Genomic DNA, 71,581 nt, shown 5'->3' on the forward strand with positions numbered 1-71,581 from the left:
GCGAAAGGTCAAGCTGGGTAAAGAGATCGGCGGGCAACTCCCTTTTCACGAGGAGGTACCGCCAGATCTGTGATCGGACGCCGTTGACGCATAGCTGAGCGTCCACTTGCAGAAACCAAACTACAGGGCTGTGCGGGCGGAACGGCCACAGCTGCAGACGTGAAGGGTCGAGAAGCTCGGGTGGCTGCCACTCGTCTTGAGTCAGGTCCTTGGCGAGAGGGCAGGAATTCGAGGGTGCGGTCGTTGTTAAAGCAACCGGGCCGGAGACGCTGGACTGGGGCGGCTGAGTACTGGCCAGTGACGGTTGCGGCGTGCTGTTTCTCGAGGATGCAGCCGAAGACGAGTGCGATGCTTGTGCGGGCGCAGGCGCTGGCGGTGGCGAAAGCGAGTCCGCCTCATCATGGAGCGGCAGCGGGTAGTATGATGCGCCGTAGTAGACGAGGACGGCAGCGCGCAACTCGTCGTAGGGCCGGCATCCCGAGGCAGGGCAGGCGAGTCGGCAGAGGAGGTCAGGCGGGAGGATGTCGCAAAGGACTGCGTGTTTAAACGGCTGGATGGTAATGCCGTTCAAGTACATCGCAGCCTCCAGTTGGGCGAACCACCCGCCGACGCCTGCAGGCCGGAACGCTGGAAGCGGGGGGTTGAAATCCAGGTCTTGCCAGCCTGCCATGCTGGGACACCGCTGGGATAGAAGGCGCGGCTCTCCGGGTCACCACGATGTGGAGGCCAGTGTTGAGGTCGCCCAGGAGGCGACCACGGCCACGTTTATTTGAGGCTGCCTTAGAAGAGGTAGCGACAGAGCAGCGGCGGCAGCGTCCGGCGAGGCCGAAGTCCAGAGCGTTCTCCTGCGCGTGCCCACCGCTTCGTCGTCTTCCGCGTGCCGAAGCGGTGGCGCTACACCATAAAGCCCATTTTAAAAGAATGGAAATCATGCCGCCATAAAGAACGTTTTATCGAAGTAATTTTATGTCGTTTACGCATAGGTCACACGCACATCACCCATAACTTCTTATTAACAAAAAAAGACAAACCTGTGTGTGAAATGTGTGGTGAGGAGCTCACAGTAAATCACATTTTAATTTCTTGTTCACATTTCGAAGAACTGAGAAAAAAATTTTTACGGTATTTTACAATGAACACATTCCATTTCATCCCGCATTGCTTTTAGGCGAGCAAACACTTGTCGAATTTTCACTTGTTTGTAAGTTTCTAAAGAAAGCCAATGTTTTAAATCTATTATAATGTAACCTCTGTACACTTGACATAACATCATCTAACCTTGTGTTTGGCGCATGATAGCCCTAGTTGCTTATGCGCCATAAAACCCCATATAACTAACTAACCTTTACACGCACCCTGAGGGTGGGTACAAGTGAGACCGTCGCCCCTTAGTGAGCATAGCAAGGCTGATGTTGATAATTAAGGTAAGGCGCATAAGGCAAACAAAGCACCCCCACTTCGTGTTCATGTTTATAAAAAAAAATGAAGAAAAGGTTGGTTTATGGGGTTTAACGTCCCAAAGCGAGACGCCGTAGTGAAGGGCTCCGGAAATTTCGACCACTTGGGGTTCTTTAACGTGCACTTACATCGCACAGTACACGGGCCTCGACAATTTCTCCTTCAAAGAAATTCAACCGCCGCGGCCGGGATCGAACCCGCGTCTTTCGGGTCAGCAAAAAATGAACAAAAGGAACTCTCCCTCATGCTAAGGGTGTCGCACCAGAAAAGGCGAATGAAAACTTTAAAACAGTTACGAGCAAACACCCTAGCGTTGAGAGCTGCACCGTTTGAGAAAAAAAATACAACACCCTCAATCTAGGGGTGTCACATTTGAAACAGAAAAAAAAAAAAAAAAACTGACTAAATAAATACAAGAAAAGTAAAGAAGCTAGCTCTAAAAAGGGCCAAGGTCTGTCTTTGGCTCCACTTCCTGCTGAGGCGAACGGCTTCGCGACCTGCACAGAACGTACAGGCGCGGCCATAAGTAAACGGAGCGCGCTACTGCGTTCAAAGTACCATCACGCTTTCTCCATTGGTAATAAAGAAGCGTTGTTTGTCTACAAGAAAGCCCACCAACCTCCGCTACCAGCATGCGCGTACCACTGCTGGAAATTTCAATTAGGTGACGCGTGAAAAATATTCGAAGACAGTTGCGTGCTCCGTTTACTTTTGTCCGCGCCTGTACATACCGTATGGCTTTTGGCTGAAATCAGCATTGAAGTGAAATCATGGAGGGTTGCACAGCACAAGTGTGACCCTGTAGGCATTTTCAAACTATGTCGCACTCAACTGCGATCAAGGTTTTGAACCTATCCCAAGTATCGGCTGAAAACTGCCCTCCTCGCAGACAAAACTGACTCACTAAACTCTCATTTCAGTGTGGAACAATTTCACTTCAACTGCAGTTCTATTAGTTTTAATATGAAAACACTACTTCACATTGTTAAACCCATTCACCTTTTTGTGTGATTCTTGACCCTGAGGTTGAGATTAGGCACAGCAGAAATGAAAAAGTAAATAAATAAATAAAATATATATTGCCGCGACTGGGATTCGAACCTTTGGAGGCGGGAACAGATCAGCTTCGCTGGCCGCTGCATGAGAGCATTAGGCTTTTTTTTCCTTTCGACGTATTTATTCTATATGGTTACTTGCAGAAAGAATGTATATATATATATATATATATATATATATATATATATATATATATATATATATATATTTATATATGTATATGTGTATACACACACTCATATACATACATATATATATATATATATATATATATATATATATATGAGTGTGTGTATACACACAAAAAAAACTATTTACAGAGAACCTAGGTAGGCGCTACCCAAGCATGATAGAAAACATAACAGAACTAAAAAGCCGGTAAGGATATACAGCGCATCAGGAGAGGAAACCAATCCGTTAAAAAGTCCAATTCTTTGTAATGTCTTACCTGCAGCAACATTTGGCAAAAATGAATTCTGGGCGAAACAACAGGTTCAGCGTTGCGGTCTTGCATGCGCGTTTTCCAAAGGCTATGAAGTCCAATCAGAAGAATCATATCATAGGGGTTCGAGTCAGGTTGGGAAACAACAAGGTAGCGCACACTGTAGGAATTTAGAAGAAAATCTTTCTGTAGCGTCCTCTGCAACACATCCCAAAACATAATCGCGTCTTTGCAATCTATAAAACAATGTTCAATTGTTTCAGGCACATTGCACAAGCGACAGTTTACAGAAGACACAAAAATGTTTTTTCCTATATAGCCACGTCTTCACAGGTAGGGTTTCAGTGTGTAATTCGTAGAAAAATGTTTTTGTGCAAGGAGAAATTGGCATTTTACGCGCTCGCTTTAAAACATCATGAGCCCAAAGTAGACATAACGATACAGTTGGGGCGGGAAGACCGTCGTTGTGAAACCCCTGTACAGATTTTTGCTCGAAACCGAATATATGTACTCATTTGAAAACCGAACTGTCAAAAAGCGCACGGAGGCATAAACTTCCTGTATAAAGCCTGGTAAACGGGGGCGCTCTGTAAAATTGGAAGAAACTACTAAATAGAGTCATGAAGTTAACCTGCAAGAATTCTCTAATAATTGGATGGGAACAATCACGAAGAAAGAAGAAACGGGCAACCAACTTTCTCACATACAGGTGCTCTAGGCCCAGTCCTGCACAAACAGGCCTGAAAAGGTTATCACGCGGTATAGGCTCAAATTTAGAAGACCAAATAAACGTCGCAAATATACGATGGAAACGCTCTATCTGATCTCTAGCGCAGTGCAGGACCTGGAGTACGTAATAAATTCTTGTTGCCAGAAAGGTATTGCAAGCCTGGCCGCGACCCAAAATTGAAAATTGAAACGTCTGAGCATAACGCTCAACGGCCAGAACTCGCTCTCTCCAGTAAGGCGCACTTGATTTGCAGGCTTGAAGTGGAACACCAAGATATATAGGAGCACACAAGACCATTTTATTCCAGTGTACAGGGGCGGAGTTGTGCGGTATGAGCCAAATCATAGGCCAGAACTTTTATAGTGATTCATTTCAGCACCAGAAACGATACCAAATCGATCTATCGTGGACATCATCAATGCTGGGCTTGTCAATGCAGAAAAATGCAAGATCGTCAGCATATGCTAGCAACTTGACTTCATTACCCAAAATAGAGAACCCATGGATGTTACTGTTGCGCAAAACACTCAAACAAAGCGGTTCCAGGTAAAGAGAAAAAAGCAGAGGAGACATCGGACAGCCTTGCCTCACGGAAGAGCGGATTGACACAGGGTTCGAGAGCTCTCCATTAATGATTAATTGTGTTGAACGGTTGCTGTAGCAAAGTTGCACCCCCTTATCTACAGTGGACCCGACATTTGTTCGCTCTAGAAGTGAAAACAAATGAATGGCGAACACGGTCAAATTATTTCGCAAGGTCGATCTGAAGCAGAGCAAGCTGCTCGTGAAAGCTGGAGCAATGTTCAAGAATTGTATGCGCAGTGTCAATATTACTTTGAATGGAGCGGCCTCTCAAACCGCACGTCTGGTAAGATCCATGGAGTATTGACATTGCGAATTGCAGGCGATTTGATAAGACTTCAGCAAAAATATTGTAATCCACGTTTACCAATGTAATCGGCCTATAGCCTTCTACGGAGCGCAGTTTTTCTTCATCAGTAGTTTTCGGAATTAGCATTGTGTAGATTTTTGTAAAAGACTGAGGAAGGGCTGCTATATCAAACCCCACCGTAAAGACCCGCAGCAGGACAGGAGTGAGAATAGATTTAAAAGCCTGGTAAAATTCACCTGAAGTTCCGTCAGAACCAGGCGTTTTTGAGAGTGGTAACTGATCGATTGCATGCTATACCTCTTCCTGCGTGAAAGAGCCGCTGATAACAGAACAATCGTCTTCTGATAAAAGGCTCACTAAGCTGCTGAAATGGGCCAAAATTTCCGAATTATGAGCATCAGGAGAAGCACTGAACAATTCTCTGTAATAATCCACAAATACGGACATCACCTCATTTGTACAGTAAGCTTACCGTACAGGACCGCGTCTGTAAGCTTGACGCTGGCTCACGATTACATTTGCCATCTATGGTGGTGCGACGTCATGGGACTTTACTCCACCGGCTACGGCTTGGCGTTGCCTACACCAAACACTATCTTCACAAGATCGGCATCGAAAGTAACCCAAATTGCGCACAGTGCCACACTCCAGAGACTATTGGACACCTTCTTTTTGAGTGCCCGAACTATACTGCTGCAAGAAAAACATTGGAGGCGACCGTGAAACAACTGGACTCTCGCTCTCTCTCTGAGGAAACTCTTCTGGGCGCCAGGACGAGACGTTCTGATTGGTGGCGTGTGATAAAGGCCCTGCTCAACTTTTTGTGTGAAGCAGGCCTGGATACTCGTCTGTGACCGCCTGTGCACAACCTACATGGTTAATGACATGTGTCGGTGTTTGTGTTGCAGACACCGGTTTTATGAGTTTTATGTGCGTCTACTAACCGCGATGCGAGTGCCAGCCAGTGTGATCTGTGTGTGTGTGTGTGTGTGTGTGTGTGTGTGTGTGTGTGTGTGTGTGTGTGTGTGTGTGTGTGTGTGTGTGTGTGTGTGTGTAGACATCACCCGTGAAACTCATTGTATTATGCCATCATCAGCCTTCATTCGCACTTTCCTTTTCCTCCTCTTCCCTTTCCCCTGTGTGGAGTAGCAGGCCAGGGCCATGTTACCACCGGCCGACCTCTCCACCTTTTCCTCATTAAAATTCCTTTCTCTCTCTCCCGTACCAAAGTAGGGCTGCAATGTAATGCATACAATTCTGCTGTGCTATAAAAACATTTACCTTTCTTTTCTAAAGTCAGCTCCGTGCAGGTGCATGACAAACAAAACACCGAGATTACACACTTGTTGCCTTCTGAATCCAACAGTGTTCCTGGCTTTTGAAGGCTAAATGAGAGTTCGAACTAAGCAATGGTTAAATACAAATGCACCTCCGATTCACAAAAATGTGAAAATGCTTAGCAAAATATTACGCCTATCCTCATAAATAACTTGCAAACAAGAATCTAATTATCCCAGGTACTTTCTTGTAAGAAAATAGGACACCAAGACAGTGCCAATCCCATTATGGCGGGCTTCTCCCACAGTAAACAATCCATTAATGGCACTCCTACAATGTATACGACAAGAAGCTATGCCACCAGCAGTCATTTTGCCTATTACAGCGTAGCCTTTGCAGTTCCACTGAATGCGAGAAAATAGCAAACAAAAGTTTGTCTCAAAGTCTCACAAAGAAGCTAACCTTCTCCGTTGGGCCCCTGAAGGAATCTTGTAAACAATCATGCGCAGTCAAGAATGCTTCCCACAAAAGGACAGACCCAACCCGCTGTCCCCGTTATATGAATAGCAGTTCTCTAACTGCACCGTCTTGTTTCAACACAGTCATATCCCCATGCAATCCTGTTCAGCTTTATCAAAAGCCCTGTTACCGCGGCCAGAAACGGCCGCTAACACCGCTCCTTTGGAGCACATGATAAGCACGTCCGCTGGCTAGCACGGCCGGAAGTGGAATGCCCAGACAATCGCCGCAGTCGATCACACCTCATGTTAAACTGCAACACACACTCGTGCTGTGCACAACCCATTGTCTTCATCAACTACTATCAAACTAATATTTATTCTTTGAGCTGTGTGGCGGAATCCAGTAAAAGAAAAACCATTGGAACCAATTGGATTTCCAATGGGTTCCAATTGGATGAGTTCAGTTTCCAACTGGTTCCATTTCGAATTGTCGATGGGGAGAACGAAAGTCATTCAAGGTGATTCATGCTTCCATGTCTCGCTCTTACGCTGGTGCCTGGGAAACCAATAAAGTCCAATCAAAGTTAGCGCTTTTCCCTTGTCCTTCTCTATTTTTTTGGTAGGGTAAGGGTTCTTCTCTATTTTGCCTGTCTTTCATATGTGCTATAATGCTTCCGGAAACTGTGACCCATCTGGACCCTCTGCAAGTTCTGTTAAATCAAGAGCAGGAAAGACAAAAATATGCCTCACCAGCATCGCGCGTTGACGAACGCGCGACGTTCAAACCAGACTGCTCACCTCTTGGCTGCGTTCGGCGCACAAGTTGGCTGAACCCTGCCCGGCGATGACGAGCCAGTCCGCGCGAGTCCCTGTCCGACAACCGCTGGTCGCAGCGTATGACGAGTCTTGGGCCACGGTGCTACATTCCTCGTGCCTATCTTTGCCCCGGGTGTCCTCTTCGTGCTGCTGCTGCCGTCGACCGCCGCAAACTGCGTCGGGAAGCAGGCCTCACAAGCATCGCGCATTGACAAACACGAGCGGCGTTGAAACCAGACTGCTCACCTCTTCGCTGCGTTGGGCGCTGCAAGTTGGCTGACCGAGTCCGCGCGGCTCGCTCGTCGACAACCACTGGCCGTAGCGTATGACGAATCTTGGGCCACGGTGCTACATTCCTTGTGCCTATCTTTGCCCCGGGTGTCCTCATCGTGCTGCTGCTGCCGTCCACCGCCGCAAACTGCGTCGGGAAGCGGGCCTCACAAGCATCGCGCATTGACAAACACGAGCGACGTTCAGTCGGCATCAAAGTAGAAAGGTTATCACTGCCCTCCATGGGTTTTTAACGATGCGTCTGGTGCTTCATTATAGATAGAATTTCCTCTGGGGGGGTTTGAATCTGCACCAAAACTCAAAGGAGCTGTTCGAATGCAACGTGACACTACCGATGGTCTACAAAGGCTACGTATTTTTATAAGCCGAGCCCGAGTGTCACTGTGTAAATTTTACGTACTGAAATTTAATCAAGCAATCCTATTAATGCAAAAAACTCATAGGACAGCTATCACTGTATGTTTAGAAAAAAAGTTATTTACATATGTGGACATGCCAATATTACTGGATACATTGACTTTCACAACTAGACATGACACTAAGCATGTAAGGTGAGCCAATTAAAGATGTACTATAACTAGGAGGAATTGCTCGTGGCGATGTAAAACAGCTGGATAGCATACATATTTACAGAAAGTGAAATGGCAATAATTTGACACACCAAAAAAGACCTTAGCGCCACTTTGTCCTGTAAACAAGAACAAGGCGGTCGTTGTTCACAGAAATAAATGGGCATGACCATTGCCGGAGAAATTTCTCCTCTCCTAGTAAAATGAGTTCCTCAAACAAAAAACTCATCAGCTCCCGTCGAGGACGGCCGAGAATTGGCAACACAGCGCGGCGTCGAAAGCCACCGGCGACCGCGGCCCATCGACTGCGCCATAAATTAAAAAGGTCCCAAACAATTTATATGTGAGGAAAACAGCCGCTGGGGAAGCGGTCGCGGGAGACAAAGCACGAAATGCCCTGCCCACGGAATCCCTCATGAACAGGAGGCCAAAAGAGTCCGGGAGCGGGCTATTCGGACAGGCACTGGAGCGTAACACACCCCACCGCTCTACCCGATCAAAAGTAGGCAACGCTGCTCAGACACGTTCCAGACAAAGTCATCTAGATGATCTGGGAGGAGTGTCGAATCTAAGCGCGCCCACTGCACGTGGCGCACCGGTGAGCGGCTAGCCGCTGGCACAACAAGCAACAATGCCGAGCTCGTAATATCCACCACACGATCTGCGACGATGTCGACGTCCGTCAGGTGCTACTGCTGCTACATGCCTGAGAAAGGCACTGGCGAAGCATAGAAAGTGGTAGTCTGGTCTCAGTGGAGTCCATGGTTAACGAGGCCACGGGATCCAAAAAGCGTAATGAAGGGCCCAGAAAGTACCGCGTAAGGGTTCGCGCCGGAGACGCGTCCCGCAGCAGGATACGCAAAATACCCTTCAAAGCGAACAGTGAGGACGTGATAGTCAAATTTGGAAAGGAAAACCCACTCCCGTGGTTGTCCAAGAACAGCACGAGCTACAACCTCGGTTCCGCGGGACAAGCACCTATTATGACGGGCTGAACCAGGTAGCACCTCTCAAGCAGAGGCAGTTGAAATGTCTGCGCCCTTCGCAGACGAGCTTTAATGCCTTTGACGACCGAAGACCACACACCATTCCATATTCAAGCACAGTCGTAGGTCACGCCTAAAATGCGCATCTGCGTGCACCACTGCAAAAGTATCGCAGATCTTATACGAGTCTGGGGAGACCCCACAAAAAAGTAAAGACACTTGAGTAATTCTACGCTTATGAAACAACATTCACACCCTAGAATCGCGAAGGAAGGTTAGTCGCCTCATCTTGGTTTATCACTGCCTGCAAGGAAAAATAACAATGAAGTTGCCTAATTGCGTCAAAGCTCATTCTACGAGAAGAACCACACATACGCAGGAACATTCACTGGCACCAATTTTCACCCGCACAAACACATTTAAAAATAGTTACTTCCCTAGAACTGTATCCGAATGGAATGCTTTACCTTCTGTCCAGCAATTTTGTAGCAGAGTTGGAACGTCATCTCTTTATTTCATGAGTTTGGTTTGTTTTGTGTTGCGATGCCTGTCTATATCCAATTCTGATTGATTCTCTGACTTATTAATATTATTTTCTTTCTATGCATATGCTTGTTATTTCTTGTATTGCAAAATGTTTCAATGTGCCCCTTCTGCTAGGACCATAGACGGTCCGCAGTATTTCAAATAAATAAATAAATAAAATTAAGCGCCGCCCCAGGCAAGCAGGTGCGCTCAAGACAAACATTTAAAATTTCGAGCAGGCTGTCTTCATCACCTAAGTAGAGAGTGATGCCATCAGCTTAAGCGGTGACGCGTACCCCTTCGCTGCCTGGCAAAGCCAGACCTCTAATAAGGGAATGGCGATCCAAAGGAAAGGCTCTAATGCTAAGACAAACAAAAAAGGGGAGAGCGCACAACCTTTGCGGACGCCCGGGTCAACATCAAATGCGGTACTTTCCCGACAGTCGAAGAAGAGAGTGCTCGAAATATCTTTGTACATCTCTTCAATGAGAAGCGCAAAAGAAGGTGGGAAACCGAAAGCATGCAGCGTATCGTAAATATACTCATGCTGTAAAAACTCGAACGCCTTCTCTTGGCTAAGCGCAGCAAGAAGACCCTGTGTGTGGCGCCGTAAATATACTCCAGGATATCTCCCGTTACAGAAGATAAGCTGATGGAGCAAACCTAGTGGCCACTGCTCCTTCAGACGGTCGCAGTCACCAGGCACGGCCCCAACAACCGAAAAACGCAAGACCCGCGTGAGCCATTCTTTATAGCTGGCTTCGTGAAGGATGCGCACATCCAAACGTCATGGTCTCTGAGGAGACACTCCCAGCGCCGGAACTGCGAGTGACAGAAGAAAAGGGTGAATGTTGGATATGTAGTACAACGGCGCGGATGTCAGCGTCATTACGTTAGCAGCACACACTCTCCCCAGAAGGCTCGTCGGAACATACGCCCTGTCTAACCTACTCGATGATAACACGCGACGCCAAGTCCACACAAAGACACTGCCATAGAGGAGCTCATAATCCTCAGTAAGCATAAACTGGTTGACTAGGCGGCGCAACTCGCGTGCATTCCATCCAGCCTGGCTTACCCTTACCGGGGCCCTGCACATCAGCGACCGTATCGAGCACGCAGTTGAAATCGCCCAACATTCAATTCAATTCATTTATTTCACCACATATTTACGTGGTTGGAGCTCTTGGGCAAAAAGCTGCTCGGGGCAGCTTGACGAGGCCCAAGAGACCGTAACATCACAACATTATGATCTCCAAGAAAATACACATCTAGATCTTTAAAGAATGTGCTTACCAAATTAGCATGCGCAGGTCCATAAATGCAAAGTGCGTTAAACGTGCAGTCGAACGCCAGCACGCGTTAAAGCGCATCATGGATAACATGATGATCGCTCAAGAGTTAGCGGTTCAAAACAAGAACGCCAACTCCGTTAGAACCCGTGCTGGCGTGCGAAAAGAAGGCATCGATGCCAAACCTCAGCTTTAATTTGAACACGCCACAGAGGCGCAAAAAATGGATTTCGTGCATACTGACGATATCGCAACCCGAGAAACGAGCGAAGGCGACCACCTCTGCCTGACATTGCGGAACCTCTGCACGTTGAGAGTAATAATCTGAAGTGCATTCATTTTGGGAATGAAAAATCAAACGTGAAGAGTCGCGATCTTTAGGCAATACACAGCACGCTACGAACGGCGCCAAACCGTCTCACTTTTTGCGAAAAGTCGGACCTGAGGAGGCCCGAGTCCTCTCTGGCGGACCGGCAAAATTTTCCGAGTCCGTCGTCGACGTATGTGGACGCTTTTTAGCTGGAACTCAAAGCGACCATCTCAACATCCGACGACTGTGTGTTACAAGTGCTGGCGCTAATCCTCGGTATAGAACAGGACGGCGACCGCACAGGTTCAGCGTCAGGTAATGGTCTTGGCTCCTGTCCAAGCGATGACGAAGAAGACGGCGACCTCTGCTCCTGCTCGGGCGCGATGTCAGTGTCGTCAATGACGGGGTTGACTGAAGGTGGTGAGGACTGCAAGCTGCTCTCGTCGCCATCGACCTCGGCTATGTTAGCGTCCCTGCTCAAAATCGCAACGCTGGCCGCGGGCTGCAGCGCGAGCTCCGACAGCGGCGTGTTCTCAACAACAGAGATTTGCAGGGCCACTGTGGGCTCGGCCTCCGTAGCAGCAGGGACGCTTCGAGAGACAGAGGCTGACGCAACAGGCGCCTTTACTGTCCGCTCGCTTGGTGCAGCACTGGACGCATCGACAGCAGACACCGGTTCTTCCACACTGACGCTGAGACGCAGAAGAAGTGTGTCGTAAGCCTTCCAACCGAGCGGAGACGCATCGAGAAGCAGCGAGGTCCGTGCCAAAGCCCAGAGCGAAAGACGCCGGTCCGTTTATTGCAGCCAAATATATACAGGCAAAGACGTCACGGTTCTCACGTGACTCGAACGCAGACGCATGTCAGCACATCCCCCTTTTTGGACAACATCAGAAATCCCGTTATAACATTTGAGACATTCACTACATCACAGGCAAACGTGCGAACTTTACAACCAGGTGACAAAAGATTTGTTCAGTTCAAAAGAAAGAAACACTCCTCAGACCGAGAACGCCCCCACACACAAAAGATCACTCATCATATCCCCAGCCAACGGGAGGGCGAACTTCTCTTCCCGACCTGGTCACCGTGACTGAAGCCGAAGGCACCTGGCGTTCGGCTTTTGCCTCGGCCGGACAGCTGTTTACACTGACAGGCGCGTCCCTGACTGACTAGCCTGGCTCCTCTAGACCATGTTCATTGGGGAACTCATAACTTCCTTTTGCTTTCCCAACAATTGGCAAGCGGTTTAACATTCCTCGATTACGGCGCAACAGAGCACCTTATTCTGTGCGTACTACGAAGGACCGCGGGGTAGCTGCAGCACAAACTACAGTGGCCCTGGTTTTCAAGTCTTGAACCCACACAGGATCACCGACCTTCAACCGAACGAGATCCCTAGCACGATGACGTTTGTTCTAATAACGCGCTTGCAATTTTCGATTCGAATGATCCTTACCTGTAACATCAGTTATTCTACTCTGTGTTGGGCCCCGCAGCTGAGGTGCCATCGGAACGCGAGTCCTTAGGCGTCGACCCATCAGGATTTCTGCAGGACTGTAGCCCAGCACTCCTGGCGTCGCCCTGTATGCGAGAAGTGCGAGGTAGGGGTCTTTCGATTTAAGTATAAGACGCTTGATTGATTGCACCATTCTTTCCACTTCCCCATTAGCTTGCGGGTGCCTTGGGCCTACAGTGACGTGACTGAAACCATACTCAACTGCAAAAGTTTCAAACTCGGAGCATGAAAATTGCGGTCCATTATCTTTCACTACCGTTTCCGGAATGCCATGACGAGCAAAAATGCTCTTCATCCTTTCTATAACGGTTGGAGCTGTAGTTGAAGGCAGAAGCACTACATAGTGGCGATTATTGTAACGCACAAGTCAACACCAACACTTTCCCATGCAAAATTCATAGTAGCTCCCCGTAGGGGTGTCTGATTCATGCATGGTGAGTTGCGACACCACGGGTACCTAGCATCCGCAGGGACATCCCGCAGGGGGATGATGGTGAGCAGTGCGTCACCACGGACCCGAGCACCCGCGCTTAGCCGTGCGTGGCATCGCCGTGTCCAGGGAAAATCCTGGTGGTTGAGTCAATGCCGAGCGTTTGGACCTTTAAGGCCCCTCGGCGGAGGCAACACACCACTTTGGCCCCAGCTTCCCGTAGACGGCACCTCCGGCCTGACCCGACCGGAGGGAAATCGCCAGTCGCCTTTTCCTTTCCTCCTCTCCATCTTTCACTTTCCTTTCTTTCTTACAACTCTCCTGTCTCCACTTTACTTCTTAGATCTTCCTTTTTTCCTGGCGGCTAACCACCTTGTGTGGCCAACTAACCTGAGTTGCTTCATATTTGGTTAGAGTTGGTGTGTACAGCTGGCGTGGGCGGGGCTTGCTTGCAAGTTCCTCTCGCGTCCCCTCGTTGGGCTCCATGGTGGGTGGCTGGCACCACGGCCGAACAACACATATTTTTCATGGCTATCCTCCCTTTTTAAAACCAGATCGCCCTCACAAAACAGGGCGAAACGAAGCAACCATAGAGTATTTTCAAAAACCAAAATCATTTCCAAAGTTCCATGTTCTTCATTGTGAAGAAACAGAAAAAACCGCAAGAACCATGTCCCCTTTCTTAGTGTCAAAAAGTCTTGGGTCTTGCCTTGGGTCCCGGGTACAAACTCTCTAAAATGCCTGGTGGTGACCTGCTCCTTGAACTCAGAGACATTGCCCAATACTCGAAACTTTCAAGCCTAGTATCCATCGAGGAAATCCCTGTATCAATCACAGCACACCGATCTCTCAACACCGTCCGTGGTGTGATATCCGAATCAAATTTCATTGACCTGACCGAGAAAGAAATGCTTCATGGCCTCAGAGAACAGAATGTCATAAGTGTATATCGAATCAAAATAAGGAAAGTCAACAAAAAGATACCTACAAAGCACCTAGTACTGACGTTGGGAAAGCTTTTGAGGAGCAGAACGAAAATCATTCAAGGTGATCCATGCTGCCGTGTCTCGCTCCTATTCTGCTGCCTGGGAAACAAATAAAGTCCAATGAAAGTTAGCGCTTTTCCCCTGTCCTTCTCTATTTTGCCTGTCTTTCATATGTGCTATAATGCTTCCTGAAACTCTGAACCATCTGTACCCTCTGTAAGTTCTGTTAAACCAACAGCAGGAAAGGCAAAAATATATTCCTCACCAGCATCGCGCATTGACAAACACACGCGACGTTCAAACCAGACTGCTCACCTCTTGGCTGCGTTCGGCGCTGCAAGTTGGCTGAACCCTGCCCGGCGATGACGAGGCAGTCCACGCGGCTCGCTCCTCAACAACCGCTGGCCGCAGCGTATGACGAATCTTGGGCCACGGTGCTACATTCCTCGTGCCTATCTTTGCCCCGGGTGTCCTCTTCATGCTGCTGCTGCCGTCCACCGCCGCAAACTGCGTCGGGAAGCAGGCCTCACAAGCATCGCGCATTGACAAACACGCGGGTTCGCTCAGTCGTTATCAAAGTAGAAAGGTTAGCACTGCCCTCCATGGGTTTTTAACGATGCATCTGGTGCTTCATTATAGATGGCATTTCCTCTGGAGGCATCATGGTTGAAAAACAGCGCACAAAAGACTAGAGACAAGAGTAAAGGCAACGACAGGACAAGCGCTGAACTCACCACTATGGCTTTATTGCAAAAACCTGGGTATATAAGGAAGGCACAATACATGAAAACAAAATTAAACGAACAAAACTAGGGCAATGATAAAACTAGCGTGCGCCCGAAGCCCAAAATCTGCCAAGAAACGTGATCTCGTTATCACTTAAAGCAAACTAAGGTTTGCAAACGCAGCCCTGTTGCTCTGTTGCGATGAAGTATGCCTCCGCTACTTCCCGCGTGGTTTGGTCTCTGTTGGTATACAACACCTTTGCTTGACTTAACAAAGCAGTGCACTTTTTCTTCTTGTTTTTCATCACTGGGCACCCCTTACAATGAGTAACAAGATAAGATTGGTCATTGAATTTATCTAAATTGTTATTGTGTTCTTGCAAACGCTTGTTCAAGCAACGGTCGGTCTGTCTGATGTAGCGGGCTCCGCAGGAAAGGGGAAAGCTGTAGACGACACACGTGCGGCAGTTGCCGAACGGATCCGTGTGCGCGACACCGCAACCTTTTTTCTTTTTCGACACTTTCTTCCTTTCTATCGCAGCACACACTTGTTTAAGCTTCACAGGAGCAGACAGCAATACATCAACGTTGAACCTTTTTCCTACATTTTTCAGTCCGTGGGAGACCTGGTGCAAATATGGCACAACTAAGGTGCTTTTCTTTTCTTTTTCCGGACTATTGCGTGGTGCGTTCAGGGCCATCTGTCGCTTGAAGCACTTAAGTAATCCTGAGCAAGCCGATCGTTCACCATTGCATCTTGGTAGCCGGCATTCTTTATCCTCATGAGTTGTGATCGGAAACTGTCAGCAACACCATGGTGACAGGATTTTACCAATGCATACCTCTGGAGGGTTTGAATCTGCATTAAACTCAAAGGAGCTGTTCGAATGCTACATGACACTACCGATGGTCTACAAAGGCTACGTATTTTTATTAGCCGAGCCCTAGTGTCACTGTGTAAATTTTACGTACTCAAAATAAATCAAGCAATCCTATTAATGCAAAAACCTCATAGGACAGTTATCACTGTATGTTTAGAAAGAAAATTTATTTACATATGTAGACATGCCAGTGGTACCGGACACACTGACATTCACAACTACACATGACACTAAGCATGTAAGGCGAGCCAATTAAAGTTGTACTATAACTAGGAGGAATTGCTCGTGGCGATGTAAAATAGGATGGCATACATATTTACTGAAAGTGAAATGGCAATAATTTGACACACCAAAAAATACCTTAGCGCCACTTTGGCCTATAACCAAGAACACGACGGTCGTTGTTTACAGAAATTAATGGGCATGATTGTTGCCGGAGAAACTTCTCCTCTCCTAGTAAAATGAGTTCCTCAGACGAAAAACTCATCAGCTCCCGTCGAAGACGGCCAAAAATTGGCACACATCGCGGCGTCGAAAGCAACCGGCGACCGCGGATTATCGACTGCGCCATAAACTAAAAAAGATCCGAAACAATTTATATGTGAGCAAAACAACCGCTGGGGAAGCGGCCGCGGGAGACAAAGCACGAAATGCCCTGCCCACGGAATCCCTCATGAACAGGGGGCCAAGAGAGTTCGGGAGCGGGCTATTCGGACAGGTACTGGAGCGTAACACACCCCACCGCTCTAACTGATCAAAAGGAGGCAGCACTGCCCAGCCACGTTCCAGACAAAGTCATGTAGATGGTCTGGGAGAAGTGTCGACGCTAAGCGCGCCCACTGAATGTGGCGCACAGGTGAGCGGCTAGCCGCTGGCACAACAGGCAACAATACCAAGGTCATAATATCCACCACACGCTTTGTGACGATGTCGACGTGAGGCGCTACTGCTGCTGCATGCCTGAGAAAGGCACTGGCGAAGCATAGAGAGTGGTGGGCTGCTCTCAGTGGGGTCCATGATTAATGGGGCCACGGGATCCAAAAAGCGTAAAGAAGGGCCCAGAAAGTACCGCGTAAGGGTTCGCGGCGGAGACGCGTCCCCCAGCAGGATACGCGAAATACCTTTCAAAGCTAAGAGCGAGGACGTGATGGTCAAATTTGGAAAGGAAAACCTTCTCACTCCCGTGGTTGTCCAAGAACAGCACGAGCTACAACCTCGGTTCCGCCTGAACAAAAAAAAAAGAACTAGCCTGCATCCGGCTTATGACACGGATGCGTGGTTTAACAATGTGATAAAGGTATCAGTAGGCACCTATTATGACGGACTGAACCAGGTAGCACCTCTCATGCCGAGGCAATTCAAATGTCTGCGCCCTTCGCAGGCGAGCTGTAATGCCTTTGACGACCGAAGACCACACACCATTCCATATTCAAGCACAGTCCTAGGTCACGCCTAAAATGCGCATCTGCGTGCACCACTGCAAAGGTATCGCAGATGTAATACGAGTCTGGGGAGACCCCACAAAAAAGCAAAGACACTTAGAGTAATTAAGAGCCGCCCCAGACAAGGAGCTTTGCTCAAGACACACAATTAAAATTTCGAGCAGGCTGCGTTCATCACCTAAGTAGAGAGTGATGCCATCAGCTTAAGCGGTGACGCGTACCCCTTCGCTGCCTGGCAAAGCCAGACCTCTAATAAGGGAGTGGCGATTGACTGCCAAAGGAGAGGCTCTATTGCTAAGACAAACAAAAAAGGGGAGAGCGGACAACCTTTACGGACGCCCGGGTCAACATCAAATGCGGTACTTTCCCGACAGTCGGGGAAGAGAGTGCTCGAAATATCTTTTTACATCTCTTCAATGAGAAGCACAAAAGACGGTGGGAAACCGAAAGCATGCAGCGTATCATAAATATACTCGTGCTGTAAAAAATCGAACGCCATCTCTTGGCTAAGGGCAGCAAGAGGACCCTGTGTGTGGCGCCGTAAATATTCTTCAGGATATCTCGCGTTACGGAAGATAAACTACGCATTTCACAACTTGGGATGGAGCAAACCTAGTGGCAGGAAATGACTGACGTGAGGAAAGCCAGTAGGGGACGAACGAATCATTTTGTTAATACTTGGTAATTTGAATTTAGTAGGGTGATAGAGCGCCAGTGCGATGGACACGTCAACAAAGAAGGCTTTTGGGAGCGAGGACACTGCGGCTTCTTTTGAATGGTTCAGGAAAGGCGCGCTGAGTGAAGCAGATTTTTAACACTTCCGAGAAAGTGGGGCCTACATTATATCAGAATTGTAAATAGAACTCCAGAGGAAGGCTATCTGGCCCAGGCGCAGAGCCCCGTCCAACGCCGCGTTGATTTCACTTGTTGGCAGCGCCATAAGACCGTCACGAAGTTCAGTGGCAACCTGTGGCAAGCCTGCGAAAAATGGGTGTGCGGAAACGACATCGCGATCAACTAAAAGGACAGACTCAGCAATACCCCGGAAATGGCCTAAAAACACACTGAAATTCCTAACAACGGATTATGCCACAGCCCCGGCGGAAGATCTAAAGGCAGGGGAGCCTTGAGCGCACCACAGCTCCTGGCGCGCAAACGGAAACACCTCGGGATGAGCGGTTGGACTGCGTCGACAACGCCATGCAGCCGCTGTCAAAGAGGAGGCACGTAAAAGACGCTGTAGACGCTCCGAAAGCTCCTCTTTCCATGTGCACATAAGCGACGTTGGCAACGGGGTGCGCTGAGCTATACGCAGCTTCGCCGTCACCACACGCACCTCATCTGACACGCGAGCCCTAAGGGCTCGACCAGATGCGGCGCAATGGTGACGCCACTGCTCCTTCAGACGGTCCCAGTCACTAGGCACGGCCCCGACTACCAAAAAACGCAAGACCCGCGTGAGCCCTTCTTTAGTGCTGGCATTGTGAAGGATGCGCACATCCAACCGCCATGGTCTTTGATGAGATAATGCAGGCGCCGGAACTGCGAGTGACAGAAGAAAAGGACGATGGTCTGAAATATACCCAGTCAAAAAAAACCATTGGGATTCCAATTGGTTCCAATTGGTCTCAATGGGTTCCAATTGGAAATCTCATTCCAATTGGCCAGACCAATTGGTCAGTCCAATTGGAATGCCCTTTCCAATTGGTCAGTCCAATTGGAATGCCCTTTCCAATTGGTCAGTCCAATTGGAATGCCCTTTCCAATTGGTCATCCCAAATGGACACTGCAGTGCTCCAATTGGTTCCAATTGGAATTCAAATCCCAATTGGGCAGTCCAAGTGGACAGCCCAATTGGAATGCTCATTTTGGATGTCCCAATTGGTTTCCGTTAGAATTATCATTGCATTTGGACAGTGTTTATTAGTCATTGCTAATTTATTTGCCACATTCCAACTGTACACCCAGCAGTGCAAGCCATTTCATTTTTAAATTTCATTCAATTTCCTTTGTTTTTTTGTCAATTTTGCCAGTACAGCAATTTTTTCTTTCAGAAAATTTTTTAAAGCAAACAGTCTTGAATGAATTCGAGACAGTTGGCTATTAGCAATTCCTGTGAGGTTAAAAAGGCTAAATATTTAAAATGGATGTTACATCAAACATCATTTTCCTGATATTGATATCTGCTTTTAGTACTTAAGCCTCATATCACATGAAGCAACAATCAATTTTTTTCCAGATTAAGTGTACTTGTTGGTGATGCAAGGCACATCAGTTACAGGATTTGATTTATAAGATTGGGGAATTGGGCTTGCTTGTTCGCGATCATGTTGGTAAAAGCACAGACGTGCTTGTGTTGTGTTTGTTCTTTCGTCCTGTCTTCGAACTGTACGTTACCAACATGATTTTGATTTACCTCTTATATCAGCTAAATATTCATCCAATTTTTAAAATAAACAATAAAGCACAAGCACAGTAAGTACTCTAGAAGCATTATACATTTGTTTATTTTTCAGTTTTCACAAACCATGTAGGTGACCAAAGCATGAATTTATTAATCATGCTTGGCTCCATAAGACAGAACTGCATTTACAAAAATGATGGACATACTAGCACATTAAAGGGACTATGCAATGAATTAAAAGTCACTTGTAAATGTTTTCAATACTTAGAAATGATGCTAAGAAGCATTCACACCAAGTATGAGTCTTCGGAACTGAGCCAGCAATTTATTATGAATTTTTAAAAACTGCGCTTTCTAAAATTCGCGGGCCAATCGGTGTCTTCGTAGTGACCGATGTTAAAGCTAAAGTCGTGAAAATAGACGTCACTAGACTCGTGATGTCGGCAGGCCACCACACGTTGTCATTCGCTGGAGCCACAGCAGCCACGATGTCACGGGCACGCTTCCAACAGCCGTGAAAATCGTCTGCTCGAGCTGCCGCATAACCCCCTCGGGCAAGCGTGAGCCAGGGCATTGCCTTCACGCATATGTTTTCAATTTACCCCAACCGCCTCTTTCTGTCGGGAGTTCGGGAACCACTCGCAGTGCCTTTGTCGCAGTGACAAGCAAAGAAATCCGACGTGCGCCGCGATCCAGGAAGGCGAAGAGAGGTCGGAGAGACGCTGCCGACGCTGCTTCTGGGGTGCTGGGTGCGACAACCGGAAGTGGCAAACCGAACGTCAGCGAATGACGTATTCATGGGTGGGGCCCAGTCCCAAAGCTGTTTTCTTTATTTTTTCTTGATGCTCCACGCCTAGAGTAAAGAGGGGGAGAGGAGGAGCGTGATTTTTAATAATCTATAACTTCGTTGTTAGTGATGCTAGCTCAAAAATTCTTGCGCTAGGGTGACAAGTGGTGGGATGCCTATCTCTCGTCTGCTTTATGCAATCGCAATTAATTTATTGCATAGTCCCTTTAAAGAAAAACTGAAAAATGGTGTGCACAAAGGTGATGCAGCTCAGTTTCACATATTCATACATTTTCACAAAACAGAAAAACGACAAAGCGAAAAACATCACGAGAAAGCATAAAAAATTATGGAACAAAAACATTACTCAAGACTTTCAGAGATGCAAAACATACATACAGCATCAAGATAAAAAACATACAGCATCAAGATAAAAAACATACAGCACCCCAAAAAAGGCCCACATTGAAATAATGAAAATTACAGCTGGATTTATCAACACTGTGTCTACCGTTTTTATGAAGACATCAGGGGAAAATTAAGGAAAGGGGGGAAGGGGAAAGGGGGGGGGGGCAAGCCCCCTCCTAGAGTGAGATTGCCATGAGAGAGATACAATGGACCCCATTCTTTTTGTCAAAGTTCAAGACTCATGGCAGACGTACTACCCCCTTCCCTCCCTTTACACACATATGCTGTAAGAGTTGCTAGAGCCAGGCACAACTCGAGAACAAAGCTGCAAATGCCTTTCAGAAAAAGGCCTACCAACCGATGCCATCATGAAACCCCCTAGTGTAAAATTTTATGTGGCTGGCAGGTGTCCCAGTGTAGTGGGATGAACTGGAATATCACCAAGCAGCAGATACCATTGGGTGGACAGCCTCCATTGCCACCGCAGTGAGCTTTATAGGACTATACGAGGAGTGACAATACCCTGTGTGCTAGCCACCAAGTTACAAAGACAGCTGAGGGGTGCCAGCACTGCCCTACACCTAGCTTGGACCACAAGATTTCTACTGCCCACCAGTTTTCAGTGTTTTGCCAGCGTCTGGTCAAGTAGCAAGAATTCGGAATGTCTGCACTGATCCTGAAGAATATGAGTTCCAATCCATGATATGCTTTCTGCACACAAGGGGCAAACCACCAGTGGACATTCACAGAGGTTTGTGCGGTTTTTTGAACGAGTCAGGAGAATGCGGCAAAGTGGTGCCGTGAATTCTTGTCAAAACAGAAGTTCATGAAAAAAAAAAATGACTGTCGATGTGCGTAGTTCAGCCAAATGTGTTGTGCTGGGTTTTATGGCATATAGGCAACTGAGGACATCATGCGCCAAACTCATAGTTCAGCCAAATGCAAATTAGGTGCACTAGCAATTAGGTTTCACTTCGGTTCTGGTATTCGGCCTTTGTATGTTTACTTTCTGGACACGCCTCGTAAATCTGTCCCTGGCTATTTACTTCATAAGGAGGGCAAAGTATAGGTGAAGTGCACTGCACACAGAGGAAGGCTACAAGCAAACCACACATTCTGATGAAAGGCATAAAGTCAAAATGGTCTGAGATATGCACTTAGAACACAAACATTCGAATACAATCGCAATAATGCTTCCTTACTGGCATAAGAATTCTATCCCAAAGAAAAATATACCTGCAAGTCGTAATACAAACTCTGATATGTGCCTACTGAATATTAATCCAGTACATGGACATCCAATCACATGGAGGCCGAGTACCAAAAAGTTCATGTGCATTTCAGTTCAAATTATGCAACTCAGTCTCACTGAGATGAAAGCCAACAGTTCCTAGAGGCCAGTGACTATCTGTGTGTGATAGCAATCAAAAATATTTTCCAGAAGTTATGTAACATGCTTTTCCTTCCTGCAGTAGTGTAGTCCCTGAGGCATCCCACTGCAGTACTTAACAAGCACACTCACTTTAAATGATGGAAAAATATGCCTGAGAGGACAGAAAGTTGGTAGGAATCATTCGACAGAGCTTACAATGCGACAACACATATCTGAAACACGTAATGTGTCTTTCTTGTGAGTCTGCTAGGATTGCTATTTGTGCACATTACAGATCCCTTGCTCTGAATTAATATGAGGCAGTCATTAGGCATAGCATATCTCAAGCCCAGCATTGCTTTGGGACAATATTACTACCATATGCTGTCATGGTACACTAGCAACAGTGTTGGGTTGCAAACCCTCACATCTGCAGCAGTGCCTCAATGGCCACAGTATATGGCTGTTCAACACGAAGTCATGGACTCAAACACTAGCAGCAGTGGCACCATTTCAGTGGAGATGAAACACAAAACTGCGTGTATTGTGATACCAGCGCAAATTAAAGAATGTAAAGTGTTTGAAAACGATTCCAAAACACTTGTATCTTACAGCTCAGAGAATAGCTCTCAGCATGTAAATATCCATCAGTTAAAATATAACAGACACTTCACAATTATACCTAACCTAATCAGTGTTCAAGGTGTTACACAATACAGAATAAACTGTGATACTCTGCTAAATGGATCACATTTCAGCCTGACTTCAACTCTTGTACAATGGAACTGTATTAATCTTAGCGGTTCTCACAATGGGTTCTGCAGAACCCTCGGGCTTTCATTGCATGCCTCAAATTCCACCTTTTCGTTGCCCATTTTACTACCACCGATATTGTAATTGTCTTATGGTACACTGTTCCATTATACAGACTCTAGATCCTACAAGGCAGCATGGTGCGTAAAGCATTTTCTTCTTTAGCATTACATTTCAGGTCGTATTTTGACTGCGGTGGGCACACATAGCCCGCAATCTGTACAATGCTACAACAAAATAAAATTCCCAAATGAAAAAATTATTTAAAATCTAGGAGCCTACGCTAAGGCCTCTATCATCGCTCAGTTGCAAAATGTTAGATTCCAGCAATAAGACCCTGCCACGGTGGCTCAATGATTAAGGAGGCGAAACGCTTGGCACCAATGTGCTGTGTGATGTTAGTGCACGTTAAACAACTCCAGGGGGTTTAAATTGTCCGAAGCCCTCCAATACGGCTTTCCTCATAGACTGAGTCGCTTTGGGACATTAAACCGCAAAAATCAAACCAAACCAGCAATAAGCAATCATCTAAAGAGTGTAACAGCTAGGTATAGGTGAAAGAAACACACTTCCTACGTCCATAAAAACACAAATGTTGCTCACTGAAGAAAATGGCACAAGTTTTAGGTCCCTTGTGAATGAAAGAACTTTGAACAGGTGGTTCAATTCAACAGTGCCATACTTCACGACACTGCATTTTAGTGGGCGCACAAGAACATACGTGGGACCACAGCTAATGATGCTTACAATAACAGCAAAAGTGCCATTCAACAGCTGCACCACAGAGTTATTTGTCTTTTTGTTTCTGGCATAGCTTTCACCAGTGAATATGCGACCATTATGACATAAGCGAGCATATTCAACACTGTTTCCTACCTGTAGCTCTTCAGTTAAGGTGCTACTGCTGGCAGAGGGCACGTAAGGCCTTCCTCGGCCAAAGAAGCGCAACCCCTCAGAGATGAACACACTTTTATTGGTTTGTACTGCATCTAGTGCAGCACAGTACTGAATGGCACCTTCATGGGTAGAAAGTTTCAGGCATGTATCAACTACTCCCTCAATCTGCAGCACACGGCACAGCTGGTGAGGAATACCATTGGCAGCCTTGACAGCCTCCTTCAAGGTGCCATTCCCTGCCTCGAACGGATATGCAGAGTGAGCCCATAATGGACCCCAGTGCCGTACGCTCTTGCCAATGTGGAGAAGCTGGTGCATGTTATAAGTCATGCTTGCTTTTCCATAAAGGATTTGAGTGCGGCCATGGAAGTCCAATAGGAGACTCTCTGCATGAGCAAGGTCAGGAAGTGACACCTTGTGTTCGAGCAGGATATGCAAACTCTCCACCAGATATGCCCAGTGCTGCAGGTACTTCCTGTCCAAAATGCCATCCAGCACAGGCACACTATAGAAGAGCACCCAGTTCTCGAATTCTTTTGCCTTCCACCATCGCCTTTCTTTTGTGGGCCTTGGCGTGCGCTTGACATCTCTGGGAGGTGCGATGCTCATCAATTTTTCATCTACTGCAGCCTGACAGCGACCTAAGTAGAATGGAGAGCCTGCTGACTCAAGCCACATATTCAGAAACTGCCGCCCCACTCCCAACAGCATACAGTGCATATAGTCAGGAACGAAGCTCCACACTATATTGAACTGCTGCAAGTTGATGAGTGGGGAGAAAGATTTTACGCCATTAATAGGTCTCTCCTCTACAATTGCCCTCTCCATGTCTGACACCATCTGCTCCTCGCTCCTTTCAGCAGTGTCTGTTTCTTCTACAGGGTACTTCGTTGACCGCCCAACCCTCTCCCCTCTATGCAAGCACCAATTACAGCCGTAGTAGCCGTTAAACTGTGTCAAACCCTGCATGGGGGCCCTGGCCACAGAATCAACTGCACAACAAATGCAGAAGGCCTTGAAGTTTTGTTTTTTGCCTTTATGTTCAAGTTCAAATCCTTCCTCTGATAATTTGTTCAAAACCTCCACAAAGGCACCCTGAAAGATGCCCATGTGCGGTTTGTCTCTTCCAAACCAGAGACCTGCCAATACCAAATTTTTCATTCTTTCTGTCGGTGGCAGCTCGTTAATGATAAGTTGAATAGGCCAAATTGATGTACCACTCGACTTGAATACAGGGCTGCCATCTGCATTCAATGTGAAGCTGATTCTGTGCCCAACTTGACTTGTAGCAGCAACGAAGTTTCGGTACATGATGCCATCGTAAATATCACACAACGTGCCATTTGACTGGAGTGGCTGAGTCAGGTCGAGAAAGCTGCAATTCTGTAACACCTTGCACAGCTGTGAGGGAAGGTCTAATAGCACAAAAAAGGGTGCATCTGCCATGGCAGATGACCCACAAGGATGTCCACATACAGAGCATTCCAGGGGAATGTTTGCTACTGCCTCGCCAACATATACCATGCAGTGTGGGCAATAATAATGGAAGCTCATACTTGTCCCAGTGCTTTGCAAAAGCTTGCTCATCGCGTGCTTCGACTGGGGGAGGACAGGGTGGTTAAAAAAACCATTTATCATATCAATGAGGCTCAGCAGAGCACTATATGTTAACTTTGCCCTAAGTGCATACCTCAGAACCATTAACAGCATATCACCTGCTGTCACAGTTAGCACTGACGACAGGATGTCCTTGAAGAGAGAGACAAATGCACCAGTTGCATCTTGGCTTGTGCTCTCACTGGTGGCATGACGTTTCTGCATACATAAGGAATTCATCATCAATATTCAGGATGCACTCTTCCAGCAATACAGGTTTATATATGCTGCACTCACGGACGTTACGAGCACCACCTCTGAGCGCTAATTCTAGCTTTCACAGTCTAGACCAGAGCGGGTTGTGACATGTAGGTTATATAACGTGGTCTGAAACATGGCGGCCGATGACATCTGTGCAAACTGTATAATACACAAGAATGGCAGGTTGATGGACCTTGGAGCTCGAGTGGTGCTGTGCAGATGAAGGGCAGCGAAACCTCAATTTTAGAGATAATACTTCAGCTTGAGCGCAGCCAGATCGACATGCACATAAACCATGCAGGCACAAGCACACTGCCACCGATATAGCAAAGCAGCTGCATTAAACTTCCACTTCAAGCACACGCTCAATTGCTGTAGACAAGGATTCTCACATTTTGCATACAGGTGGGAAAAAAATAAAAAAACAAATAAAAGACATCAAAACTGCCTTTAAAAAAATTTGGCAAGATACGCATTATTAGGCTCTTTTCTTGATGGCGTTGCATAACCCTCCTCGCAGCGCCGTCCCTGCTCCTCGGCTCTAAGGGTGTGTTCGTCGTATTTTCCCATTTTGAATTGTTTACCGCATGTTTCTATTGCACTGAGCTGTGCACCTTGTTTGAATTATTCGTAGCGGCGACTTGGGTTTCCCACGTTGAACTTACACTGATACCGCGAAAATGTTACCACGTTCAGGAACTGCCGGATAAGTGTTGCATTCGGCATTCGAGGGAAAAGGCAAGAAATTAATTCATGCATTGAGCAAAGGCAGCGGGAATGAAATTAACTACATGCAGCATCATTATTCTCTCTGTAGACTTTTTGAGAGCTGGATTCATTCCTTCTAGGACAGTGGCAAGCAGTAGGTCAACTGCACACAATTTTATTTTCCTCTGGTGCAAATAATTCAAACAAGGTGCACCGATCAGTGCAATAGAAACATCCAGTAAACAACCGAAAGCGGGAAAATGCGAGGAACACACCCTTAGAGCGGAGAAGGAGGGGCGGCGCTGCGAGGAGGATTATGCAACGCCAACGAAGAGAGCCCATTATTATTATTTTTTTTTTTTCAGACCGATGCCGCTTCATGCATATGGCACGTAAAGAATATATATATGGTGTTCTCACAGCTCTATTCTGTTCATCCTCCGGACTGCGCGCTGCTCCAACCGCGGAGTGTTCACTGCCACTGGAGGAGCATGGTTGGATGTTTTCCTCCTCATTTATACTGATGCATCCCTGTGGTGATTGCGACCTAGAGTCGTGAAGGTCGACATTTGCAACGTTAGGATATGAGCCGCACAGCGTCGAAGAGCTGCCTGAAGCAGCTTGTGAACTGACAGGCTTGTTTCTTGCAGTACTGCCGCTGTCCACTGTAGAAGATTCCTGTAACAACGTTTAAAGGATCAGTGGGCAGAAGCCCGGCGGTCACAAGCACACGTGATAGACACATGTGGTATGCATTCGATACTCACGCCTTGTTTGTTTGCAAGTGCGCGGTTGTACCAGGAGCGCGTCGATTTCGGCAGCTTGAAGGTTTCGTCGGGATTTAAATACTTTTTATATTGTCCTCGCTTCTGCCTCTTTTTTTGGCGCTCCATTGCGATTCCGAACTTTCTTTATAGGAACAACGCGTGCGTCCTCTTCCAGAAAATTACCGCACACGTGCCGCAAGCCGCAGGTACGGCTACGGCTGGCCTTGACTACGGCGTCTCTCATAGCCTGAGTTGCTTTGGGACATTAAACCCCATAAACCAACCAACCAAACTAGCCATTCGAAAACATACTGAGTGCGAATTTTAGAAGCTAAATGTTTTACACGGAATAAAAATAAAGCCATGGTTTAATTCAAATTTGTGTAGCAACAACACTTTAGCAAGTTGGCCGGTTTGGCGCTTCCATTTGGAATCATCCATATCGCCATCGCCACCGTAACAGGGGCCAGCCATGGCGGTCGCTTTGTCGAAAAATGTTAGTGCAGTCTCGTGCCCATCGTTTAGGCCGGCAGAACCATGGGTACGCATGCGTACGTACGCTATGAGGACGATAAGCGTTGCGCTATTGTCCCCATTGACTACATCAGGGGATATAAGGCCAGTGACGACGGTGACTTCAGGTCAGCTTACTATCCCGTGAAATGGATTGAGGATGACGGGAGCTACGATTATTACCGTGCAAGAGTACTGTTGCTGGGAGGTAAGTTCGAACTGTCACTTTTGTCATCCACGTGGGGGGTTTCAACTGCATCTCCGCAGAGCAACAAATATAAACAGTGACTGTTTCAACGTTAAACGCGCACTATGCGAAAGCTGCTTATCTGTCGCCAATGCTACAGACCGTTATAATTCTGATAAATCAAGAAAGTACAGGGTCGTCCACTCTTAGTTAGAATGCGCTACCGCATGGCCTTGCTCTTTGGAGGGTCACTGCGTCCGAAACGGCTGCGCATCGAAGCGAAGTGGCAGATGACGCGAAGCACCACGTCCAGGTAAACCTTCTCGTCCACCACTTTGCTGCGATGAGGACTTTGTCGTACGCGGTGGCCCTCTGAAGAGTGCGGCCACGCGCTAGCGCATTCTAACTAGTGGACGACCCTGTACATCATCCAAACTTGGTATTGAAAAACCAGGACTGTAGTACGCAATCTCTGCGACAATTTCAGCTCGAATAAGCGAGCGGTTCAGCCGAGAGAAGCATTTTACGGTGCGCGTTTAAAGTTTTAGCGTTGCAACTATCTGTATTTCAATGCGCAGTGGTTGCACGATCGACCAGCTAGTCTCAGATAGCGTAGTGTGAATGAGTGAATACGTGATAATTAAAAAAATATGCACACGTCGCCACAAAACTCAACGGTGTCGACATTTGTCTGTGTTTGGCCACCGATTAAGCTGCGTGAAAAGCTATGCTGCACGTGCGGCCATGAACAAAAGTTTGCGGGATTTGTGTTCATTAGAAAAAAAATTATTTCTGTCAGGCAAAGCAGGTCAATGAAAACAGTTGAAGCCCCCATCCACTGTTATACCAATTTGCTAGCTACCGAGACAACGCAGAACTTTTGCCCTACGACTGTATGAAAACACAGGCGGCCGACCGCGAGGGCAATAACAGGCCTTAATTGTAAAATTAAGATGCCATGGCGCCGCTATTGTTGCGTGCATAAGCCGTATTTACCTGTCTGTTTGATAACCACATATGCAGTGGAAATCGGGTGAAATAACTTTGCATTTTTTTTTTCTGCTTGCTAAGGTAATACTTGAAAAATGGGTCATACTGAGGAAGGAATCCTTGTATCCACAATTTCAGCCCGAGCCTCCTAGGCTTAGATGCACCTGATGAATTAAGGGAAAAGGTTAAACCTTGGTCAAAAGTTGAATTGATTGAGTATATAGAGTTGTGAGACGAACCGTGGGTACACTTTTAAGAAGCGGTTCTTTACTGAAATTTTTTATAGTTTACTAAACATGTCCAAATCAAGGTTCACCCCTTCAGAGGTGAATATTACAGAGGAATTTTGTGTCGTTAACAATGCGATGCATAATTTGGTTTTAGTATGCGAAGCAAATAATGCATGTGTGCTCTTTCTCCAATAACTGTACTACTAGCAAGTGCATCTATCTGGTGCTGTATTTTGTAGTGTCAGTGGAGGTAGAGAACACCAGATGTCCGGGAGCTCATTCAGTCCCACAGTCCAAACGAAACTTTTTGCATTTTTACATGTTGCAGTATCTAAGAACCGTAAATATTTTTGCCTGCAATTTATTTTTGCCTCTGTGAAAACATTTCAGACTCTGAAGCTGATGTTGAAAAAAAAATAAAAAAACAGCGCGTCCGTTTTATGCGAATCGTCGATTCCAGTTCAAGTGAAGAAGAACGTGAGGTGATATGCATCCTCCTTTTTTTACAGAAACCATTGGGCTCATATTCTGGTCGGTGAGACTGAGTAATCTTTTTCTGTTTTGTCCATTTATAGCAACCTAAGAAGAGAAAACATACGAGCAAAGAGAGTGTTTTGCAGGCTATTGAAAAAAAAAAAAAAAACTTAATGAAACAAATTCAGAAACGAAAAAGCAGAGGGCACTCTCGGATGCCTTAACAACAATCGAGAGCCTGAAACAGCAGCTTGAAGAGAAAGACGCTGAAGTTCGAAAGCTGAGATGCCTGAATGAGCAACTACAAGAGAAAGTTATTTTGAAAATGGACGAGCTTGGTATGTTGTCTTGATTTTTTAGTACTAATTAGTTTCATTGGTTCTTGTTGTCTAGATGTAACTTCATTCCAATACATTTTAGAAATGAGTGGCTACAAAAGAGTTACTGTTGGGATGCTTTGGTAACATGATTGCAACAAGCGTTACCCACACAGACGAAGCTGTTCCATGGGGTTTGGCACTGCAGCTGGGGTACTGAATGCTTTACGAGCGTAAAAACAAAGGCAGACATATCTGGCACAAATTTGGAAATGGTGCATGCGGTGGCTCAGTGGTTAAGGCGCTCGTCTACTGAACCGGAGTGCCGAGGTTCGTACCCGACCGCGGCGGCCGCGTTTCGATGGAGGTGACACGAAAAGGCGCCCGTGTGCTGTGGGATGTCAGTGCACGTTGAAGATCCACAGGTGATTGAAATTATTCCGGAGACCTCCACTGTGGCATCTCTTTCATTTTAATTCCCTCCTTTATCCCTTGCCTTACAGCGTGGTGCGGGTGTCCATCTATAAGTGAGACAGTTACTGTGTCACTTCCTTTCCTAAAAAGAACCTATTTTCGATGTTGAGACTGTAATGTATGCAATGAAATCGTAATGTATGGCACAAAAGTAACTGATGCCCGACTTAGTGATTAGTATCTTTGTGCAAGCTGCCCTTTCTAGAGTTTTTATAAAAAGCGAATATAATTTTGAAGACAAAGCGAAACTTAGTCTGTTGTCCTGCAGTGAAAACATGTCCGAAAAAAGAAATTGCACAGTCTCGTCTGATTTCTGTCTGAATGTGAGGTCAAAAAATAATGCTCAAGTTTTACTCCCTGGATTCACATAATGAAGCTGAAAAGCAGTGGCCACCACTGATGTGTATACTGGGCAGCAGAAATATCTATAGATATTTTAAACCATGTGTGCAGGCCGGTTGCCGATGACAAGCAGTATTTATTGAAGATAGGAAGTGGGCATATGAAGACACAAGGGTGTGGCTTGATACCGCAGTCGTGGCCCAGTGGTCTGAGCGCCCGTCTCGGCTGCGGGAGGTGGTTGTTTCGAAACCCACCGCCGAACACCCACCGGTAAAATGGGTACAAGCATCCCCCGGCCTGGCGCTCGGCTTTCTTTAGGGGTGTGCGTTTGGGAGAAGTCATAAGCGGTGGCCTTGTGGTAGAGCATTCGCCTCGCATTCGGGAGGTGCTGGGTTCGATCCCCAGCGCCGCCGAGTACCCACCGGTTTCTTTAATGCGTACAAGATTTCCCCTGGCCTGGTGCTCGGCTCTTCTAGGGTGAGATGCTTGGGAAAAGGGTCGTAGACCAAAGTTGCTTTGGTTTAAGACCCTTTTTCCCAAGCATCTCACCCTAGAAGAGCCGAGCACCAGGCCAGGGGAAATCTTGTACCCATTAAAGAAACTGGTGGGTACCCAGCTGCGCTAGGGATTGAACCGAGCACCTCCCGAATGCGACGCGAATGCTCTAAGTCACTGGCAGTGTGACATCAGAGCTGTTTCACTGTGCTACAAAGCTTACATTTGCTACTTCATGCATGTGATATATTCATATGTGTGCACTATAGTGACTAATGTGTATCCCTGTGCTTGTTTCAATACTTTTCTATAATATCCCAGCCCTGAAAAATCCAACTCCGGCTCCTGAGAGGAAGATCGCAGCAGTCTCAGCAGCAGTCGCCACTCCAGCTACAGAGACTGCTGCCATCTACAATACAGAGGATTCTCCTCTGTTTGAAACCCAAGATGACATGGTATACCTGGATGCTTTCTCAAAAGCCTGAAATAATGGATTAATGAATAATAATAGCTGGGCAAAGTTTAATGCAGTTGTCAACTTGGAAAATAGGCATGAATAGCTGTATCTCATTGCTTGAAGGTGGTGCTGTGTGTGCTGAAATAATGCACTTTTCATTTGCTTCTGTAAAGCAACTGCAAACTACTGACATCTTTGTTCATTTCTGAAAATAACTGGCATAATTTATTTTGCATTTAAGACTGCCAAAAGTTAACATAAATACTCCTTTTCAAGCACTTTGCATGATAGAGTATAATGAATGTTGTGCATACAATGCATACAGATCTGCTGTTTTATACCTGCAGGTTGACATCGGGGAGGGGATCCGCATCGCGAAAAACGCTTGGACGCGAATCAAACAGTTGGAAAAAGACAGCATGTTTGTGAAGGAGCTCCTGGTGGCAATTTGGGGCACAGCAGCACTGAGGGGTCGTTCGCTTCAAGGTAATAACACAGCACTGTCGCTATTTGACTATCAGAAAGGTGATGCTTTTAAGAAGCCCTTTCGTGTTTATATATATATATATATATATAATATATAAATATATATATATATATATACACACACTGCAGTATGTCATTTTCACAGGCAAACATAGCCCCAAGTACCCGGACCGTGAGAGGAAGTGCCCGTTAACGCCACTAAAAGTGACAGTAATGCGCGGTGAGTACTTACAGCTGTCTAGGGCAGTTTTAATCTGTTCTCTTTTTTCTTGCTGCACTGCTTGCGCTTGCTATGAGCGGTACGTGAGAATCCTTTGAACATTGTCTTCCTCAAAGTTTGTGTTTTTCTGCTTATTATGGCAGCAATTGAAGCACACTGAAGCAGATTTTTCAGTTAGCCAGATTCGATATTTCAAAATGCAAAATGAGGCCAGCATTGTTACTGCACTTAAATTGAAAAGGTGGTTGAAAGAATTGGATAGAATAAGTGCTTGTATTGTTGGAAATATCAATGTGAGGTTATGTACAAAGGATAAGCACAAGTGTATGGCCAATATGCAATCAAACTGCTTATTCAAAAATGTACAGTGCATTCTACTATGACAGTTTGGAAGTTTACATACAGCGCTGTAGAAGCAAGGCAGCATACTTGCATGGCCAAACCTTTGAGTCTCCTTTTGCTTGTATTGTTCATAATGTGCAGTTTCTCTTTATGGAAACAGAATGCTACAGGGAGCGCCTGGCCAAAAAGGGAATACCAGCACATATGCTTTTCCTGGCTACGAAGCAGATGAACCATTATGTCGTCGAAAAACTTGCCGACATTGAGAAGGTGGCCAAGAAGTGCGTATAATCCATGTTGTACTTTGCATGCCTTTGTACCTAGACGTCCAGTTTTGCCATTAATGGTGCTAGCATGCTTTTCATAAGTCTATCACAACAGTCTGCCCACCTGGAGGGTGACTGTAAGTGAAGTAAAGGGCTTATAATTAAGTCTGTGTAATTTTCTATTATGAATATTGGTCAGGTTTGGTGCTCTCGCTTTTGTGCCAAGTGAAACTGGTGCTTTAATAATGTTTTGCTTTTTCTTACCGTAATCTTGTTTTGGTTTCATTTTGCAGGCAGGAACTTAGAGGAGAGCAGTGAAGGCATCAGGGCTTTTTTTTTTTTCTGCCATGAAGATTGCTTCGCACTCATCATCATCAGCCTGACTGCGGCCACTGCTGGGCAGAGGCATCTCCCATGTCTCTCCAATTAACCCTGTCCTTAGCCAGTTGTAGCCACCGTATCCCCGCAAACTTCTTAATCTCATCCGCCCACCTAACTTTCTGCCGCCCCCTGCTATGTTTGCCTTCTCTTGGAATCCATTCCGTTACCCTTGAGGACCAGCGGTTATCTTGCCTTCGCATTACATGCCCTGCCCAATCCCATTTCTTCCTCTTGATTTCAACTAGGATGTCATTAACTCGCGTTTGTTTCCTCACGTACTCCTCCTCCACTGCTTTTGTATATTTATTTATTTATTTATTCAAATACCCTAAAGGCCCGAGTGGGCATTACATAGGGGGGAACAACAGTAAAAACAAAGCAAGAAAAATTTTCTATAAGTACAAATATCGTTGGCCGGGAACACATTGTTGAAAAGCATCAAACACTCAAAATATAAAGGCACATGACAAAGAACACTCAGGTTTCCTTCAAACGCAAGTGGTTCAACAAGAATGCGAAAAATATGAAGGTTACAGCTCGAAGTGACGTTTTAGAGCGGTTACAAACGCTTCGTAATCATTGGCAGACGCAATGGTGCCAGGGAGTAGATTCCATTGACGGATGGCGAGGAGGAGAGGCCAATGAAAGAAGAGATTAGTTCTAGCAAAGATGGGTTCTACTTTCAGTTGGTGATCAGTGCGTGAGAATATCCAATGAGCGGGCTTGATATGGTACGAAGCAAAGGAAGAATGACTGTGATATAGTTTGTAGAAAAATGACAGTATGCAAACCATTCTCCGTTTTTCGAGAAGAGGTAAATTTAGAGCTTTCTTTATTTCAGTTACACTCGCTGATGGCGAATAGTTCTTCGATATGAACCGGGCGGCTTTATTTTGCAGGGACTCCAATTTTGTTACTAGGTATGCTTGATGGGGGTTCCAGATCAAAGAGGCGTAATCCAATTTCGAGTGAACTAATGTAGTGTATGCTAATAGCTTTGTGTCTGGATTAGCTAAACGCAGGTTACGTCTCAGGAAGCCGAGTGTTTTGGAAACTTTGTTAATAACTGTATCGATGTGCCTGTTCCATGAGAGGTCTGCTGCTAAATGCAAACCTAAATATTTTATGATGGGTGCCGATTCTACTCGCACATTGTTCAAAGTGTAATAACAAGGTTCGGCGCTAGATATTGTGGTAAATCTAACAACTTTTGTTTTTGAGGCGTTAATCTCCATTTGCCATTGTGTGCACCAGTCATTAATTTTGTTAAGGTCTGATTGTAGACTAGTAGAGTCGGAAGGATCAGTAATCTGTCTGTATATCACGCAATCATCTGCAAATAATCTGACCGTGGAATTTAGGTTATTACTTAAGTCATTAATATAAACTAAGAACAATATAGGTCCGAGTACAGACCCTTGCGGTACTCCAGATTTAATGGGGGAGAGGGACGATGAATGCCGATTAACAGACTGATACCGACTGGCCAAAAAACTCGATCCAAGAAATAACCTTAGGATTTAAGTTCAGATTCTCAAGTTTATTTATTAGACGTATGTGTGGGACTTTATCGAATGCTTTGGCGAAATCTACGAATACGGCGTCTATTTTAGAGTGAGCATGAACAGCACGATGAAGGTCAGTGATCAGTTCAAACAGCTGTGTTTCGCAAGATCGACCGTGTAAGAAGTCGTGCTGATTGACAAAAAAGAAGTTGTGCTGTACCAGATAACCCATGATGGCAGATGAGAGTATGTGCTCGAGCAATTTGCAGCTGATGTTAGTTAACGAAATGGGCTTGTAATTTGAAGGTTTAGAAGCATCGCCAGATTTAAAAACGGGAATGACGCGCGCAATTTTCCAGTCGTTTGGAACACAACTCGTGTCAACGGATTGCTGAAAAATAGCAGCTAAGATGGGGCATATTGCAGGTTTTGCTATTTTGAGTAATTTAGGACATATCCCATCGAGGCCGGGTGCGGAGTTAGCGGGTAGACGGTCTATGGCAGAGGATACGCCCTCTGGCATGACAGTTATGTCGGGCATAGTTGAATGCAGCTTTGTAAATCGCAGGTCAGAAGGTAAAGGGCTCTCATCTGTGAACACTGAGCAAAAAAATTGGTTAAATTCCTCCGCTACCTCTGGGGAGGTAAGGAGCTTGCCTTCTTTAGTTATTGACACTGAGGAGTTGGAACTGTAATTTGGATTAACAACTCGCCAAAACTTTTTAGGATTGTTCTTTAACAGATGCGAAATGTCATGGTTATAAAACTTGTCTTTTGCGTCTTCAATTTCAGTTTTGCACAGTTGCGCATGTGTGCGGTATTGATTCCAATCGCGCGCAGATCCTGACACTTTATATTTCGCGTACAACCTTTTCTTTTTGTTTATACATCTTTTGACGCTCCTTGTGAACCATGTGCTTTCTGTATATATTTGTATGCTGCCATGAATAGATTGCTTCCAACTGTTTTCTTGTGTTTATATTGAATGCAAATGTAAACAGTACACCCTCCATTCCAGAACCTACCGTATTCTGCTAGTCAGGCTCACTGGACACAAATTGGTTAGTAGGACAGACCAGTTAAACTGAATCAGTCAGACCTATTGATCACAGTGTCTCACCAGTTAAATTCTCTCACTGAAGCTAATTCAGTGCAATTGCACTCATGTCTGCCCTATTGGGTCCAACTGTGTGTCCCACTGACCTCTGCATACTGTGGGTTCAACCCACTAGACCCATTGTACACTCTGGGTCTGACCCATTGGGTCCAATTGGTATGTCCTACGAGACCCATTGTGTGCAGTGGGTCTGACCCATTGGATTCAACTGGTGTGTCCCACTGGACCCATTGTATGTAGTGGGTCTGACCCATTGGGTCCAATTGGTGTGTCCCACTGGACCCATTGTATAGTGTGGGTCTGACCCATTGGGTCCAATTGGTGTGTCCCACTGGACCCATTGTATAGTGTGGGTCTGACCCATTGGGTCCAATTGGTATGTCCTACGAGACCCATTGTATGCAGTGGGTCTGACCCATTGGGTCCAATTGGTGTGTCCCACTGGACCCATTGTATAGTGTGGGTCTGACCCATTGGGTCCAATTGGTGTGTCCCATTGGACCCATTGTATAGTGTGGGTCTGACCCATTGGGTCCAATTGGTGTGTCCCACTGGACCCATTGTATAGTGTGGGTCTGACCCATTGGGTCCAATTGGTGTGTCCCATTGGACCCATTGTATAGTGTGGGTCTGACCCATTGTATAGTGTGGGTCTGACCCATTGGGTCCAATTGGTAAAGGGCTAAAAACACAATTGGGAAGTCCAATTGGCTACAGTTGGTTCCAATTGGAAATTTCCAATTGGTTCCAATTGTTTTTTTTTGACTGGGTTGAGCCTGCTGTGACGCTGCACATGGGTTGCACATGCTTTTATGGCAGGTATTGTTGAGCACACAACATTGGTTTTATGATGTAGATCGGAGCAGATAGCGGTATGTGATTTGCAAAAACAAGGATGTTTTCATGTTTCTGCTCAGAGGCGGTGGCCCCAATGGTGTGTTTGGAGCCTTTGTATATTTCTGTATTTCTGTATTCTTGGGGTCGGCCTACTGCTCGCTTGGCAGCAGCAAAAGGCGCCGGAACATCGCCGCCGCCTGTGTGCTCCATAGCAGAAATCCTTGGGCCTCGGAGCCAAGAGAGAAGACTCGAAAAGTCTCGTGCTACAGAGGCTTCGTTTTCGTCCTGTGTTCTTTGGAACTTCTTATGCGAGGGTACAAAGTAAATAATGCATTGGCCCTTTCCCTGCTTTACAAACTGTACAATTCAGCAGCGTTATATACAGCTGCAGTACAGAAAGTGACTGTAAACTTCTGTCCATGAAACTGCCTCAAAAGCAGCTTCTGGCCGAGCGGTTGCCATGATGCCACACCGAAGACGGGCGCCGTTGTGCTTGAGATCCGTTTACGCCCTCGGCCTATTATTCGCTTGGCAGCAGCAAAGGGCTCTGGAACATCGCCACCGCCTGTGTGCTCCATAGCAGAAATCCTTGGGCCTCGGAGCCAAGAGAGAAGACTCGAAAAGTCTCGTGCTGCAGAGGCTTCGTTTTCTTCCTCTATTCTTTGGAACTACTTCTTATACCAGGTCGTTGGTATCGAAATTCGCTTTTCATCCCTTAAAGGCTTAATAATTACCGTTATTAATGTCTAATTTGTTTTACATAACTAGTCAAAACTTCCCCTTTCCAGTGATGCATTACATATGTGGCCGATGTTATGCTTATACTATTTATGCTTATTACTATAGTAGGATACAACTAAAATAAAAGCAGTTGCTCACACTAGGCAGCGGTCCGCGGCGTTCTGTATTACTCCGCTGGCCAAACGTAAAAGCAAACAAAATCAACTTTTTAATATTTGGCTTTATCAAAATATCCGCTTATCAAAATTCTAGAGCTCATAATCTTTTTCTTGTGATAAGGTTCTTGTTTAGGTAACAAGGCACGTTTAACCAGCTGACTACTTTTTCGCCGTGGAGAAATTCTGTGCGCAGAGGCTCAATGTTGGTGGAGCTTCACTGCAGACATAAGTTGTATCCGAATATATACTATGCCACAATATGCTGTCTTAGTCTAGCGATCCAGCGGACCTCGGCACAGCAACCACGTTTCTAGACTCAGATTTGTTGCTAGGGGCGCCGTTGATAACCGCCTACTCACAAGAGATCAGGGTCACTCGCACTATGTAAACGGTGAAACTGCGATTAGCATTAAAAGTCATATGGCCAAACATTTCGCCTTCCTACTGTTCCGTGTTGGGCATCTTGGCTGTTCACTTGGCCCCAGCTGTGGCTGCTGATTGGCTTTCAGAGGGGAACATGCACATATTACTCAATGCAGTACGCTGTACAATAAGCCAACTGATCTGCACAATGTGTGAGACAACTATGCAAGCTCCAGTGCCTGATGTGCAGGAGTGTTTTCCCCGGACACGGCAATGCCACGCACGGCTAAGCACAGGTGCTGGGGTCCGTGGTGGCGCACTGCTCACTATCATCCCCCTGCGGGGATGTCCCTGCGGATGCTGAGGGACCCGTGGTGTCGCAACTCACCAACGTCTAGAATGAGACGCCCCTGCAGGGAGGGCCTTAATAAGGTTTGCAGGGACATATCTATAACCAATATCATCCTGCAGTGGTCGCAACCCACGGCGGAGGCAACACACCACTTTGTCCTCAGCTTCCTGTAGACGGCACCTCCGGCCTGACCCGACTTGGGAAATCGGCAGTCGCCTTTTCCTGTCCTCCCCTTCATCTTTCACTTCTATCTCTTTCTTACAACTCTCTTGTTTCCCCCTCTCTTCTCGGTGTTTTCACTTTTCATAGCCCCCACAGGGAGGCGTCTGCAGCATGCAGACGTTGGTGAGTGGCGACACCACGGGGTTAACCCGAGCATCCGCAGGGACATCCCCGCAGGGGGATGATGGTGAACAATGCGTCACCACAGACCCGAGCATCCGCGCTTAGCCGTGCGTGGCATCGCCGTGTCCGGGGAAAAGGGGATCCTGGTGGTTGAGCCGATGCCGAGCGTTTGGACCTTTAAGGCCCCTCGGCGGAGGCAACACACCACTGGCCCCAGCTTCCTGTAGACGGCACCTCCGGCCTGACCCGACCGGGGGAAATCGGCAGTCGCCTTTTCCTGTTCTTCTCTCCATCTTTCACTGTCCTATCTCCTTTCTTACAACTTTCCTGTATCCTCCTCCCTTCTTGGTTTTTTCCTTTTTCCTGGCGGCGAGGGTTAACCGCGTGTGACCAACTACCCTGAGTTGAGTCATATTAGGTTATAGTTAAGGTGTACAGCTGGCGTAGGCAGGACTTTCTTTCAAGTTCCTGTCGCGTCCCCTTGTTGGACTCCATGGTGGGTGGCTGGCACCATGACCGAAAAACATCAATTTTTTATGGCTCCCCCCCTTTCCAAACTTGATCGCTCTCTCAAAAGAGTGCGGAACGAAGCATCAGACTTTTTCATGAAAAAGAAACCAACTTTCACTAAGTTTCATGTTATACACAGTGTGAGCACGGATGCATTTATTCTACCGTTGAACAACAGTTACAACAAAGGGCTTGAAATACAGACGGCGGCGTCTCCGCTCGCGGCCGAAGGCTCTCTCTCCGCCTCGGCACTCCGAGAGGGAACGCACGGAGCCAGTCAGGGTTGCCAGGCCACTTATGAGTTTGGCTGTTCCAGGCGGCGAGTGGCTTGCACCTCACAACAGTAACTGTGAACAAAAGCAAGCCCGAATCATATCCCCATTTCTTGTTACCAAATGCCTAACAGATACCTTAGGGCCTGGCTACAAGGTATCCAAAATGTCCAGTGGCGACCTACTCCTCGAACTACGCGAGAGCATCCAGTGCTCGAAACTTGCAAACATTGTTTCTATAGGGGACATCTCTGTCTCCGTAACTCCCCACCGATCCCTCAACACAGTCAAAGGCGTGATCTCAGAGGCTGACTTCATCCACCTTACGGAAACCGAAATGCTTCAAGGACTCTCCGACCAAAATGTCATTGACGTCCATAGGATCAAAATTCGCAAGGATAACAAGGAAATAGACACTAAACACATGGTCTTTACATTTAACACCAGCAGCTTACCCGAAACAATCGAAGTAGGATACCTGAAAGTCAACGTAAGACACTACATACCAAATCCCCGTCGCTGTTTCAATTGCCAGAAGTTTGGCCATGGCTCACAGAGCTGCCACGGCTGCAAAACCTGCGTTAAATGCGCATCAAAGGACCACCAGTCTGAGGAATGCGACGCAGCACTACGCTGCGCAAACTGCGAAGGGGACCATGCTGCGTACTCCAGGGCGTCCGTCCTGGAAAAAAGAGAAAGAAATCATTACCATAAAGACAAAAGAAAACATTTCATTTAAAGAAGCCAGAAGGCGTTTTGCACTTACAAATACATTCTCCTCAGCAAAACCAAACTTCGCTGATGTGGTGCGCAGGGGCGTAGCACCACACAGCACTCCGGCACCTGCCGAGGCCAGTTCCACTGTGCCTGTAGCAGGGCCACCCACGCCCCAGGCAGAGACAGCGAAAGCTGCTCTGCCAACTCCAAGCCAGGGAGTGCCGGCCCATGGGTCGACATCCCACAGGACTTCCCCCCGTCGGGGAAGACCTGACACTCACACACGCGCGGCTTCCCCGCGGTCGTCCAGCACCTCTCACGAAGTGATGGACGTATCCCACAGTCCGCCTGCTTTACAGCGGCGGAACAGCTCTCGTGAGCGGAAAAAATGCAGGGTCACCATAATGACCCCAGAAAATAAGTAAACTCCCAATCGTTCCTATCCCAAACATAAATATGGCTTTTCTAGTTCAGTGGAACTGTAGAGGAATGTTGAGGAACTACAATGACATAAAAGATATCCTAGGGTCAATCTCGCCCGTAGTCTTATGTCTTCAAGAAACAAATCTAGGTCCACAACATACAAATATCCTGAAACATTATAAAACTTTTAGACGCGATCGTGAGCACGCAAATAGACTATCTGGAGGCGTTGCAATTGTCGTGCAAAGCGGCGTCCCTGCTCGAGAAATCACACTCAAAACAAAACTTGAAGCCGTTGCGATCAGTGTCGTCAGCCATAAAACAATTTCTGTCTGTTCTGTATATATTCCACCACATTTTACATTGAACTTCCAGAACCGTGTCTAGTAGTTGGGGACTTTAACGCTCACTCCCCTTTTTGGGGAAGCGAGCACCGTGACTCTAGGGGTCAAATAATTGAAGATTTTATCCTCACAAATAATGTATGTCTTTTAAATACAAAAAAAAGCCACATACTGCTCCCCTACCTCAGGGAAAATGACCTTTTTAGATTTGTCGTTTACTTCACCTTCTGTTTTTAATGATTTTAACTGGGACGTCATTGACAATCCATATGGCAGCGATCACCTCCCTGTACTAATCACTTTAACATCCCCACCGGAGATAATCCCCATAAGGCCACGTCGCTGGAAGCTCCACCTCGCCGACTGGTCACTTTTTAGAGCAAAGGCAACTTTAGAAAATATAGTTTTAGAAAATCTTACTATCGACCAGATAAACGAAAAGTTTACTAATTGTATCATAACTGCCGCACTCACAGCTATTCCTCAGTCGTCAGGAGTGACGCGACAAAACCATAAAGTATGGTGGACAAAAGAATGTAAAGAAGCTAAAAAACAACAAAACAGAGCTTGGGGTAAATTCCGCAGGTATCCGACACATGAAAATCTCTTAATTTTTAAAAAGGCAAAAGCTAAAGCTCGGTGCGTCCGTCGCAGTGCCGAGAAAGCTTCATGGCAGAATTATGTTTCATCTATCAACAGTCAGATCCCATCTAAAAAAATGTGGGAGCAGGTTCGAAAATTAAACGGTAGCTTTTCACCATTCACAATTCCGCTTTTAACAACACCTGGCACACAAACAAGCATAGAGGAACAGGCAGACATATTGGGGGAACATTTCACTGCAGTTTCAAGTTCATCACACTACATGCAGTCCTTTTTAAAATACAAAAATACAGCTGAAAAACAGAGGCTGCCAACAACTGGAGGTGCAAATGAAAAATACAATAGTCTAATTACCCTCCAAGAAATCAACAGAGTACTGTCTGCCGAAAAAAAAACTGCTCCAGGACCCGACCATGTACATTATGAAATGCTTGCACATCTTTCTGAGCCTGCCGTCGAGGCACTTTTAAAGTTCTTTAACACAGTTTGGATGTCAGGGAAAATACCTGTAGCCTGGAAGAAAGCTATTATTGTACCGTTTCTTAAACCTAGTAAACCCCCAACCTCTCCTAGCAGTTATAGACCCATAGCCTTAACCAGTTGCCTCGCCAAATCCTTCGAAAGTGTCCTAAATATAAGACTAACCTTTGTTCTTCAATCCTGTGAACTGCTTGATATCCATCAGTGTGGATTTAAAAAAGGATGCTCCACTACAGATCACTTAGCCCGCCTTGAAAATACTGTCAGAGAAGCTTTTATACACAAACAACACTGTCTTAGCGTCTTTTTTGATTTAGAAAAAGCATATGATACAACCTGGAGGTTCGGGATTCTCCAGGACTTAGCTGAGCTCAGCATCCGTGGCAGAACTGCATTAAAGACTTTTTGTCTAACCGCTCATTTAATGTCCGCCTAGGCTCGACCCTTTCGAGGGACTTCATTCAGGAAAATGGAGTTCCTCAAGGGTGCAGTTTAAGCACAACTCTCTTCGTTGTAAAAATGAATTCTATTAGAAAAATAATCCCAAGGTCCATTATGTATTCAATGTATGTTGATGATCTTCAGATAGCATGTACATCTTCCAATATATCAACATGCGAACGACAAGTACAGCTTACAGTCAACAAAATGGCAACATGGGCAGAGAAGAATGGTTTCCAGTTCTCAACACAGAAAACAGTGGCCTTACTTTTTTCACTCAAACGAGGCTTGCACACAAATCCAACATTACACCTCAACCAAACCGAGCTGCCTTTAAAAAAGGAACACAAATTTCTAGGCATCACCTTCGACAAAAAACTTACTTTCCTGCCTCACATAAACGCACTGAAAAAGAAGGCGTCGCTAGCACTGAACATACTGAAAGTCCTTTCACGCAAACACTGAGGTTCTGATCGGGTATGTCTTCTACACATTTATCGCTCTGTAGTACGTTCCATTCTAGATTATGGTTGCATAGTGTATGGATCAGCAAGGCCATCGTACTTGAAGCGACTGGATCCTGTGCACAATTTGGGATTGCGCCTTTCAACTGGTGCATACAGGACGTCGCCAATAAAAAGCCTGTACATGCTCATACATTTTAAAGATCCGTTCCCAGCCTAAACACATCTGTTACCCACTCGTTACAAAGTGCTCATCCCGAACACTATTTACCAACAGACCCCTCGCAATCAGGCCACTTCTTCTCCGGTTTGAAGAGAAATGCCAAGAACTAGATATAATGGACACATTGCCTAATATTGCCCGCAAACGTGATCCACTCCCTCCTTGGTACTGCCTACCATCTGTGTGCGACTTCACATTAACACAATTTCAGAAGAAACATACACCGCATGAACAGATATTACAAGAGTATTTAGCACTAAACGAAAAATATTGAGAATAGAAGCATTTTATACCAATGGATCAAAATCGGCGCACTGCGTGGGAAGTGCTGTAGTTCAGAATAATTGGGAAAAAATAGTACGGCTACCTGAGTGTGCATCCATTTTCACCGCCGAGTGTTACGCAGTCTTGCTAGCTGTAGAAAAAATAATAAATGAGAACATTCAGAACAGTATCATTTACACTGATTCTCTGAGCATACTAAACTCACTTCACCAAACAAGTGCCACAATACAGGGACAAGACATAAAATTTTGCTGGGTCCCCAGTGAGAAGGCAGATGAATGTGCTGGAAAAGCTCGGAACAAAGAAATAAAGAAAGTGTACATTCCTTACAAAGATGGTATGAGGTTGGTGCAGTGCAAATTAAGAAATAAATGGCAGTCACAATGGAACATCGAAAGAAATAATAAGCTACATTTAGTAAAACCCATCCTAGGCGAATGGAAATCATGCTCACACCAAAAACGATTCATCGAAGTTATTTTATGCCGTCTCCGTATTGGACACACACATCTCACACACAACTTCCTGCTAACAAAGAAAGACAAACCTGTTTGCGAGCAATGCGGACATGAACTTACCGTAAACCGCATACTACTATCATGCACAAAACTTGAATCAGTAAGGAAAAATATTTTGCTATATTTTACAAAGAACATATCCCATTTCATCCAGCATTGATTTTAGCTGAACATGCACCCGTTAGTATGCTTGATGTTTTTAGCTTTTTAAAGGAAGCCGGTGTTCTTCAAAAACTGTAATTTCTTACTTTGTGCTTCTCTACTTAAAACGATACACCTCAGCCACTTTCTCAGTCCTGAGAAGGAGGCTGAGGTTTTTATCTGAGTAGTTGGGGGCCTCGAGATCCTTGCCAAGCCAAGGATGTCCACGGAGGTTAACCAACTTTTAAAAGCTTCTGCAAACAGCCATTTCTAAAGTGTTTGTATTTAATCAGCCAGGTAATAAAAATAACTTTTAGGCCCTTTACACCACCGTTTTTATACATTTTGTCTTCAAACTTTCCTCGAGCCAATTTTACTAAACCTTGTTCTTGGCACATGATAGCCTTAGCCGCTTATGCGCCATTAAACACAACACTTTTTATAGGCGGCTAGGGTTAACCTTGTGTGGTGTAACTACTCTGAGTTGATTTGGTTATAGCAGTGGTGTACAGCTGCCGTGGGAAAGGCTTGGTTTTCAAGTTCCTGTTCCGTCCCCTGGTTGGGCTCCTTGGTGGTTGGCTGGCTCCATGGCAATCAAAATCAGAAAAGAAAACAAATACCAACCAAACATCTCGTCCTCACTTTCAACTCCAGCACACTCCCTGAATACATCGAAGTAGTTACTTGAAAATCAAAGTCCGCCACTATATCCCAAACCCCGGAAGATGTTTCAACTGCCAGCGATATGGCCATGGGTCGCTGAGTTGCCATGATCGACAAACCTGAGGAAAATGCGCCTCACACGAGCATGTTTCTGAGAACTGTGAAGCCGCAGCGCTCTGCTGCGAAAACTGTGAAGTGATGAGATCACCCCGCCTACTCAAGATCCTGCCCAAGATGGAAAACTGAAAAAGATCACTCTCAAAACAAAAGAACATTTCATTCAAAGAAGCTCGTAATCGACGGTCACACAACATCCCCAGCAAACCATGAATATGCAGAGGATGTCCACTAATGGTCCTAATGTCCAATGTCTATGTATCGATATCCTCTGCATGTTGAGAGGACTATCGGATTCAGATATCAGTTAGTGGATATTCAGATGACATTCATACATGTTTTTCTTTCAGCACAGTGGAAGATTTGGAAATGTGCAAACAGCTTACCAGAAAACACATTAAAATTATGTTTGCCTTTAGATTTTAATTTTTCTTGCTTTTGCAATCTGAAGTTTTCAGGAATGAATTATTTAATCAGTCAGCAACTATATGCTTTGATTTTATTTTATGCAAGCAAATGCATGTGCAGTACGATTATTTGAAGAAACTTCTCAAGTTAGACTGAAAGCCACAAACGCCACGAATTTCAAACCAGAACCGCAACTAGAACTCTATTGATATTAGGCAGCCCAACGGCCATGGGCATCATCATTAGCCGCGGCGGCCGCGAAGCGGTGTTTTCTTGGTTCCTTTCAGCGTTCCTTTGCACATTGCATTTTTTCGCGTGTTCACATTTTCTTCGTTGTGGCGGCAAGCTTGTGCGCGTCGTATATCGTCCTGTGCCAGCATTGTGCAGTGTGTAGATATTGCCGAGATGGCAGGGTTGCAGAGTTGGGCCGGCTACTAGGCCTAGCCTGGACCCATGCTAGCGGACGGAGCCGCAGCAGTGAAAGGCTCTCAAGACCGGAAGCCAAAGACCCTTTATTGTCGCCAGTGTCTCTATTTATAGAGCTGAACCAGCGCCCTCTACATCTCCCCTTCCCGACACATTGACCCCCACCACGCACACGACACAGCTCACTGTCACACACAGTCTGCGAGGTTCAGTCACACAGGTTCACTCTGCGAGGTGTCCTCACACGTCGGCCGGATCTTGTAGTGCGCCCAGGTGGTGACAAAGAGGGGAGAGCGTCCGGGACTTCTTCTGGCGAAGACTGAAGCATCTCACGATGAGGTGAGGGACCGTGCAACCCTCGAGGTGGTGTAGAAACAGGGCTGCTGTCAAGTGCACTTGTCGGAGACGACAGCGTGCTTGAACACTGAGGTTCAGTGCTTGTGCCCGAGGACTCCCCTGATGCTGCTTGTGTTTGAGTAGGCAAAGTCGAGTGGCCGTTGTCATTCCACACAAGCTCTGGCGACTGCGGAACAGAAATGTCATTGACAAAAGGCATGAAATGAATCCTGTTGCGGACTAGAATCTTAGTCGGAGTCTCCACCACATAGCAGCGTGGTCGGGCTGCTGGACTAAGTACCACCGCAGGAGTTTTTACATCTCGGACCCAAACACGATCCCCAGCTTCGAGATCTCTCTGACGACTGGCTGCATGCCTTTTGTCGTAATGCTTCTTCTGAAGCTGGCGAGCCTGCCGATTCCTGGAGTGGAAAGTCGTAGATGACGGCCATTTGAGTCTCAACTGGCACTTAGCCATTGGCAACCTTGTTCTCAATCTTCTAGCTAACAATAGCTGCGCTGGGCTGTAACCAGTGACACCCGGAGTATTACGATAAGGCCAACAATCCCAGAAATGGATCTAAACCATACTGACCCGCAAAGGAGGAAAAGAGCTTTGAAGAGAACTGAGGTCCGTTGTCGCTTCTTACTAGCTTGGGTATGCCGAATCGAGCAAAGATACTTTTGATGGCATTTATAACGTCAACAGAAGTTGTATTCTTCAGGTGAATGACATCTGGATATCTCGAGTAATAGTCGACTACCAACAGATAATCATGACCTCTGTGCTTGAACAAATCTATGCCAACCTCCTCCCATGGCATCAAAGGAGTTTTTGTAACCATAAGTGGCTCCTGACGAGGGATTCGTGTTGAAGCACATTGTCGGCACATGAGTACCTTGTCACGGATCTGTTGAGACATGCCAAACCACCAAACAGCTTCTTGCGCCCGTTGGCGAGTTCTATTGATACCCTGGTGACCTTCGTGGAGAAGTTCTAATGTCACCTTTTGGAGAGAAGCAGGAATGACAAGTCCATGGTCCTTAAAGAGAATATTATCTATGAGGGACAAATCACCTCTATACTCCCAATACTTTTTCATATATTGTGGAAGCCTTTCCTTACGCGGCCAACCCTGAGTACAGTATTGAGTTAAAAGGGTACATTCTCCATCCTGCTGTTGATGGCTGCGAACATCATCAGGACTGATTAGACGAGTCTCAGTGATTGCTGAAATATGCAGCTGTAAGAATTTTTCGACCATATCCACTTGTTGGGGAGGTGGAGCTACTGGAGTGCGAGACAGCTTGTCTGCAGTAGCAAGCTGCTTGCCAGGAACATAAACAACTCGGAACTGATATCGCATCAGTTTGATACGGAACCTCTGAATCCTAGGTGGCATCATGTCAAGGTCTGATTTCCCTAGAAGAGTTACTAGAGGCTGATGATCCGTTTCCACAATAAATGAGATACCACGAATGAACTGGTCAAACCGGTAAATTGCCCATGTCACTGCTAGAGTCTCTTTTTCGGTCTGGCTGTAGCGTTTTTCATAGGACCCCAGTACCAGTCGCTATGCTTATTTAGAAGTTCTCTAATCGGTGCTGTAGCCTGTGACAGATTTGGAAGGAAGCTACCAATGTGGTTCACCATACCCAGAAACCGGCGAACGCTATGAACATCTGTCGGAGTTGGTAAAGAACGGATAGCTTCAAGCTTGTCAGGACTCGGAGAAATACCGTGTTCACTCACAACTACGCCTAGAAATTCTATTTGCCGCTGGCCAAACCAACATTTGTTTTTGTTAAGCTTTACACCTGCTTTGCTTAGACGATCCAGAACTTTAGATAACTTCTGGTCGTGTTCCTCTTTATCTTTCCCAAAAACCAGAATGTCATCAATCATATTAACAACATTAGATTGGCCTTCCAAGATTCTAGCCATTTCCCTTTGAAAAGAATTCCAGAGCAGATGTTATTCCAAACGGTAGACGACAGTAGCAGTAACGACCAAAAGGCGTGATGAATGTAGTGAATCCCTGATAATCTTCCGAAAGACGGATTTGATGAAATCCAGCAGTGGCGTCCAGCTTTGAGAAAACTTTGGCATCACCTAATTGTCCTAACACCCATTCAACCGTAGGTAAAACGTGCCTTTCCCTGAGAACTTCCTTGTTAAGTTTGGTCAGATCCACACAGAGGCAGTAACCACCTGAAACTTTTGGAACTACCACCAAGCCTGCACACCATGTCGTTGGCTTGTCAATACGCCTAATAACTCCCTGTCTTTCAAGTGAGTCAAGTTCATCTTTAACCACGTTATGGAGGGGCAGGGGAATCCTACGTGGGACGCTCAGAGCAAAAGGTACAGCATTCGGTTTAAGTCGGATAGTGTACTCCGCACCGAAAGTCCCTAAGCCTTCAAAAATATCCTGCGTCGTCAACTGACCAGGAGAATGAGAAGGAGGAGCCTGACTTACTTGCGAACATGCCAGCGCATCGACGAAGTGAACAACTCCAAGAGCTGTGATGGCTGGATAACCCAGAAGTGGCGTCGACTGCGATGGCAGGACGTAGACTCTCTGCTGCGAAGTGCTTTCCATTCGAGGGTAGCTAAAAATTGACCAGCAACCCTCAACTGCCGGTTGTCTGGCCCGGTGAGGCGACCCTCCGGCGCGTCCAGCCGCAACGGAATGCCTGGAAAGGTGGCGGGAACCACAGTCACTTCTGCACCAGAGTCCACTTTAAATTCAAGAGGAAGTCCGTTGACCTTGACACACACGAACTTGGCGTTCTCCGTTTCCTTCTTGATGGGATGCACAGAAATGGAGTGCGAGTGTCTTGCAGATGAGCGTTGCTTGGAGACGCAGACACTCTCAAAATGGCCCTTCTTTTGCAGAATCGGCATGCAGTGTTCCGCGCAGGGCAGGTATCACGTGTATGAGCTTCGCGTCCGCAGAAGTTGCAGGGTTTTTCCGAAGCGTTTCGACGAGCGTCTCTCGGAATGGATTTGCGACGCGCGGTGGCGTCCACATGCACAGGCAAAGTACCGTTGTGCGCTCGTTCCTTGCTTTCCTTCTGCGCGTCCTCATACAAGCGTGCATGTAAAAGCGCCTTCTCGAGAGTCAAATCCGGCGTTCGGCAAAGCTGTTCCGAAAGCTTAGTGTCGAACAGGCCAACAACGAAGCGGTCACGAACCAGCCTGTCTTCGACGCTGGAAGAGCCGTAATTGCATTTCTTTACCATCGAACGCAGGGTGGAACGCGTCCACGCTCTCGGATGGTTGTTGTACACGCTTATGGTAGCGAAAGCTCATGAACTTCGTTCACAGGATGAATGAAGTGAGCCGTGAAACGTTGTTTAACTTCTGCATACGACGCGCTTTCCAACTCGGTGAGCCCAAGAGGAGAGGATGCGGCGCGCTTGAACACCCATGCAATAAAGAAGTATGCGAATCCTTACTTCGTCCGTTGCTGAAGACGCACCCGTGGCGACAGCAAAATCTTCAAATTGCTCCACCCACGATGACCAGGAGGCCGGGTCATCGAAGTCGATTGCTGGTGGCGGCGCTAGGCCAGACAAACCCGCGAACCGAGGTTGCGTCCCAGTCGAAGACAACGCAGCAGCTGCAGAATCCTCAGCGTCCATGGCGCTGTAGATGGTCTTGGTCTTGGATGGACTTGAGATAGCCTAAAGATTTCAAAAAAAAAAATCAGAATCCATGGAGTGCCAGAGTTGGGCCGGCTACTAGGCCTAGCCTGGACCCATGCTAGCGGACGGAGCCGCAGCAGTGAACGCTCTCAAGACCGGAAGCCAAAGACCCTTTATTGTCGCCAGCGTCTCTATTTATAGAGCTGAACTGCCAGCGATATGGCCATTGGTCGCTGAGTTGCCATGATCGACAAACCTGAGGAAAATGCGCCTCACACGAGCATGTTTCTGAGAAATGTGAAGCCGCAGCGCTCTGCTGCGAAAACTGTGAAGGAGATCACCCCGCCTACTCAAGATCCTGCCCAAGATGGAAAACTGAAAAAGAAAAAGATCACTCTCAAAACAAAAGAACATTTCATTCAAAGAAGCTCGTAATCGACGGTCACACAACATCGATCAACACATTCTCTTTCACTACAGGAACTGATGTGCGCAGGGGCGGCACACCACACCGTTCTCCGGCCACTGCCGAGGCAAAGCTTGAGGCGGGGCCTTCCCCGTCCCCGGCAGGCCTGCCCACTCTCAAAAAGAACCTGCCGGCCCCTCAGTCGGCTGCCCGCAAGGCTTCCCCCAGTCGGGAGAGGCCTGCAAACCGCACACCCGTGGGATCTCCGCGGGCCTCCAGAGCCTCTAGCGAGGCGATGGACACAACGGAGAGCTCGCCTCCGCTGCAGCGGCGGCGCAGCTTTCTTGAAAGTAAAAGGAAAGATAGCCCATTAATGGCATCCCCAAAACCAGTCAGTATCGTAACTTAACTACACTCCCAAAAACTGTCCAACATGGCTTTCCTTATGCACTGAACTGCTGTGGAGTATTAAATAATTTTTCTGACATAAAATAACTTCTAAACACACTTTCCCCTGTGGCTTTACGCCTGCAGGAGACAAACTTTTAGGTCCCAAACAGCAGAATATCCTCAAGTATAAAGTATTTCGGTGCGACTGAGAGCAGGCTAACAGGCTCTCAGGAGGTGTTGCTATTATTGTGCAGAGTGGAGTTGCAACGCGTGAAATCAAGATTAAAACGAAATGTGAAGCTGTTGCAGTCACCATCCTCGATTTTAGAACAAGTACCATATGCTCGGTATATCTACAGCCACATCAACCACTGCATGACTTTAAAAACACATTTAGAACAGCTACCAGAGCCATATCTGGTAGTCGGTGATTTTAATGCTCACCCCGGGTTTTGGGGAAGTGCACAAACAGATACTAGGGGTCGTATTTTAGAAGCTGGTTGAAAGGCACTCCACGCGTTGGTGGACTCTGCCCACCGTGCGGGGAGAATTAAAAAATAAAGGCGGGAGCAGGACGTTAATTCTATTTAATTAGAGTTTCTAAGAATGCTCGGAACGTGTAGATCGAGTTCCCGCGGCAAAGACGAGTTCAGATTCCTCTTCACTGCACCTTTAAGGCCGACCCACACGGAGCGAACAGATGCTGCGAATTTCATGCGGCGCGGCGGGACGCCGACGCGCGGTCGCGTGTCTTACCGCATACGGTGAACGACCGCCGCCAGACCGCAGCCGTCTTGATTTCAGTGTTGCTAATAACTGCATGGCCATAATATTAGTAAACTGCAGCAAAAAAATTCTTAAACTTACTCTTAAGCCATTGTTATTAGAGGGCGGCAAATGAAACAAAATATTATTTAGATTTGTTTCAATTTTATCCATTTATCAGACAGTAGTAGGCTAGAGTAGGCAGAGTAAGGGTGCGTAGAGGCGGAACCGCCGCGCCGTTGCTGTCTCTCGCTTTTCTACACGTCGCCGCTTGCATTCGCACAGCTCGCATTCGCCGCTGAGCGGCTGACCGCTCATTTTCGGTGCTCCGAGAAGTAACACATCCCTAGGAATGGAACAAAAACACGACTATGGAAACTGCATTTGCAGCCTCCACTTTCTGCAAAGTACTCAAACCCACACATATGCCGTCAACAAACAACGTACAAGCCATACGGGTGATTTGTGGCTACTCAAACCCACACATGGCGTCAACAATGCGTACAACGTACAATCTATACAGGTGATTTGTGAAATTGATTTGTGAAAGCGTCCACAGGGACATCCCCGCAGGGGGATAATGGTGAGCAGTGTGCCACCACGGACCCGAGCACCCGCGCGTAGCCCTGCGTGGCATCGCCGTGTCCCGGGAAAGGGGGTGGTTGAGCCGATGCTAAACGTTTGGACCTTTAAGACCCCTAGGTGGAGGCAACACACCACTTTGGCCCCAGCTTCCTGTAGACTGCACCTCCGGCCTGACCCGACCGGGGAAATCGGCGGTCGCCTTTTCCAGTTCTCCTCTCCATCTTTCACTTTACTATCTCCTTTTTTACAACTCTCCTGTTTCCTCCTCCTTTCTTGGTTTTTCCTTCCTTCCTGGCAGCTAGGGTTAACCTTGTGTGGCGAACTACCCTGGGTTTCGTCATATTTTTTATAGCAATGGTGTACAGCTGGCGTCGGCAGGGCTTGTTTTTCAAGTTCCTGTCTCGTCCTCTTGTTGGGCTCCATGGTGGGTGGCTGGCATCATGGCCGACGAACATTTTTTTTCTATGGCTACCTCATTCCTGTCAAATGATCGCCCTCTAAAACGAGGGCAGACCGATGTGACCTCCGATTTCTTCAGTAAAAAGAAAACAACTTTCCCTAAGTATCATATCGTTCATAGTGAACAGAAAGAAAAGCCAGCTAGAGTGATATCCCCCTTTGTAGTGTCAAAAGTTCTGGCAGATTCCTTGGGCCCTAAGTACAAAGTGACGTACCAAATTGGCTAGCGCTGACCTCCTGTTAGAACTGCTGGATATAATTCAGATTACAAAGCTGGCAAACATCGCAACCTTTGGTGATACCCCTGTTTTCCGTTACACCACACCGGTCTTTGAACACAGTACGTGGTGTCTTCTCTGAAAGAGATTCCGACGAAACACTTGGTTTTGACTTTTGCCTCCTGCACCCTGCCCGAGTCAATCGAGGTAGGTTAAGCAAAAATCTCTGTGCGCCCTTTTATATACCCAACCCTAGACGTCGCTTCAAATACCAGAAGTTTGGCCATGGCTCTCAAAGCTGCCGCGGCCGTGACACCTGTGCCAAGTGTGCCTCAATGACAGCAAATCCGACGGCTGCGATGGCGCGCTAAGCTGTGCGAACTGCGAAGGTGACCACGCCGCGTATTCAAGGTCTTGTCCTGCTTGGAAAAAAAAAGTAATTCCAAAAAAGACTGAAGAGAATATCACATTCAAAGAGGCAAGAAGGCGCTATGCAATGTCCCAAGGCACTTTCTTCTTCACAACCCACACAAACTTCGCCGATGTGGTGCGCGGGTGCGGCACACCACACCGGTCTCAGGCACCTGCCCAGCTCACACATAGTGATGCTGAGGCAGGGCCATCCGCGCCTCCGGCAGAAGCAGCGATAGCTGCCATGCCACCCCCGAAAAAGGGAGCGCCGGCCACCGAGCCGCAGCCCGCAAGGCTTCCCCCATTCGAGAGAAGCCCGCACCCCCTCTGCCCGCGGTTCTCCGCGGAACTCCATCGCCTCCACTGAGGCGATTGACACAACGGCGAAGGCGGGGCGGGGCTTTATCGATCGCAAAAAAGAAAAAACCCTAATAACAGGCCCTCAACAAGGAGGTACCTAAGGTCTCAATACATTCCCCCTCAAAAAATCATCATGGCGTTCCTCATCCACTGGAACTGCCGTGAAATAATAAAAAACTACAGTGACACAACACAGCTTTTAAATTCTCTATCTCCTGTAGCACTGTGTCTACAGGACACAAATTTGGCAGCTTCGAATAAAAATATTTTTAAAAACTATAAAGTCTTTCGCCATAAACGTGAGTAGGCTCTCTAGAGGCGTTGCTATTGTTGTCCAGAACGGTGTTGGAACTCGTGAGATCAGGCTCCAAACAAAATACGAAGCAGCTGCAGTCACCGTTCTTAATTTTAGAACAATTACCATAATGTCACGTAGTGGTGACTGCAGTCCGGCGAACAGGAAAGTAACGAGGATGTCATCGAAACGGAACTCTTTATTCGGGCTGACTTGCGCCCGCAAAGAACTGAATCACTCGGCGGCGGCGTAGCAACAAGCGTGCTCGGCGGTCGTCGAACAGAATGCCCGCCGCTGTCGGCCGTGCTCTTTTTAAAGCTGATAGAGAACCTTCTAGATAAAGCGTGGAAGTTACTAGAACATTCTGGCACAAAGTAGAATCGGCTCCGCCCGGATGCGATCAATCGAGATAATTCTAGGCGCGTCTTGCGTCACAAACGAAGCTATAAAGCGGCATGCCGGCGGCCTTGAAGCATGAACAAATAAACACAACAAACAAACGCTACAAACATTCGCGGCATTATGCTCTATATATCTTGCAACCCATCTCACCGTAACACTTCATGATTGTAGAACTTTTTAAGCAGTTACCCGAGCCATATCTTGTAGTAGGCGATTTTAATGCCCATTTGGGTTTTGGGGAAGTGAACCGACTGACACCAGAGGTCGGGTTTTGGAAGATTTCATTCTGTGCGACAACGTTTGTCTGCTAAATACAGGCAAACCCACGTATTAGTCTCCATCTTCAGGAAAAATGAGCTTTATAGACTTGTCCTTTAGCTCGCCGTCTGTTTTTATGGCTTTTAATTGGGATGCCCTTGACAAGCCCTACGAAAGCGATCATCTGCCTGTAGTTATCAGTTTGCCGCCATCATCATCAATCACCCCAAGCAAACCGCGTCGTTGGAAGCTTCACATAGCTGACTGGGAGCTGTTTCTAGAAAAGGCCTCTCTGGAGAAAGTATTTGACGATAACCTTAGTGTTGATGAACTGAAAGAAGTCTTCCCATCCTGCATCATTTCGGCGGCACGCCTAGCTATTCCGCAGTCCTCTGGGGTGGTTCGGCGCAACAACAGGGTGTGGTATGGCAAGAAACGTAGAGAAGCGAAAAAGCAGCAAAATAGCTTGGGGAGTTTTTCGCAGGTATTCTACACACGAGAACCTTATAACCTTAAAAAAGGCGAGAGCTAATGCACGGCGCATACGTTGTAATGCCGAGAAAGCTTCCTGGAAAAATTGCATATCTTCCATAAACATTTCAATCAAATCCGAAAAAAATGTGGGTGCAAGTTCCAACAAGTATAAAAGAACAAGCAGACATCCTGGGTAAATATTTCTTAACTGTTTCCAGTTCCGCACACTACTCAGAATCATTTTTAAAATTTCACTGCATTAATGTGTGCTTGAGCACTGTCGTGTTTTGTCGGGGACAGCAGACGAAGGCCAGATGGGTGGAAAACCGAACGTGGTTTATTCCATCACAGCTCGTAGTGGAATCCCCAGTGGCCGAGCAGCGCGGCTTATCTTATAGCCAGCTCTCGCGATCGTCGCGCCGCCGCTATCGCTCTAGCCGCGACGATTACACAACACTCCTCCCCTTTTATTTAGAGGGTGCAATTGTATCCTTATACAATAGTTAAAAGCCAGCTTCGTATCGCTGGGGTGGACGGCGATTTCTTGACGGGTAGCGCCTTCCAAGAGCCGACGTCTCGGATGTAGGAGCGGGCGCCGGAGGGACCTCGGGAGGCTGCAAGGGCACCGGCTCTTCTGATGCTGGCTGGTCACCTGTTTGGTTTGGAGGGAAAAGCAGGAACCCCTCCACGTTGTCTACGTCGGATGACCCTGGTGTCACCTTGGGGCTTGTGTTACCCAGCAGCTGGTCGAGGTGCCGACGCCAGATGAACTTGCCTCGGGGCGTGCTCACCAGGACTTTGTAGGAGACTGGTCCAGTTTTCTTGAGGATAGTTCCACGAACCCACTTTGGCGAGCCTCTGTAATTGCGAACTAAAACACTGTCATTAATGAAAAAACAGTCTCTGTTGCTTTTCCTTTGCTGCATTTGGGTGAACTGAGTGCGCATCACCTTCCCCTCCACCGTCGGCTTGATTGCATCCAGCTTAGTACGCAATCTTCTACCCATCAAGAGGTTAGCTGGTGCCTCTCCTGTCGTAGGATGAGGCGTATTTCGGTATGCCAACAAAAATTTATGAAGTGCCACTTCGACAGGTTCACCAGGAGGTGATTTGCGCAGAGCCGACTTTAATGTTTGCACAAAATGTTCAGCCAGGCCATTTGTGCTTGGGTGATAAGGGGCGCTCACGACATGTCTGGCCCCGATGTCCCGCATGAATGCCTTGAACTCTTCGGACACCAGTTGTGGCCCATTGTCGGACACTACCGTCTCTGGCAATCCTAATCTGCAGAAAACTTCACGCAAGCAAGCAACAGTACGTTCGGACGTTGTGCTCCGCATGACGAACACCTCTGGCCACTTCGAGTGGGCATCTACTAACCACTAGCAATGTGGTTCCTCGAAAAGGCCCCGCGAAGTCCAGGTGAATTCGCCTCCATGGTGCGGTCGGCCATGCCCAAGGATGCAGAGGTGCCTTACATGGTTCATTACGTTGTTGCTGGCACGCTTGACAACTTCGTACCCTTGTTTCCAAATGTGCATCAATTGACGGCCACCAGACGTAGCTGCGAGCCAATTCCTTGCTCCGAACGATTCCAGGATGACCTTGGTGCAGTTCGTCGAGAACAGACTCTCGAAGGGTAGACGTCTGTCGAAAAATTGCTTTAGGCTTGCATCTCGCAGGTACGATGGCCAACCTGTGCTAGTAAAATGGAGCACCTTACTAAGCATCGGATCACGTGATGTGGCACGCGCAATCTCTTTGGCGGATAGGGGCATCGATTCCAGGCGCAGTGCATAAAATGATTCCTCGCCTTCGGACGTGCCGTCTTGCTGGCCCTGGAGAGAGAACCTTGAAAAAAAATCTGCCTCTGCGTTGTCACTGGACTTTTTGTACACGAGCGAGTACTTGTAAGCAGACAAAGTGACGGCCCATCGCTGCAAGCGTGCTGCCGCGATCGGTGGAATGCCTGTCTTCTGCCCCAGGATGGTTTATAACGGCTTGTGATCCGTGATAAATGTGAAACATCTTCCATAGATGTAGAAATGAAACTTTTTGACTGCAAAAATGATGGCAAGTGCTTCCTTTTCTAGCTGACTGTACTTTTTCTCAGCGTCATTTTTAATGTGCGCGACGCATAAGCGACCGGGCGAGGGCTTCCATCGTCCGCAACATGAGAAAGTACTGCACCCACGCTGTACTGGGAAGCGTCACAAGCCACTTGCAAAGGCTTATCGGGGTCGTAATGCGCCAGTATCGCGGATGACGCCAACGCATTTTTGATTTCCTCGAACGCCGCTTGGCACGATGCATCCCAGCGCCATGGATGATCGCGACGCAGCAGTTTGTAAAAAGGACTGGCCAGAGTAGACAATCGTGGAACGAACTTCCCGTAGTAATTGATGACGCCCAGAAACGACTGCAGCTGCTGCTTGCTTGTGGGCGCGCGGGAGCTTTCGTCAAGGCTTCTATCTTCTCTGGCGTTGTGCTGACACCTGCTGCGCTGATAACATGACCAAGATAGCGCAGTTCTTTTTGAAAGAACGAACACTTTTCTTTCTTTACTCGAACCCCGCGCTTCGTCAACCGCTTTAGGACAGCTTCCAGATTTGCAAAATGCTCGTCTGCTGTCCTTCTAGTGATGAGAACGTCATCCAAATAGCAGCTGCTGACGCCTTTCAGGTCTTTCAGCATTGTGTCCATAATTCTTTGGAAAATGGATGGTGCCGACGAAACCCCAAACGGTAGCCTGTTTACCGCAAAAAGTCCTTTATGGGTATTGAGTGGCAAGTACTCTCTTGACGACTCTGACACCACCACCTGATGATAGGCTCTGTTGAGATCATTCTTAGAATATTCTTGGCCCCCTGCGAGCGCCGCAAACAACTCATCGACTCTCTGCAGTGGGTACCGGTCAGGTTCAAGACAAGGATTTAGGGTGGTCTTGTAATCACCGCATAGTCTTATGCCACCGTCCTTCTTTACTACTGGTACAACCGGTGTGGCATAGCTGCTCGTCGCAACTGGTGAAATGACTCCCATGCCTTCCAGCTTATTAAGCTCGGCCTCGACCGCAGGTTGTAATGCAAAGGGCACACTTCTTGCCTTCAGAAACTTCGGCACGGTACCATCTTTTAGCGACAACTCTGCTCTTTCTTCCGAAATTGTTCCCAGTTCGTCATTAAACAAACTCTGGTATCTGTCTAGAAGTGCGCGTAGTCTGGCAGTTTGACTCGAACAAGCAGAGCCATCTGACCTGGAAATAGCGTTGAGCTCGAAGATACTGCTCCAATTTAGTCGGATGGCTTGCAACCATTGTCGACCTAGCAGCGGAAGTCCCTTTTCTTTCGTGATGTAGAGAGGTAGCTGGGCCCTCTGCTCTCCGTACTGCACGGCCACGTGAGCGACTCCAACAGGCTGGACTATGGCTCCCTGGAACGTCCGCAGCTTCAGCGTCGTTGGCATGACCTTGATTGAAGGAAACATCTGCCGAAACTGATATAAAGACATGACGGACACAGTAGCCCCTGTATCCAGCTCCATGACCAAGGGCCGCCCTTCCACGTGCACAGAAATTTTTATCGGAGCCAGACCAGGCGAAATAATTTCCTTCATGCTTACAGAAGCTTGAACGGGAACCAACATCTTCATCGAGTTTCGCCGCGCTCCCTTCGTCTTTTGCTGCTTGCTAGCTTGGCACACCCTTTGAATGTGTCCTTATCACATTTGAAACAGGTGGCTGCTATGTGCGGACACAGTCGGCTTGCATGCTTCGCCGACCCGCAGCGATAGCAATTTCGCTGCGTCATATCGCTTTCCCCAACGGCTCTGACCTAGTGAACGTCCGGAACGCCCGTATCAGAGGCGTGCGCCTCTGCTACGCTCTTTTTCGCTGCTTCCATGGCTAGCGCTCGTTCCACGGCTTTTTGAAAGGTTAGCTTGTTATCCTCCGTGAATAACACTCGCTGTATATCTTCTCTGCGCAACCCTCAAACAAAACGGTCCCGCAGCGACTGATCGAGTGCGGATTCAAATTCACATGTCTGTGCCAATTTCCGCAACTGTGCAACATATTCCGAAATCGATTCAGTCTCGAGTTGCGCTCTCCTGTGAAATTTCGCGCGTTCACTAATTACCGATGGCTTCGGTGACAAGTGGTCGCCTAGAAGTTTCTTTAGCACGTCGAAACTTTTAGCTGACGGCAATTCCGGCGCTGTCAATGACTTGAGGAGACTGTACGTCTTTGGGCCTACGAGACTCAAAAAAGCGTGTACCTTGTCGTCCTCGGGGATACGGTTGACCAGAAGAAACGACGTTAAGCGTTCCTCGTACGACGGCCAGTCGCTCGTAGACTCGTTTATTCCATCACAGCTCGTAGTGGAATCCCCGGTGGCCGAGCAGCGCGGCTTATCTTATAGCCAGCTCTCGCGATCGTCGCGCCGCCGCTATCGCTCTAGTCGCGACGATTACACAACAAGCACCGCTTGGGCATCCAAGAACTTTCTGGCCCTCTTGTGAGGACCAGATCAGGGATGCGTGTGCCTTGATGGGTGGGGTAGTGTTGTTGAAGCTGAACCTGAACCCCGAGCTCACGGGCTCGCTTTCCCACATAACGAACTACAGTATCGTGACGTGACGTCCGATCGGGGTCAGATGGCCCAGCGTCTGTGCAGTGGAACAGCCAGCTGGACATGTGATGGCAACGTCCCTTAATAACATCCAAAAAAATGTGGGAGCAGGTGCGGAAATTCACTGGAAATTTTACTCCTTTCACATTTCCAATGCTAACAACACCCGGTACTCAAACAACATTACAAGAGCAGGCCAACATATTAGGTAAACATTTTTCTACAGTTTCAAGCTCATCCAACTACACACACTCCTTTCAAAAGCACAAAACAATAGTAGAAAAACAAGAACTTCCCTTCAGAACTTGCATACATGAAGACTACAATCACCTTATTACCATGCAGGAACTAAACGCAGTACTAACATCCGGTAAAAAGACAGCACCAGGCCCAGACAATATACATTATGCCATGCTTGCTCACCTCTAGGAGACTGCCACAGAGGCTCTCTTAAAATTTTTCAATAAAATATGGATGAGTGGAGAAATTCCCTATGCATGGAAAGAAGCAATCATAGTACCCTTCCTAAAACCTGGCAAACCACCAACTAGTCCCACCAGTTACAGGCCAATAGCACTCACTAGCTGCGTAGCAAAATCATTCGAAAGCATTCTAAACATCAGACTAACCTTCATACTTCAGTCCCAGCAACTTTTAGATATACACCAGTGCGGTTTTAAAAAGACATGTTCCACAACCGATCACCTTGTACGCTTTGAGAACACAGTGCGGGAAGCGTTCATCCACAACCAACACTGTATCGGGGTCTTCTTCGACCTGGAGAAGGCTTACGATACCACGTGGAGGTTCGGTATCCTCCGTGACCTAGCGGACCTAGGTATCCGCGGCAGGATGCTGAGCTGTTTGAGCGACTTCCTGACCAATCGAACGTTCAGAGTCCGCCTAGGCGCAACCTTCTCCAAGACTTTTATCCAAGAAACTGGTGTGCCCCAAGGGTGCATCCTCAGCACGACCTTATTTGTCATCAAAATGAACTCCATAGGAAAAGTAATCCCAAAATCCATAATGTACTCAGTTTATGTAGACGACCTCCAAATAGCATGCACGTCTTCCAGCATACCTACCTGTGAGCGGCAAATACAAATAACAATAAATAAACTGGCTACCTGGGCAGATAGAAACGGATTTAGATTTTCCCCTCAGAAAACAGTAGCGGTTCTGTTCTCTTTGAGACGAGGCCTACAGGCCGACCCCACACTGTATTTAAAGGGGTGGAGACACCAAATTTTGAAGCTATAAAAAGCCTCCTATGGGATTCCTATGTATGCAAGGGCAATCACAGCCAAGTGTTGGGCACAACAAACGCTTAAAAAATATTTTAATTCGGTTCCAAACATTACCTAAATGCTCACTCTCACGATCTAGACCCATCGCTAGCGCCATCAACGTTGACGTCACAAGGTGGGAAGAAAAATTAGTTTTAGTGACGTCATACCAAAATACAGTGACGTACGATGAGCGGGGCACAGGCGCGTGAGCGCAGTCGACGCACGAGCGAGCCCCATTTGCTGCTAACCGCCCGTCGCTTGGTTTGCGACGCGCCGTTGCGAGCAGCGTCGCACCGTCCAATTGCAGCTCGCCGCCTGCGTCCGGCCTGCTAGATGTCAACGGCGGGCCGCTCGCGGCAAACGCAACGACGGGAAGCGGCAGCCAATGCGAGCACGGAGAGCGGCAGCGTCATGATGACATAGGGCGCACTCCTTGGAGCCGGGCGGCCTGCGCCAGTCTTCGTGCCGACCGCCGGCATCTGAAGAACGCGATAGTATGGTTTGTTCACGTTCATAGCAAACCCTGGGATATATGAATATCAAAAATGCATCGTTTCTGACTATCGTTGGCAAATATCGAGTTCCTGGACTGCGATGCAAGCAAATTTCATCCCATAGCCGGTTTTGTGCTGCTGCTACCTGGTGCGGTTCGCCTGCCGTCTGCTAGCTCCGTTGCTGAAGACGTCGTGGAAATCGAACATATCTTTTATTATCGGACGAGTTCAGAGTAAAGGGGTGCCGAGCGGAGCACGTTTCTGAGCGCTGGCCAGTCCCGAAGCGCCCTCAGCTGCGAAGTCAATGCGAAACCAGCTAGGCCTAGCGACGACTAGGGCAGTCTGGGACCAGCGCGCAGGTCGTCGCCCGGCGTTGCCGCAGGCAGCGTCGTTGCCGAAAGATCCACTTTTAGCACAGTCATGCTGTCGTATCTCGAATCTAGGAAGCCTATCCTTTCTGGTAGCATAGCTGTTTTGTATTTTCTTGTGCGGACGTGAAGTACGCCGAGCCTGCCGGCCGGTCGGCCAGCCTGGATGCCGACGTCATAAAAGCGAGCTGAAGAGTGTTCTTGACGTAAATAATAAACCATGGGACAAGAAATGTGAAAAAATTGTCATTTTTGAGGATCGCGGACTAATACTGAGCTGCTGGTAGAGGTAACAACTGTGATATGAGCAAATTTCTTGCCACAACCGCCTCGCAGCTGCCGCTGGCCCGACGGTCGGGTCCGGCTCGCCTGGCGCCCGCTAGCACCGCTGCCGAAGGCGTCGAGGAGATTGACCATACTATTATTTTATTGTGAGATGATGCTGTTGACACTAAAGCTATTTGTAGGCCTTTTATTATAGCGCAAGCGACTTCCGAAGCGCCGGCCGCTTGCGAAACAGGCTATAGGCCTAGCGACGACCATGGCACCCAGGCAGCAGCAGAGCTCGTCGCCCTGAGCGCCCGCGAGCGGTGCCGTTGCCGAAAGCTCCCAACATAAGCAGGCATGCTTTGTCGCTGCTCGAGTATAGCTGGCAGTTCTGATAACAAGGAGATCTTGTCTTTTCTTGTGATATTTGTACACCATCCCAAGCAGCGCTCAGGTACTGCTGCACGGCGGCGAAGTGTGACACCGGTTGTGGGCGCAGCTTGGGTAGAGCGGCGCAGCGATGCTTACTGGCATTTTGCAAAGTGTTTCGCATCCTCACGCGAACCCGCGATTGTCACGTTGGTAAGCAGCGGCTGAGGGTCCACAGCGGGTCAACAGACGTGCGCTTCCAGATCACTTCCACTTTCACACACGCACACACTTCCTCTTCTTCTTGAGAGGCGCTTCCATCTGCACGAGCGCTGGCGTCAATATTTGCGTGTGATAAAAAAAAAGTCCATGTCCTCACTCATTGGAATCAGATCCGTCAGAATCCGAGCTGCTAGCCATGCCGTTGTTTTTTTCATGCGCTGGTCAGCACGTGTGTGAGAAAGCAGACGATGCAGCAGTAGGTGCGTCACAACTGTTGTGGGCCCACGTGACCAGGCGAAGCAGTTGATCTTCCCCCTCTGTGACGTCACTGTACAACTCAGCGTTCCGAAACCGAAACCGAAAATCGTTCACCTAAAAATGCGATAATAAATTATTCACTGTGAATATATGAATATTTTAGTGTGTATCATGCTTCCTGGAGCCATAAGAAGCGTTTGAAACTAAGAACGCGCGAACCACAAATTTGGTGTCTCCACCCCTTTAAACCAAACCCCATTACCGTTCAAACAAGAGCACAAATTTCTAGGGATAACTTTCGATAAAAAACTCACTTTCTTGCCACATATAAACAGCTTAAAGAAAAAAGCTTCCCAAGCCCTCAATGTGCTGAAAATACTATCAAGAAAACGCTGGGGGTCTGATAGAGCTTCCCTGTTACATATATATCGTTCTCTGGTTCGCTCTAAGTTAGACTATGGGTCCATAGTATATGGCTCAGCAAGACCGTCCTACATAAAACGACTCGATACTGTCCACAATCTTGGTTTAAGGCTGTCTTCCGGTGCTTACAGAACTTCCCCAATAGCAAGTCTGTATGTGGAAACTAATGAACCTTCCTTAGAAGATCGAAGAACTGCACTAACTTGTACATACATCCTAAAAATCCTTTCACAGCCCAAACATCTCTGTTACCCAATTGTCACGAAATGCCCATCCCGAATGCTCTTCAACAACAAGCCCCATGCGATTAAGCCGTTGCTCTTGCGCTTCGAAGAAAAATGTCAAACTCTGAACATACTAAATGAAATAAAAAATATTGCCCCAAGACACGAAGCACTTCCACCGTGGTACACTCTCCCCACAGTGTGTGACGTCACACTAACACGCCTCAGTAAAACCTGTACGCCGCACGACCATATAATACAAGAATATCTAGCACTACAAGATAAATACAGAAATTACACTGCATTTTATACTGACGGGTCAAAAACTCATGCTCATGTAGGAAGCGCAGTAATACAAGGAAAAAATGAAAATGCAATACGACTGTCCTCATGTGCTACAGTTTTCACCGCGGAGTGTTATGCCATTTGTGTTGCGGTACAGAAAATAGCAAATGAAAGCATCAAAAAGAGCATCATTTATACATATTCGCTGAGCGTCCTTACAGCATTAAACTCCAAAAATGCCACGGAGCCACTGATTGGAAGCATCATACACAATATAGTAAAGGTCACAGCACAAAAACATGTTATAAAATTCTCCTGGGTTCCCAGTCACGTTGGCATTAGGGATAATGAGAGAGCCGACACGTGTGCTGCACAAGCCAGAGCCATGGAGGTGAAACATGTGGGCTTGCCTCCGAGGGATTACATGAAGTTAGTGCATAGCAAACTAAGAGCCAAATGGCAAGCTTCTTGGGAAAATGAAAGAAACAACAAGCTGCATACTGTAAAGCCTATTTTGAAAGAATGGAAATCATGCCCTCATAAAGAACGTTTTATCGAAGTAATTTTATGTCGTTTACGCATAGGCCACTCACACATCACCCATAACTTCTTAACAAAAAAAGACAAACCTGTGTGCGAAATGTGTGGTGAGGAGCTCACAGTGAATCACATTTTAAACACATTCCATTTCATCCCGCATTGCTTTTAGGCGAGCAAACACTCGTCGAGTTTTCACTTGTTTGTAAGTTTCTAAAGAAAGCCAATGTTTTAAATTTAATGTAATGTAACTTCTATACACTTAACATAACATCATCTAACCTTGTGTTTGGCGCATGATAGCCATAGTTGCTTATGCGCCATAAAACCCCATATAACTAACTAACTAACCTCCAAATCCTGAGGCAGCATATGTGGCTCTGCAATTTGCGCCTGCAGGTCCGCTATGCGCGCCTTCCATAATTCCAATTGGTCCCTCACATTGAGTGTAGGTTGGCATAGATAGCCCTCCATACCGCTTCCGTACCCCTCGACTGTCCTAACGGCTCGAAGCACATGAACAGGGACCTGAACAATGCGACCAAGGAAACTCACAGTTTCGATGCGTCGTTCCGCATTGCCAGCTCCTTGGGGTCGCGTCCACAGCCACTTTCCGCACGCTGCGATGAGCTGTCGCACGCCGTTTTTCCGGTGCCCGTCGCCGTCACCTTGCTTTGAACTGCAGGTGATCGTCGAGCCTCCGCCTCGACGCGCTGCTTTCCTGACCGGAAGCCCTTACGCGCCGCTAGACTTCCGCTGTGGTCCTTGCCGCTCACTTGCTTGCTCTTGCTCCTGAAGCTTTCCGCCTGCGATCAGCTGCCACTTGCCGTCGGTGTCCTTGACTGTCGCCGCTCCACTGGAGACGATGGCAGTTGACTTCCGATGACTGGACCTGGCTTCCTCGACCGCTGCAGCTTCTCTCCGCCTGCACCTCGTCCTCCCAAACCGCCAATGCTCGACTTGTTGATGCCTGGACGTCTCTACTTTCTTGCCTTCCCTTTTTCCTGTGCTTCCTTCTGATAGCAACAGGATCCTGTCGACTGCGCCAGTAAAGTTTCGCCTTCTTCTTCTACCAAAAGCGAATAGGTTCTTTTCCTCTTCTTTCTTCCTTTGCACCAGGGGTGCCCCGTCGGAGACGGCTTGTTATAATGACTTGAAGGCTGAAGGTCTAGCTGAGACGATACTTGACAACAACAGAGAACTTGCAGGAGATATAAATTGGAAGTTTATATAAGTTTACATTTATATACAAGTTGAGCAGTGAGCACAACAACAACATGGAACTGGCTAACATTTAGGGGAGGCCCCTACTCGGCATAGCCGAAGATGCGTTACATCTATCTCCGTAGCCCAGAACCCCTTTCCCGGGCTCCGGGACCCAGTTTTAAAGACACATGGGCCCGACCCACATTCATCAGCATCCAATCGTGTCAAACTCTTAACACGATTGGTTATTAGCCGTGTGGCCCGCCCTCCAACTTCCTTAAGGCACATAACTCTCTCTCAAATGTACATATTGTAAAAAGGGCGTCATTTTCACTTAAAACATAGTACATTCCGAGCATTCACACACATACGGATTGGCCCCCTGGTTTACGCGCCCCGCCCCACACTTCCACCGTATTAAACAAACTCTCTCCCCTATGGAAAGAAAAGCAAAATACTTACAAACATAGCAAAACACTTCCACCATATCAGACCAACTCTCTCCCCTAAGGAAGAAAAGAAAAACCCACAAAACAACATAGCAAGACACTTCCACAGGTCCGTCTGTCTCCCCAGTACCCGTGACCTTGACGCTTCCCGGCACTAGGGCAACTATCGGCCCCAACCCAGCTGCGACTGTCGCAAACAACACCCGGGAGCGCAGATTTACTTTCGATAAGAGTCTGATCACAATGGACCGCCGACCCCACCAGCCGTCCTCCGGGGTCCGGGCGGCGACATAAGTCAAGTGGCCGCCACTGTCCCCAATTAAGCAGGTGGCTGTGCTCGTTCTGTCCGGTGGTGTCTTCTGCGCGCTCCCGTTCTTGAGACCGAGTAGTCGAGCCTCGGGGCTATACCGGACGCCAGCCAGCTGCACCGCCGCCCACAGCTCCCATTCATCCGGACGCGCTTAGCCCCGCTTCGTTCAGCAGTGTTCTCTTTTCAAAAGAAAAGCGGTCGAACCTCCGAACGAAGCGTTCGAAACTTAATTGGGCCGCAAGTGGTGTGTGTCAAGCCGCGGTGAGCTGTCGGCGTAAGATGAAACGGCGGCGTTGACATTTTTATGGCTCTTGGCTCTTTGTGCACTGGCACAAAGCGGTCCCGGCGAGGAACACGCGTCCTTCCCCGAAAGGGGACAATTGGAGGCTTGGGTGATCCGGCCGCTCCCTCTCTGGCTGCTGCCCGCTTTTTGTGGCAAATAAATGTTTATTCTCTCTGCTGTAATGCACGTCGCTTGGTATAGGGGAGCCTCGCAACTGAGCTGAATGAATAATCCGGCGGCTCCGATGCTGCTCGAGGACAATCGGAAACAGCCGAGACAATGTCGGTAGCAAAGTCATCTCTCGCGAGTTTAAAGCCAGCCGGAAGGCTCAGTGGCACCAGTACATTTTTCAACACACTGGGTACCTCGGGTTCAATTATTATGTGTCAAGGCCCCACTCATATGGCGGAACATTTAACGGGGACGAAAGGTGCTGTACAAGCTGGCAGGACAACGTCTTACGTGAGGAAAAGCAAGCCGTCACGGCTGTGGGGCGGATCTTCGACTAACGCAGAGAGCATGTGTCGTCGCGCATAAATTTTGCCAGCTGCTAGCCTAGCTCCACACTCGCTCAAGTCTGTGCCTAGGATTACATCATGCGTAGCGCGTTCTAACGGAATAAATTCTGTACTGAAACTTTCTCCATCCAGTGCTACCGAGCCAGAGCAGAGTCCGACAGGAACGAAAGTGGCATCACAGACGCCACGGCACCAGTGTCCACCAAAGCAGCTCTTGTAACATTATTTTATTTTTATTTTACAGGTACTGCCAACCTTATGCAAGATCTTGGGCAGGAGTGGGTGGCCGTGACCGTACAGAATATATGCACATGACAAGAAAGCGCACTTCAAGATAACAGATGGTCAACAGCGACAAATTCGCACGGTTCTTTGTACAGAGTTTGATTGTGACCGGGGGGAAAAAAAGAAAAAAAAAACAAAGAAAATGTGTCGAGAGCGTAAGAGGTGAACACAGGACACAAGAACAGGTTCAGAGCAGGTTACCATACATTTCGTTGCTTACTCAGGAGTGCGTCTGTGAACGCATCAAGACAGTTTGGGCATCCAGCACATTCCAGATACGTGTCGTCCTTGGGAAAAAAGAGTTCTTGAACACATTGGTTTTGCACGTGAAATCCTTAACCTTTCTGTTGTGGAATGATCGAGTCGCACGCGCATTTGCGGGTTGAATATATCGGTTTTTGTCTATTCGTGTTTTTTCGTTGTACAGTAAATAATAAAACTTTAATCTTTCACGATACCGGCGTGATTCCAGTGCTTCTAAGTTAGCAGTCCGTAAGAGACAGGTGGGGGACATGTGCCGACTATAGCAGTTGTAAATGAACCTCGCTGATTTACGCTGAACGTTTTCTAGTTTCGTTATTTTTGTTGTTGTGAAAGGGTCCCATACGATGGCTGCGTATTCCAAAATCGGTCTAATGTATGTCTTGTAGGCTAGTAGTTTTATTTCAGGTGGGGATTTTCCGAGGGTTCTTCTTAGATATCCCAGTCGCTGCATTGCTTTATTTTTCATGTAGTCTATGTGCTGGTTCCAACTAAGGTCAGGCGTGATTATGATTCCCAGGTACTTAAAACTTGACACTCTTGTTAGATAATGATCTCCGATTTGGTATTTAAAAGTTAGCGGTTCTTTCTTCGCGTTACAGTCATTGCAACTGTTTTTTTTGGTGTTGATAGCCATTTGCCACGTGGAACACCAGGTTTGTAATTTAGCGAGGGATGAGTTTAAGGTTACCCGGTCATGTGAAGTAGATATTGCGTGGTAGATTATGCAGTCATCTGCAAAAAGCTTTATTTTTACTGGTATATCAGCAGTGATATCATTAATGAAAACCAAGAACAGGAGCGGTCCCAAAACTGAGCCCTGCGGGACGCCCGACTCAACTGGTGAAAAATTGGATAGCACATCGTCGATGCTGACGGCTTGGTATCTATAAGAAAGGTATGCTTCAATCCAGGCGAGTAACTTGTCATGCTTAAGAATTGGCTTTAATTTACGGAGAAGTTTTTTGTGGGAGACGCGATCAAAGGCTTTTTCAAAGTCAAGAAAAACCATGTTGAGCGTCAGTAATAATCTGATTTTCTTCGACGAAAACTGAAACATGTTTGAATATGATGTGCTCAAGCATTTTAGCGCATGTACAAAGTAGTGAAATGGGCCTGTATGACGAGAGAAGTGAGCTACTAGCTGTCTTTGGTACGGGAATGATTTTACTGTATTTCCAGTCCTGTGGCAGTTGTGCGTACTGCAGGGACTTGTTAAAAATTTGGGCAAGGTATTTTGCACACCATTCGGCATAGCGTACGAGAAAAGCGCTTGGGATCAGGTCGATTCCTGGTGATTTCTTGATGTCTAAGCTTAGTAGCAAAGATAGGACGCCTTCCTCACTGACGGTCAAGTCTGGGATAGCCGGGATTTCTTCGAAACAAGTAACGTTGGGCGCTGAGCTATTGTCTTGGGTGAATACAGAACAGAAATAGTTATTCAGCGCTTCAGCGATTTCCGCTTTGTGCGTTACTGCGACCTCATTTACGCAGATGCTAGGAGCAGTTTTCTTTACTGGTGCAATGTGACGCCAGAATTTAGCTGGGAACGATAGAAGAAAGTTTTTTAGTGAGACGCTTTGGTAATACTTTTTCAGTCTTAATTTTTTCGTTCAGTATTGCCCTCATGTTACAAAGTTTCGCTGCGGTAGATGGGGAGGGGCGCTGCTTGTGTTGTTTCCTAGTTTTCTTTAGTTTCCTCTTCAAACATATGACTTCTTTTGTCATCCACGGATTGCTGTTTCCCTGTTTTTTTAGTTTACAAGGAACGTACTTCTTAATGCATGTCAGAACCAGGTCCTTAAAGAAGCACCATACACTGTCAATGGCGTGTTCATTTGAAGCGCAAAGGGAGGCAAAGACAGAATATGAGCTCTCAAATGTGTCTAAGATGTCAACATCGCTGGCACGCGTGAACACTGGAACTAGCCGCTCTTTTACAGGGGGTTTGTGAATGGACTTGATGTACAGTGATAAACACACAATTTTATGGTCTGAAATTTCTTCAATGCGCGGGTTACGGCGAACGATTCCATTATTAGCGAGAAAAAGGTCAAGGATGGAACCCTGACCTGTTTGAATGCGGGTGGGTTCTTTTACCAGCTGGCTCCCCACGAAACACAAAAAGTGCTTGTAGAAATCTATAAGTCATCTACACCAAGATGTTTTGACGTCTTATAGAAGCATAGCCAAGATTTTATTTAGCCGTCCAAAGTCTTGAAGACCTCCTGTAGCCTAGGCTAATGCAACGCTATCTGTCGGCTACAAGAGGTTTTTGTTGACATCTTGTAGACTTCTAGCTGATACCTTGTTTAGCTGTAAAGAAGTGTTTTAGCTCTTCTGTAGCTGTGGTATCCAATGCTAGTAGTTGGCTAATAGAGGTCTTACCTAGCTGTATATAGATGTATTTTAGGTGTTTTGTATTGGGGCTAATGTAATGCTGTTCAATGAAAGGCACTTCACGAAGAGCCCGTCCTTGACGCCTCACAAGCAATAAGAACTGAAGAAAGTACAGACATCTTCCATGCCTGGGAGACAAAATGTGCATTGAGGGTGTGCGAAAACTTGTTGCTTTGCTGTCTCTTGCCCCTCTTGTCTGACATTTGGCTTGTTGTCTGCAGACTAAAAGTATTCTTCAGCAGAAGTCTAGGTACCAGGTAATTAATTCATGGATAATGCAGCAGTTTCTTTTGCAAGAAAATTTTGCATATGAAGAGTGCAAAAGAAACTGCTGCATCATTTCATGTATTGACTGCCTGGTAGCTAGACTTCTGCTAAATGCAAACACTCCTTTAATCTGTAGACAACTGGCCAAATGCGAGGCAAGAAGGACAAGAGAGCATAGCAACAAGTTTTCTCATACACCCTCAATACACATTTTTTCTCCCAAGCATGCAAGAGATCTGTACCTTCTCTCAAACTGAGCTCTTATTGCTCGCGAGACATCAAGATGAGCTCTTCGTAAAGCACCTTTAACTTTGGCTGCTGCGTAAATATAAATAAATTGTGCAAATCTGAGTCTTACAATGCTTACTGCAAGATGAAAGCTTTGGGCAGGCAAACTGTGTTAATTAAATTTATTCATAGTAGAACTACAAGTAAAATTCAGACTAAAAAAAGAGCCAATGTAGTTGGTTCTTAATGCAGGATCTGTTCTGAGCGCAAAAAAAAAGCACGAAATGGCTTCAATCCAAGAATCAAACATTTTATTGCCTCAGTAATACATACCTGCTTATTAGGATTTAAAAAAAGTGACACGTTGAATCAAAACACATGACAAATACCTCAAGAGAACAAAAAGTGCCACATGGCAGGAACAGTTGACAGCTGTCTGCCATATACATGGTAGGCACCAGCTTCACGCGACTCCCATGATGACTCCAACACAGATGTTTGCAGTCGCACTCCACGGCAGGCATAAAAAAGGCCATGGTTACTGGGTGAACAGAAAAATTAATGTCAATTTTCAGCACTCAATATTTTTTTCTCACTCAAGTGCACGTAAGCAGACGCAAAATACACAAAACAGCCAGCAACTAATAACTGTATATCATTCACAAGGGTAGAAACTTGGGTGAGTCGGTAACGGTGATCCATGGTATGAGAGGTAGTGCAAAATGGGACAAGGCACAGAGAAAGACACACACAACACAGGCGCTAACTTCCGACTGACAGAGCCCAAGCGACCAAGACGAACGTAAACCGTGAGGGCAAACAGGTGCATGCGCCCGGAAAAAAAATGAAAATCAGGTGAACGAGGAACTACGGACACGTACACCTCAGCGATTGTTTAAGAAGGCCAGTTCTCTTTTGGACAGGGAGATAGATGGCTTGCTGACACATTTATCTTCCAAAGCAGCGATACATGCTACTTCAATAATTTCAAATGTTCACTGATTCCGGTGTGTGGCCACGATCGAGCACTTATCCAAAAATGGCACACAACCCCACTCTTTACAGTGCAAAACCAGATTACTGCCAGTAAAAGTTTTCAAGTTGTTTTTGTGTTCACGAAGCCTCTCATTCAAGCAACCACCAGATTGACCAACATACTGCTTGCCACAGGAGAGTGGGATGTCAAACAATGCCTTCAGTCCATTTCACGAATTTTTTCCTTTGATTAATGGTGCACTACAGCTTTTGGGGACGTTTATCGGCGGGCAAAG

The 71,581-nt window shown here is 47.0% G+C and overlaps 3 protein-coding genes across 5 annotated transcripts; 1 reads left to right on the plus strand and 2 right to left on the minus strand.

Moving 5' to 3' along the window:
• Positions 1–19,569: 19,569 nt before the first annotated feature.
• LOC149347197 (uncharacterized) lies at positions 19,570–27,308 on the minus strand. Of its 2 annotated transcripts, none has more exons than XM_089586939.1 (4): positions 27,103–27,308; positions 26,756–27,013; positions 25,486–25,585; positions 19,570–20,346 (listed from the first exon to the last, which is right to left on the minus strand). In XM_089586939.1, exons 1-4 carry the CDS (start codon positions 27,226–27,228, stop codon positions 20,273–20,275), a joined length of 558 nt encoding a protein of 185 aa, XP_089443065.1. In that variant the 5' UTR covers positions 27,229–27,308; the 3' UTR covers positions 19,570–20,272. The 2 variants fall into 2 exon arrangements, with proteins under 2 accessions (XP_089443065.1, XP_089443064.1); XM_089586938.1 differs by having other exon boundaries at positions 25,461–25,585.
• Positions 22,769–25,451, minus strand: LOC149347198 (uncharacterized). The gene has a single exon (XM_089586937.1). The coding sequence runs from the start codon at positions 25,406–25,408 to the stop codon at positions 23,402–23,404; it is 2,007 nt and encodes a 668-aa protein (XP_089443063.1). The 5' UTR covers positions 25,409–25,451; the 3' UTR covers positions 22,769–23,401.
• A 2,403-nt stretch (positions 27,309–29,711) lies between the features above and the next one.
• LOC149347199 (BEN domain-containing protein 5-like) lies at positions 29,712–35,748 on the plus strand. Of its 2 annotated transcripts, XM_089585521.1 has the most exons (6): positions 29,712–29,834; positions 31,446–31,579; positions 31,929–32,067; positions 32,213–32,287; positions 32,790–32,910; positions 33,189–35,748. In XM_089585521.1, exons 1-6 carry the CDS (start codon positions 29,822–29,824, stop codon positions 33,211–33,213), a joined length of 507 nt encoding a protein of 168 aa, XP_089441647.1. In that variant the 5' UTR covers positions 29,712–29,821; the 3' UTR covers positions 33,214–35,748. The 2 variants fall into 2 exon arrangements, with proteins under 2 accessions (XP_089441647.1, XP_089441646.1); XM_089585520.1 differs by lacking the exon at positions 29,712–29,834 and having other exon boundaries at positions 31,316–31,579.
• Positions 35,749–71,581: the final 35,833 nt, after the last annotated feature.

The sequence above is a fragment of the Amblyomma mixtum genome, chromosome 4 (genome assembly GCF_055824585.1).
Source record: "Amblyomma mixtum isolate Tamu chromosome 4, ASM5582458v1, whole genome shotgun sequence".
Taxonomy (NCBI): Eukaryota; Metazoa; Arthropoda; class Arachnida; order Ixodida; family Ixodidae; genus Amblyomma; species Amblyomma mixtum.

What these genes read in the sequence shown, in the direction of transcription:
- LOC149347197 (XM_089586938.1), bottom strand. Translation starts at nt 27,228, where the DNA reads ATGGAGCGCCAAAAAAAGAGGCAGAAGCGAGGACAATATAAAAAGTAT. An exon ending in CACTTGCAAACAAACAAGGC is followed by an intron (nt 27,014 to 27,102) that starts GTGAGTATCGAA and finishes ACGTTGTTACAG; the next exon opens with GAATCTTCTACAGTGGACAG. An exon ending in ATGCTGTTAATGGTTCTGAG is followed by an intron (nt 20,347 to 25,460) that starts GTATGCACTTAG and finishes TCTTTACTCTAG; the next exon opens with GCGTGGAGCATCAAGAAAAA.
- LOC149347199 (XM_089585520.1), top strand. Translation starts at nt 31,400, where the DNA reads ATGTGTATCCCTGTGCTTGTTTCAATACTTTTCTATAATATCCCAGCC. An exon ending in TTGAAACCCAAGATGACATG is followed by an intron (nt 31,580 to 31,928) that starts GTATACCTGGAT and finishes TTATACCTGCAG; the next exon opens with GTTGACATCGGGGAGGGGAT. An exon ending in GAGGGGTCGTTCGCTTCAAG is followed by an intron (nt 32,068 to 32,212) that starts GTAATAACACAG and finishes TCATTTTCACAG; the next exon opens with GCAAACATAGCCCCAAGTAC.
- LOC149347198 (XM_089586937.1), bottom strand. Translation starts at nt 25,408, where the DNA reads ATGATAAATGGTTTTTTTAACCACCCTGTCCTCCCCCAGTCGAAGCAC.